We start from the raw sequence: 53,039 nt of genomic DNA, 5'->3' as shown, positions 1-53,039 counted from the left end.
TGATGTATGTGATTTTATGTTTTTATGCATTTGTGTAGACTGTAGTGTTCAAAAATATTACATATATAATTAAAGTTAAATCACAAATTTTTTTAAAAAATAATCGGTTAATTCGGTCACCAACCGAATTAACCGATTTTAATTTGGTTCGGTTTTCATCGGTTATGAAAATTAATTCGATCGGTTCGGTTATTGCTAAATAGTTCGGTTCGATCCGGTTATGACTAATTCGGTTCGATCGGTAACAGAACCGACCGAATGCTCACCCCTAATTATTATAACAATCTATCATCAATAAAAAATACTGATGGATTGATTTAAAAAAATATTGATTAAATGTTGTCATTTATTTGTAATTTATAATAATAATATTTTTGACAATAAATCATCTTTTTACTGACTCTTATGACACTTATTTTAATATTTCATATTAACTCATAAATATAATTAGCACAATCAAATTACTAATGTCATATTGGTATTACCTCCAAAAAATAATATATTTAATTTTTTAAATTGTTTAAATATCTTAACGGGAACATTTGTGTACCCTTATCTTGAGAAAAATTCATTGCATTTATAAAATTTAATGGTAAATATAACTTTATAGTATACATTTAATTTGGAAACTGAATTCATTGTATGACAAACACTTCTTCTATTTCTATTTATTTGTGTAACCCGAAAGAGTAAATATTTTTTCTCTTTTATCTTCTCCAACTCACCGTAAAAAGTTATAAAAAAAATATTTATATCTAGAAAAATATTTTTATTTATTGTTTTTCTTGTCTATATATTTTGTTATATGTGAACATATATTCTACTTCATTGTCTTGATTGCTATATATCTTTAATATATGATTTCTGTACATTAAAGATGAATAAATTCATTTTGTAGTTTTTTATTACCTGGACTTAGGTTGATATATTAATATGTGATATACATAGATATAATAATTTTCAAATTCAATTTGTTCACAATGATTTTTCATAACAAAGGCCAACTCAAAATAATAAAAATTAGGACTCATAATTATTTTAAGTATGATATAAAAATAATATATGGAAACTTTTTTTGACATTTTAGTTGCAAAATACAGTGATAAATGCATGTAGGTGCACTATTTTATTGTGACAATTATGACTTTATTTAGATATCTTATTTCTCACTCAAGGATCAAAATTTGTTTATTTCTTATTTTGATTATCGATAAATCCAATATTTTATTTAAATGTTTTTGTTAATAATATTTACATGAGTTTTATTGTATATTTATCCAATTTGAAAGGGATAAATTATAATTCAATATATAATAATATTTGAAAACTGTATAATGCTTCTAAATTTAAAAATCGAGTAACATGTAAGTGATCAATTCAAAACTAAAAGTTGATGCAACATGTTTCTTCTAGCTTTACAATCGAATAATATAAGATCGAGTGTTTGTCACTTTACCAAAAGGTATAACTGATGATAACTATGCAAGTCAAATCTTTATTTTACCAAACAATCTATCTCCTAATAATTTCACCAATTGCAATCAATGAAAATCAAAGTCGCGATCTTAGCTCTGATACCAATTGTAAGCTCAAACGTTTACTGTTTTATCAAAACCTATAGATTATGGTAACAGTGTAAATCAAATATTTTAAATAGTACAATATCTCAAGCACAACATTTCAATTACTCTACCCAACATGATCAATTATTGTACCCAACAAATAAGTTTATGCAAATAACCTTTTACTATATCATATGAATTTATAAGATATTTGAATATAATATATACTTGATATTCTAGTAGTAGAGAAAAAAAAATCATTTTTCATTTATTTGAAAATTTATATTTTAAAATAAAAGAAAAATCAGAATATATATATATATATATATATAGCATGTTGACAAAATCCCAAAACCCAAATTGAAAGTTGAATTAATACATTCATATTCATCATTAAATTTTACTATTTAATTTTAATAGATTTAACATGTTTATCTACTAAAAATATTGAAAGAATTGTTTATGCAATTTAATAAAAAATTCAAAGTACATCATTTTCTGATTTCGAATAACGATCACATTATTATTACGTTACAATGATAAATAAATTAATATTTTTAGTTTATCATCATAGTCTTTTCCTCAATAAACACATTTTCGAATGTAGGATGTTAAATTTAATATTGACATCAGATAATTATAATATTAATTCTAACATTCATTTTTTATTCTTCTCAATACATTACTTTTTCTATCTTCAAATATATTAATCTATATTTATTATTGTATACAAAGTATAATAATTATTTAGTTAATTGATCACATTTAAGATTAGATGTTTAAAAAAAATTCTAATATATCTTTAAAGATCAATAGATGATGAAATTAAATTTGAAATTGAGAAAAAAATTAAGAAAATGTAGAACACTATAGTGCATAAACTTTCACTTTGTGCAGTGATAAAACATAAAGTGAGACCAAGTGAGATACTTATATATATGAGTATCATTCAACTTAGCCCATTATAATATTTTTATTAATACTTTGTCATTCGTTTTTACTTCACTATCTTTGAAGTGTGACTCATTCAAGCATTATCTTTTTTATTTTTTAGTACATAGTGGCCTCCACTCTCATCGACTTCAATCTTTAGAGGTCGGTATTAGTAGTTTATAAGTAATAGACAATTATTTAGTTTTATTTTATGTCTGTTGATTAATTGTGTAATTTTTTATGTTCTACCTAATTCATTTTTATAATTTTTATTGAATTTTTATAATCATGATTAGAAGTGTTGTACTCATACAATATAAAATTAATATATTTTAAAATGTTAATATTGAAGTGTCGAATAAATGTATTAAATCATTATTTAAGAACTTTTAGAAAAACAATATACATCATAATTCAGATTTAAAGATTAACTTACAAATAAAGAATTGCAAAAAATATCTTATAAAATAAATGATGTTAGCCCAAAAAGATTAAAATAAATTTTTCTTAATTAATTAGAAAATTTTCAGCAAATGCGCTGAATTAATTAGAATGTTTTCAATATAATATATCGATAAATGTTTTTCCATATGAGTTAGTGATCGAGTCTTTATGAACATTTTAAAAAAATGTGTCTTTAGTTATAGTAACGGTGTCTTATAATTTAAAATATTAAATGAAACAAATTATCAAGATAAAAAAGTTAATTAGGAAATTCAAGAATATGTGATTACTCAATTAGTTTAATTGACACGCTCTTTAGTTTGCTGATTTAATAGATGTTAAATTCACAATCACTGAGTTTAACAAGAATTCTTGTTGAATAAAATACAATTATAATTATAATAAATTACTTGATTGTATATGTAATAAAATTTTGTATATTTCATATATGTTTGATTTATTTCATTTATAAGATTGAAATTTTATATACTATGATATAAGATTTGTTATACATCTTAACATCGATAAATTCACTAAAAAATTATATATTAATTTTGGCTACCATATAATTCTGGTTTCGCCCCAAAATTTTGTGTATTCGTTTGTTTGAATTTATTATTCCTCATTTTACCAAGACCCATAATATGTCAAACATGAAAGTGAATATTAATTTAAAGAGATGATAATATTTATATATTGTAATAAACATATTTACTCTTCACGATACTGATAAAACTAACTTAAAAATAATATGTTGACGAACATATTGTCAGGAATCCAAAAATACAACTCAAATGTCAACTTTGACACTCAATTTTGAGTTACTGCAAAAATGTCTCAACAACCCACAATTTTTGGACAAGATAGTAACATCACAATTTTGAAATCAAACTGATATTTTCTATTTTATATCAAAAATTCATGATTGAAAATCGATAATATTATATATATAGATATTTAATATAAACTCATGCGAGCTCATTTAGGCTCACCTTTAAATGAGTCGACAAAATTTCAACCCAACTCACTTAAACTGTTTGGTGGTTCAGGCCAAACCGACAGACCCAACCCAAATTGACGGCTCAACTCACAACGATCTTTTCCGTGTTTTATTTAAATAATTTATAAATATAAACCGCAAAAAAATTTCGGTTGCAAAAAACTTTAATTTAAACATAAATTCTAGCAAACTGTCACATGAGGACATGAAAAAAAATTAATAAGACATCAAAAAAAATTCACAATTCGATAATGAGTTATTTCTAAACTTTAGTTAATTTATATATATAATAGATTCAATTTACATAATGAAAAGATAAATAAAAAATCTAAATCATTGGATTAAAAAAATATATTATAATGTGGGTATGCATAAAAAAACCAAATACTAATTTACATAATGAAAAGGATATCAGTGGATAAAAATAACATATTATAATGTGGGTAGACATAAAAAATTAAATACTAATAATCACAAATATTTAAAATATGAAAAAAGAAAAAGAAAAGACACATTTAAAGTAAACAATTAGTGTGAAGCAAGCAATTAATAAGGAGATATTGGGAAATTCACATATAAAGTCACATATTTATATATACTAGAAATAATGCACGTGCAACGCACGTGGGAAACATATGTTGAAGTAATTAGAATTTGAAATAAAATTAGTTAACTCAACAAAAGATAATGATAATAGTATTGTAAATTTTGATAATTCATGTTAATTAGCACATGTAACTAATTTGGAAAAAAAACATATTTTTTTAATTTTTAAAAAAAATTTGGACTAATAAAATTTTTCTCATATCTTTTTTATCATATAGTTTTCTTTTGTTATAATGCATATATTTTATTATAATATTCAATTATTACAATCTTTTTTCACAATCAATGATATGCAATTTTTTATTTACAATGTTGTTTATTATTCTTTTTCATGTAAATTGACAACAATTTCTACTGGATGCTTTTACTTTCCTAGTCACCTTTAATTTATTATACACTTATACTTGATAACATATAAACTACACATTATTATTAGAGTTGGGCAAAATTTCGGTTAAACCGAAATTTATACCGGTTAATTCGGTTCCGTTACGGTTTTCAAAAATTTGAAATCGGCTAACCGAATTAACCGATAAAATAAATAATATTATTTAACAAATTTTTATTATTTATCAATTTTAATATTTTTTTAATTTTAAAATCAGCCCTAATTCTAAAGAAAAATATGTGGTGTAAGTGATTTTATGTTTTTATGTATTTGTATAGATTGTAGTGTTCAAAAAAATTACATATATAATTAAATTTAAATCATATTTTTTTTAAAAAACTAATCGGTTAATTCGGTCACCAACTGAATTAACCGATTTTAATTCAGTTCGGTTTTCATCGGTTATGAAAATTAATTCGATCGGTTCGGTTATTGCTAAATATTTCGGTTCAGTCCGGTTATGACTAATTCGGTTCGATCGGTAACAGAACTGACCGAATGCTCACCCCTAATTATTATAACAATCTATCATCACATAAAAAGTACTGATGGATTGATTTAAAAAATATTGATTAAATATTGTCATTTATTTGCAATTTATAATAATAATATTTTTTTTACAATAAATCATCTTTTTACTGACTCTTATGACACTTATTTTAATATTTCATATTAACTCATAGGTATAATTAGCACAATCAAATTAATAATGTCATATTAGTATTACCTCCAGAAAAATAATATATTTAATTTTTCTAATTGTTTAAATATCTTAACGGGAACATTTGTGTACCCTTATCTTGAGAAAAATCCATTACATTTATAAAGTTTGAACGGTAAATATAACTTTATAGTATACATTTAATTTGGAAACTGAATTCATTGTATGACACACACTTCTTCCATTTCTATTTTTTTGTATAACCCAAAAGAGTTAATATTTTTTCTCTTTTATCTTCTCCAACGCACTGTAAAAAGTTATAAAAAAATATTTATATCTAGAAAAATATTTTTATTTATTGTTTTTCTTGTCTATATATTTTGTTATATCTGAACACATATTCTAATTCATTGTCTTAATTGTCATATATCTTTACCATATAATTTGTGTACAGTGAAGATGAATAAGTTCATTTTGTAGTTTTTTATTACCTGGACTTAGGTTGATATATTAATATGTGATATACATAGATATAAGAATTTTCAAATTCAATTTATTCACAATGATTTTTCATAACAAAGGCCAACTCAAAATAATAAAAATTATGATTCATAATTATTTTAAATATGATATAAAAATAATATGTGGAAATTTTTTTGAAATTTTAGTTGCAAAATACAGTGATAAATGCATGTAGGTGCACTATTTCATTGTGGCAATTATAACTTTATTTAAATATCTTATTTCGCACTCAAGAATCAAAATTTGTTTATTTCTTATTTTGATTATCGACAAATCCAATATTTCATTTAAATGTTTTTGTTAATAATATTTACATGAGTTTTATTGTATATTTATCCAATTTGAAAGTGATAAATTATAATTCAATATATAATAATATTTGAAAACTGTAGAATGCTTCTAAATTTAAAAATCGAGTAACATGTAAGTGATCAATTCAAAACTAAAAGTTGATGAAACTTGTTTCTTCTAGCTTTACAATTGAATAATATAGGATCGATCGTTTGTCGCTTTACCAAAAGCTATAACTGATGGTAACTATGCCAGTCAAATCTTTAAATCATACAACAGCTCAAACGCCTACCCATCATGGACAATTATTGTACCAAACAATCTATCTATTAATAATTGCACCAATTGCAATCAATGAAAATCAAAGTCGCGATCTTGGCTCTGATACCAATTGTAGGCTCAAGCGTTTACTGTTTTATCAAAACCTATAGATTATGGTAACAGTGCAAATCATATATTTTAAATAGTACAACAGCTCAAGCACAACATTTCAATTACTCTACCCAACATGATCAATTATTGTACCCAACAAATAAGTTTATGCAAATAACCTTTTACTATATCATATGAATTTATAAGATATTTGAGTAGAATATATACTTGATATTCTACATAAGTAGTAGAGAAAAAAAATCATTTTTCATTTATTTGAAAATTTATATTATATATATATATATATATATATATGTTTATCCACTAAAAATATTGAAAAAATTGTAAATACAATTTAATAAAAAAGTCAAAGTACATCATTTTCTAATTCCGAATAACGATCACATTATTATTACGTTACAATGATAAATAAATTATTATTTTTAGTTTATCATCATAGTCTTTACCACAATAAACACATTTTTCAATGTAGGATGTTAAATTTAATATTGACATTAGATAATTATAGTATTAATTCTAACATTCTTTTTTTATTCTTCTCAATACATTACTTTTTCTATCTTCAAATATATTAATATATTTATTATTGTATACAAAGTATAATAATTATTTGATTAATTGATCACATTAATTAATATTAGATGTTTAGAAAAAATTCTAATATATCTTTAAAGACCAATAGATGATGAAATTAAATTTGAAATCAAGAGAAAAATTAAGAAAATGTAGAACACTACAGTGCATAAACTTTCGCTTTGTACAGTGACAAAACATAAGGTGAGACCAAATGAGATATTTATATATATGAGTCTCATGATTCAACTTAGCTCATTATAATATTTTTATTAACCCACTTTCTCATTTGTTTTTATTTCACTAACTTTGCAGTGTGACTCATTCAAGCATTAACTTTTTATTTTTTTAGTACATAGTGGCTTCCACTCTCACCGACTTCAATATTTAGAAGTCGGTATTAGTAGTTTATAGGTAATAGAAAATTATTTAGTTTTTATTTTCTGTCTTTTGATTAATTGTGTAATTTTTGATGTTATACCTAATTCATTTTTAGAATTTTTATTGAATTTTTATAATCATGATTAGAAGCGTTGCACACATACAATATAAAATTAATATATTTTAAAATGTTAATATTGAAGTGTCGAATAAATGTATGAAATCATTATTTAAGAACTTTTAGAAAAACAATATACATCAGAATTCAGATTTAAATATTGACATACAAATAAAGAATTGCGATGAATATCTTATAAAATAAATGGTGTTAGCCCAAAAATATTAAATATGATTATTGTAAATGAATTTTTCTTAATAAATTAGAAAATTTTCATCAAATGCGCTGAATTAATTAGAATGTTTTCAATATNTATTAAGAAAAATTCATTTACAATAATCATATTTAATATTTTTGGGCTAACACCATTTATTTTATAAGATATTCATCGCAATTCTTTATTTGTATGTCAATATTTAAATCTGAATTCNTAAATTATAAAGATAAAAAATTAATTAGGAAATTGAAGAATATGTGATTACTCAATTAGTTTAATTGAGACGCTCTTTAGTTTGTTGATTTAATATATGTTAAATCCACAATCACTGAGTTTGACAAGAATTCTTGTAGAATAAAATAAAATTATAATAAATTACTTGATTGTATATGTAATAAAATTTTGTATATTTCATATATGTTTGATTTATTTTATTTATAAGGTTGAAATTTTATATATTATGATATAAGATTTGTTATACATCTTAACATCGATAAATTCATTAAAAATTTATATATTAATTTCCGCTACCATATAATTTTGGTTTCGCCCCAGACTTTTGTTTATTCGTTTGTTTGAATTTATTATTCTTGATTTTACCAAGACCCATAATATGTCAAACATGAAAGTGAATATTAATTTAAAGAGATGATAATATTTATATATTTTAATAAACATATTTACCCCTCACAATACTGATAAAACTAACTTAAAAATAAAATGTTGATGAACATATTGTCAGGAATCCAAAAATACAACTCAAATGTCAACTTTGACACTCAATTTTGAGTTACTGCAAAAATATCTCAACAACCCACAATTTTTGGACAAGATAGTAACATCACAATTTTGAAATCAAACTGATATTTTCTATTTTATATCAAAAATTCATGATTGAAAATCGATAATATTATATATATAGATATTTAATATAAACTCATGCGAGCTCATTTAGGCTCACCTTTAAATGAGTCGACAAAATTTCAACCCAACTCACTTAAACTGTTTGGCAGTGCAAGTCAAACCGACATACCCAACCCAAATTGACGGCTCAAATCACAACGATCTTTTACGATATTTTATTTAAATAATTTATAAATATAAACCGCAAAAAAGTTTCGGTTGCAAAAAATTTTAATTTAAACACATAAATTCTATCAAACTGTCATATTAGGACATGAAAAAAAATTAATAAGACACCAAAGAAAATTTAAATTCGATAATGAGTTATTTCAAAACTTTAATTAATTTAATTTACATAATGAAAAGATAAATAAAAAAAATCTAAATCATTTGATTAAAAATAACATATTATAATGTGGGTAGACATAAAAAAATCAAATACTAATTTACATAATGAAAAGATATCATTGGATAAAAATAACATATTATAATGTGAGTAGATATAAAAAATTAAATACTAATAATCACACATATTTAAAATATGAATAAAGAAAAAGAAAAGACACATTTAAAGTAATCAATTAATGTAAAACAATCAATTAATAAGGAGATAAATGGAAATTCACATATAAAGTCACATATTTATATATATAATAGATATAAAATATTTCATATCACTTAAATGATTGTTCATCCTTTCGAAACAGTACATCAGATGTGATGGTGATGTACATGCTTGGCCATCAAAAGCAAATGTGTTGAAATATTCGGGTGTCATCCGGCTCGATAAAATTAATACTAATTAAGATGTGAAATTTTGAAGTAGGACTCAAACCACTTCCCAATTATTCGATTGTTGAGTTTAGGTAGAATGTCAAATAATAAATAAATATCTGGTTACATATTTTATATTGTTTTTGTTTTTTTTTTTTAATCGGTGACTCCAAATCCAATAATTGCTATATTTCAATCATCGACTCCAAGTCACAATATATAGCCATTAAACTATGGAAATATGTTGCCTGATCCAAGCCATTGCTGACCCACTATGTTGGTGGGTATAGCCAACAAATATGGGCTCACAAATATTCAATTCCACATAGCTTCATGGCTTCGAGTAAATGGATCTGATAGAATANAGCGACACTCATCTATTCGATATGATGAAATATATCCAATAGATGAATGAAACATCATTTATGAACGCAGAGATTGACACGATTGAGGAGCAACTTAAAAAGCTGTATAAGTTCGAAATATATAAAAACAATTAATAAGATAAGCATATGATGATGATATCAAGGAGACCGTTGTAAGCATATTCCGACAAATAGGAATTTCATCGTTGTAGGCAAACAATTATATTAAATGGACCGAAAATAAAATAAAAACGCAAGACGTGATTCATTTTTTATATCTATTTTTTCTTCCATATTACTTGAAATTGACTGTAAGACCACGTAATTTATGAACACAGACCCGCTAGCTACATGATCCCTTTTAAACTGAATAATATAACCACTTTCCGGGCCGAAAAAAGAAGAAGAAGAATTGATAGAAACAAGAACAGCGACCCTAAAATTCTTGTGTTTTAGTACAATAATTAGTTTTTCATGGATAAGCTCTAAAAATAAGTAGAAGAGAAAGAAACAAGTCGGGTGCAAGTTGTGTATGTATTTAATGGTGGGAATGGAATCCCAAGTGGAGAGGGGACCCGTGGGAGGAATTGTCTGTTGAGCTAGGGAGCACTCGCACGCTCTTTCATGTCCCGCCCTTTGCCCCACCACTTCCCAATCAACAAATTAGTCCCCCCCTCCAATTTACTCTATAAAAACATCGCCCTTACACTCATTGTGAACCACTTCAACCACAAACCCTTTCGAGAAATAAGAAAATATTATATCTTTACTCCCTTCTCTAAGGCTCATTTCGAGGTGACAATGAAGATGAGTGGTGGAGAAAAGAAAAGGATTTCGAGTAGAGGGCTCGGAAGAGTCCTTAGAGAGCAAAGGGCTAGGCTTTACATCATCAGAAGGTGCGTGGTCATGCTTCTTTGTTACCACGATTGAGACTCAACCCTTTCTCTATCATATCCCGGTTGGATGACGATCATCGCAACGACAAGGAATTCTGGTAGAACGGCTCGAGGGTTATTAGTTAGTTAACTCCACCAAGAGAACAAAATGGTTGGTCTTGGACCTCTACTCCATTGGAAAGATATTGTGTCGAGAATCAAAGAGATCTTTCTATAGGATTGTATATAGCAGAAATATTAGTCGACAATTTTGTACTAATTGACCAGCTCGTGGGACGTTCTTGTACAAGGGATTTACCAATTTTGAATTGAAATTTCCATTTTGATTCAATTTCTTGAATATGTATGCCTTTCTCTTCCAACATTAATCATCTAAGAATGGCTATTTGAGGTTAATCGATTTCAGTGGAAATAGACCTTAGTTAGAAAGATGTTGAACAAAATTTCTTTCGCTACGGCTGATTGATATATATATACTGTTTCTTTTTTAATTTGTTGTTATTTCGCTCTTAATTTTTTTGGAAAATTAGGTTGATATCCAATCTTTTGTCAGGGATCAATTTCAGAACTTTGCTCGTACTTCTGAATTTATCCTAAATTCTCAAATAATTCCATCAGTCTAATAATATTTTTTATGTTATGCCAATTTATTCATGTCTCAAGTTTGAAATGCTTCTAAATACAGATTCAAACGCACGATGATATCAATTTTGTAGTTCATGTTCTTTCTTTTTATATTGTGGAGGTATATTTTTAAAATATCATCCCATTTTTGAACTCGAACTCGAACGATAGAGTAGAGGTGTTTGTATTCCTTGATTTTATGAATACGTCAATTTTGTTAGATAAATTTTTTATTTAGATTATTCTTAAAAAAATTTCTTTCTCATCGTAAAATGAACAGTGTTGCACCGTATAACGAGTAAAGATGTGTGAGAGCGTAAGATAATTTTCAAACATACAAAAGTTGTTTTTCTTAAAAAAAAAAAAAAAAAAAAAAAAAAAAAAAAAAAAAAAAAAAAAAAAAAAAAAAAAAAAAAAAAAAAAAAAAAAAAAAAAAAAAAAAAAAAAAAAAAAAAAAAAAAAAAAAAAAAAAAAAAAAAAAAAAAAAAAAAAAAAAAAAAAAAAAAAAAAAAAAAAAAAAAAAAAAAAAAAAAAAAAAAAAAAAAAAAAAAAAAAAAAAAAAAAAAAAAAAAAAAAAAAAAAAAAAAAAAAAAAAAAAAAAAAAAAAAAAAAAAAAAAAAAAAAAAAAAAAAAAAAAAAAAAAAAAAAAAAAAAAAAAAAAAAAAAAAAAAAAAAAAAAAAAAAAAAAAAAAAAAAAAAAAAAAAAAAAAAAAAAAAAAAAAAAAAAAAAAAAAAAAAAAAAAAAAAAAAAAAAAAAAAAAAAAAAAAAAAAAAAAAAAAAAAAAAAAAAAAAAAAAAAAAAAAAAAAAAAAAAAAAAAAAAAAAAAAAAAAAAAAAAAAAAAAAAAAAAAAAAAAAAAAAAAAAAAAAAAAAAAAAAAAAAAAAAAAAAAAAAAAAAAAAAAAAAAAAAAAAAAAAAAAAAAAAAAAAAAAAAAAAAAAAAAAAAAAAAAAAAAAAAAAAAAAAAAAAAAAAAAAAAAAAAAAAAAAAAAAAAAAAAAAAAAAAAAAAAAAAAAAAAAAAAAAAAAAAAAAAAAAAAAAAAAAAAAAAAAAAAAAAAAAAAAAAAAAAAAAAAAAAAAAAAAAAAAAAAAAAAAAAAAAAAAAAAAAAAAAAAAAAAAAAAAAAAAAAAAAAAAAAAAAAAAAAAAAAAAAAAAAAAAAAAAAAAAAAAAAAAAAAAAAAAAAAAAAAAAAAAGAAATAAAAAAAAAAAAAAAAAAAAAAACAAAAGAAAAGAAAAGAAAAGAAAAAGAGAAGAGAATAAACAATATATTCCTCCAATGATTAATCATATAACAAGAGATCCAAAAGGCAAGATTATGGAATGATGTCCTAAAATCATTAAATGAAGGAGTAATAATTATGATTCAAAATAAAATCCCTTTATGAATTTAGTCAAACTCTTTAGCTAACCTTTTTGGAACTGTTTAAAGGCACGCCCAACAAATTATAGTTAAATCAAATCTTTTGCAAATATTGTATTAGTCACGCCAATTGTCGTTTCTCGGACGCTTAAAGCATAATGACGTGCCATTTAATTAGTATAAATATTTCTTTTTCGTATCATTTATTTTAAATTATTATGAGACAAACCGTCTTAGCATAATGACGTGCCATTTAGTATAAATATTTCTTTTTGGTATAATTTATTTTAAATTATTATGAGACAAACCGTCTTAGGTAATCTTAATTGAAAAATATAATCATGTTTAATTTGCATGTCTTGAACAAAACAGTGCTTAATGCTTAATACAAAAAAAAAAAAAAGAAAATAGACAGCGAAGTGAATGTGATAGATTTTTTATTTTTTATTTTTACATTTTTTTGATTAGATATGTTTGTCTTTATTTTTTATATTATAAATTGATGATAATGCTTTTTATTGATTGTTTTCCTAGCAATATTATTAATAATTCTTCAACGAGTTATAATTATAAAATTCGAAATTTATACTTAGATTTACAAAAAATACACAAACGTTAAAAATATTATTCAAGTACTGAAATTTACTTTTTTTTAATTTTAATTTATGCTTTATTTTATTCTCTATCTTCCTTTTTTTTAGAGTAGGTCTCTTGTGAGACGATCTCACGAATCTTTATCTGTGAGACGGGTCAACCCTATCATTATTCACAATAAAAAGAAACTCTTAGCATAAAAAATAATATTTTTTCATGGATAACCCAAATAAGAGATCCGTCTCACAAAATACGACTCGTGAGACCTTCTCACACAAGTTTTTGTCTTTTTTTATATGAATTAGTTAAAAAATTATATTTATTTTATAATAAAATTTCATTATTATTTTAAGAAAAATTAAAGTTTAACATATTTTGGGAAAAAATTTATTCGATGGGAAATGAGATTAAAATAATTGGTTTTAATTTCTAGTATATATTTATATACAATGAATAAAATTTAAAATAATTTCTTTGTTTAATGAAAATTTTGAAGTCATTCCTAGCTAGTGATTTATTCCTGGAGGATATATTACAGGGAAAACTGTATTATAAGTCCGTAATATTTGTTCTATTGTGATTTTAGTTCGTTTTACAGAAAAAAAAAATTAGCCTTAGTGTTCAGTGTTTAATATTTTTGCAATTTTAGTCTGATTTTGACCGGAAAATACCCACCTCGCCCAAATTTGATGATTTAGTGTAAAAAAATCATAGTAACTTGTATTAGCAAAAAATAAAATATAAATAATTTTGAATTACATTTTTTATATTATTAGAAAATTTATATTCTAGATTTGAATATAAGTTCCTCCAATGGATATTATTTTAATTTAATTGGAAATAAATGAATTTTGTACATAATATTATTTTAGTAATTTATTTTCCTCTGAGCGTCGCTTGACGCTTGATTTGTATCTCTAAGCCTCTGGTGAAGACTTCCTAAAGTTTATGTAGATTTTAGACAAATTAAAGTTATTCATGCTAAAAGATAATATTATTTAATTTAATTGAAATCGGTGTAATATATANAAATCATTATTAATATCAACTCCTTTTTTTCGTTTTAAAAGATACTCAATATATTGTTATCTTATCAATTAACCAAAATATAATATCCAAACATTTATATATCAAATAATTTATTATATGACTCGACGGATATATACAACGAAAATTTATTATTATATTCAAGGAAAATCCTAACATACAATTTATTTTTATTTTAAAAAATGTCTCAAATAAAACAAAATAAACCCGTGAACATTTCCTAAACAAAAGTAACAAAAGTTTTCCCTTAAAATGACACCAATTTTAGAGCACCTCTCTTGGACCACACTAATATTGCCGACACTGTTACTAAATAAATGAAAACTTTTGCCCCTAAACGAGTTGAGCTCGAGCTAATTTTTGTTCACATAATAAGATAGAACGCTTTCTTCCAATACATATGAATGTATGTATGAGCTAAGATTACATAAATTTTTAATATTATAGTAGATCTCTTATAAAACGGATCAGCTCTATTTATATTTACAATAATAAGTCATACTTTTGGCATAAAAAATAATATTTTTCATGGATGACTCCGATAAGAGATGTATCTCACATAATTGATCTGTGAGACCGTCTCAGAAAAGTTTTGTATTAATATTGACATATTTATGTAATGACAATATTAAACAAATATTTTCAATATAAACTTTGAAATTAAATATAAGGATTGGTCAAATCGACGAGCCAGCACGACTCGGTTTATACCCCTACTAAGATATCGGATGGGCCAAGTGAGCCACCAACCCAAATATCGTGGTGTCGGCCATCCGGCGCATGTATAGCATTTATTCAAAGAAAAATGGGAAGGATTGCAACGACTCAAGCACAACGAATCTTATCCTGCCCACGTGTACCAGCTACTCTTTATTCTATGTGCTTCACCAGGAATTCAGAATCATAGAATAAAACGGTCTTTACGTTTAATTTTGTGTGATAATATTCAATTTCATTCTGTCAATAAAAAATATTATTTTTTATGATAAAAATATTAATTTTTATTGTAGATATGAATTAGATCAACCCTTCTCATTAATATATATCTACGAGATCGTTTCACAAAAAAACTTTCTCAATGTAGAAATAATATTTTAGATGGACCAAATATAATTTTTTTAATAATGAGATAACAAAATTTTTTAAAGATGAAATTATATCACTTTAAAAATTGAAATTATATCACTTTTATGTATGTGTGTGTGTGTGTATATATATATATATTATATATCAGTATTATATATAAAGTTGTAGTACTGAGTACTCAACATTGAGAGTGACGGGCAAGAAATTAAAAAAGAAAAATATATAATCACGTGTTGGATTGGTTATATTGGTCAAAGATTGGGTATATTGGTCAAAGAGGACTTTGTTGTATGTATTACATGATATCGACTCCATATTGTTTTACTCTAGTTTTAACAGAAAAACATTAAAAAAAAATTATAGGACTCATAGCTCCTGATTTTATCAAAATTATAATGATGTAATTTAAATATTTTAAATCGTAAAGTAGCTCGAGCATAATATTTCTATTATTTTAACCAGCAAAGACAATTAATGCATCCAACAGTATTTCTCTCAATAATTGCACTTTTTACAATAAATAATAATCGAAATCTTGATATTATCTCTGATACCAATTATAAAATCGATAACTTAGCATTTCACCAAAAGTTATAGTTAATGGTAACAGTGTAACTCAAATATTTTAAACCGTATATTATCAATTCAAGCAACACGTTTCGATTGCTCTAACCAGCTATGACAATCATTACATCAACCATATATCATAATAATTAAGGATAATTAAATCAATAATTTAATTTCAATATTATCTAATAAACAATAAAATAATTACTTTACGTGTTAATTTTTATTTTTTATTTTTTATAAAAAAAATTGATTGCATTTTGTACATGGTTTCTAATAATGAGTCAGCATCACAATTCAAGTTGAATACACTGCTCGATTGGTCCCCCATAACTAAATAGGTATGTTTTATTGCGAGAACCCTATTCAATTTATAATTTATACATATAAAAAAATAAAATAACTAGAAGTTAAAATGCACCAACCATAAAATAATTATATATGTGATTATGAACTAGCTTCTCATTAAATTCTATATATTTTAGTAAAATTAAGTGTACATGTAAAAATAAATTAAATATTTGGTGGTTAAACAAACTTATAAATTTTAAATTCTAATGGCTTTAGTAACAGTTAATTTCACTCGCCAAAAGTCATGAAATAAAATAAAATAAAATAAAATCCGTAGTATATGGCGAAAGTAGACAAACCGTTTCCCAGATTTGTTTTTATAAAAATTAAATAAATAAAGAAAATTTCCATTTATATTAATTAACTTGATCAGGTTCACGCATTTTCCCAATAATAACTTCCAACTTGTACAACACTAGCAATATTATATATATAGAGATTTATGAACTTCCAAATTCCTAACTTGAAAATTCAAAAATTAAAAGAACTAAGAGGGAAGAATTTAGGTGCATGCATGTAGTTAAAAGCAAGATGGGCCCTCATATCTAATAATTGAATATTTTACAAATGAGAAAGTGAGACATTATGGTAATGAAGAGTTAAATTTGGAATCACTGCCAACAACTCTAGCTGAGGAACAAAAAATTGAAGAATGAAGACTTCATTGCTTCACATAAAAATATGTCTGGTAAGGAGATTGTTATCTTTTTGGGGTAGTCCAGAACGAAAGAAGTTGTTGAATAACGGTACAAAGATTTGGAAATTCCAGTCGCTGACTCAACCATTGATCTTCAAGTTGAAAAATCTTTTATTCTTTTCCTCCATAAGTTGCAGCTTCAATTAGGCTCTCCGGTTCTTGACGAATAGTCTCCTTATGAACTTAACTTAAATTTCTTCTCGGAATTCGAGGATAATTCTTCCGAAGTGCTACTCGATCAAGTTCACTCACAAATCAAGAATCTCTCCAAAATGGTCAAAAATGTCGAAATCAAGCAGTTTGGTTGGTTGATTCTCTTGGTCCGACTACCAAAAAAAAAAAAAAAGCAAAAGACAACGGTTAAAAACCGTTGTCGCAGGTCAAATAAAACCGTTGTTAAAAACCCTGTGGTTAAAGGACGTGCTCAAAGACGACGGTGAAAAACCGTTGTCGTAGACGTCTAAAGACGACGGTGAAAAACCATTGTCGTAGGTCTGTAAAACCGTTGTTAAAGGTCATGTGGTTAAAGAATACGCTCAAAGACAACGGTTCTGAAGTGATGTGGTAGCTACAATTTGTGACGGTTTTTGAAAAATCGTCGCAAATTTATTAGCGATAGAAATCATCTCAAACCGTCGCTAAAAGTAGCGACGGTATTTATGTTAAACCTTTGTTAAAGTAGCGACGGTTTTTTATAAACATCGGCTACTTTTAGCGATGGTTTGAGATGGTTCCCGTCGCTAATTTTTTTAGTAAAATAAAAAAAATACTTTTAATAAATATAAAAAAAAACTCACAATCTTACTATACTAACTATATTCTTGATTTTAAAAATTTACTAAAATTTAAAGGGAAAAAATTTACCCTAAATCGAAACTAAAATCGTTCAGGGAGAAAATTTTAAGTGTTGTGAAGTGGTGTGGTAGAAAATTGACCGAGGACGGGGATATTTATAGAGAGTTTGCGACGGTTTTTGATACAACGGTTATTTTTCTAACTGTCGCCGATTTAAAATTAGGAACGGTTTGACAATAACCGTTGCTATATTTAGCGACTGTTGTTAGTCAACCAGCGACAGTTTAGCCAAAAACGGTTTTGGGCTAAACTGTCGCTAATTTTAAATCGGCGACGGTTTTTTTTAAACAGTCACTAAAATTAGTGACAATTTTAGCAAAACCGTCGCTAAATTTAAATCGGCGACGGTTTTGTTTAAAACCGTCGCTAAAATTAGCGACAGTTATACGTAAACCGTGGCAAGTTTTAAACTAGCTACGGTGTCGTACAACCGTCGTTAATTTTAGCCACATGTTTCGCTTAAAACTGTCGCAAAATTTAATATTGACAACAAATTTAATAAAAAAAAACCAGTTGAAAGACAACGGTTTGTTAAAAACCGTTGTTGTAGCTTTAAGAAAAACGCTAATAGACAAAGGTTTAAAAACCGTTGTCGTAGCAAAAAAAAAAACGCTCATCAACGTTTAGTGAAATATTTCATTTTCGGTCCATTACACAATCCTATTTTGTGATTTTTGTAATCTATATTGTCAAATTTCAATCATAATCATGTATCTTTCAAATTTTTTTTTTTAATGATTTTAATCGTTTTTCATCGATAGTGTTGATGTATCACTACTTCCATCACCATATTGACGTCATATTCAGCGCCACATGATCAACTTCACATCAAAAAAATGACTAAACTTGCACACACAAAAACTGCAAATATAGTGAATTAAGATCGAAATTTGATAATATAGATAATCAAAACATAAACAAAACAAGGTTACAGTCTTTGGACCAAAACTAGAAATAAAGGAGTAGAGGATCATCTTAATTTATATAATATAACTGTTTAATATTTTTCTAAAATATATAAATGTCAACCCTTTTTAAATTTTTTTTGTTAATCTAAATTTATATTATTTACATTACAATATAAACCATAAATAATTAACTAAATTTAAGTTTCATATTATATAATGATTTTAATTGTATTTGGCAATAGAGGTGAGTGTAATAGTAACCATCGCTAATCGTTATTAATTTGATTTGTCCTCGTCGAGGTAAGGGCTAGTAATAATTATGGACCCAAATTAATTGATTGTGGGTTTTATACTTTTTCTGAAAATCTCTCTATTTTTACACCCGCCTTTCCCAGTTAGATACGGCCCAAAAACAACCCATGTATACAATTTACCCAGCCTTTCATCAAATTATATTGTATTTTCTTTTTTTTTTTTTGGCGTTGTATTTGTTTAGGAGACCATAACGAACAGTCAAATTTAGTGTCCATAATCGTTGTGTTTTAAAAGTTAGATTTTTATCATTTTTACACAAATTGATGCATCTTTTACACCTAACACGCCCGCAAATCGAAATATTGTGCAAACAATAATAAGTAGATTAGGTTGGACCAAATATTTTAAACTAAAGATAATACACCAAGTCCATAAACTAGACATTTTAAAACATCCAGACCCTATAATAGGGCCGCCCCTGTCCACGAGCATCCCCAAATCGTGGGGAATCCACCGTCATGCCAATAATGATAATTAATAGAACAATTCTATTATTAATTCCATCATGAACTGCAAGAAAAATAAACTGAGGTGAAACCAGAATTTTGTATGCATATGAGGTAAACTAAATATATACTAATGATGTATGTGTATGTATTGAGTAAATTTAAGTTTTTGGAAAATTAATTTTTAAAACTTATAAAGTGATTTTTCAAATAAAATCGTGGAATAAGTTTTTCCACGTCTCTCTATAGTTTTCATTTTTCTTGTTAATATTTACATTTAGTTTCATTAAAGTATAAGAACTTTATATTTAAATTTAGTTTGATGTCACACTGACACGAGTTTAATAAATAATAATAATACGTAAATCATAAATTATTTATGTCAAAAAAATTGATAAAAGGAAACATTATGTCAATAAACATAATACATCTAATATATCAGAATGAAAAGCATTTCATCCAAATGAGTAAAAAAGATTTAAAAAATATATATACTAGACAAATAAACAATTTTAGTAATTAGTGATGCCATGTTTCATTTGTCAAACTTATCTATCATATAGATTTAACGTCTATTTAGTAAAATATTCTCACTGAAACGTACGTAGACGAAAACACAATTCGGAAGGAAATCATTATAATCTGTCATGACATCATTAATACGTATACATGTTTTGGTGTGGTCAAATATATAAGTAGATAGTTGGTCTCATATCGATTGTATTAAGTTTTTAAAAATTATATACACAGACGTTGGTTCGTGTATTAAGATTTAACTTTGACAAGTTAGAGCGCGAAAACCCGAACTTGCAACAATGCGATTTTCCAGTTTTGTTATTTGCATATAATCATACCATGCACATATCTTATTAAACTGAAATACATCTACATGGGATCGTTTAACCTAGTATTATACTATTTTAATGCAGAGAAATACTAAGAATTAATGGGAACAAATATTATAAAAACACATCAATTTGCCATTATCGATCTTACCAGTGGATCACCAACCGGACAAACCACCAGTGATCAAATAATCCATCTAACAGTCAATCTCATTTTTCAATAAAATGTAAATAAAAAAATTAACCAGATCATTGACAACCAATAATTAGTTCATTGTCGGAATATACAATTTTTAACACACACACACACACACGCACATATAATTAATTTCATACTTTTTAAAATACTCAGATTTATCAGTGTATTTTTTTTTCTTGAATTGTTCAATTTTTAGCATATTCAATAGTTTTTATTTTTTTTAAAAAAATTCTAAAATACTTCTCTCTTAATATTAGCATGAAACTTTAAATTCTTATTATATTAAATAATACATGTCATTCTTGATATTTTTTATTTTCATAATAATAATATACTTTACATTTTATTTTGAAAAATGCTAAATATTACAAGAATGTTAATTTATATGTAGAGATTAATTAGGGTGTTCAATAGTTTTAAAAAATTTTAGAGAAGAATAATATTGAATCTTGAGGAAGGGTAGATAAAATTAAATCTGTAGAAGCATTTATTGAGATTTTAAATTCCAACTTATACCAACCAAAGTTCATCAATCGGAAGCATCTATAAATAATTTTATTTCTTTTGGCGAATTACACGATCCACAGAACATCCTAGGACTAAATTACGAAACTCTAACAGAATTGAAAATGACCTTGCCGCCTTCAAGTAACGGTGGAGCTGATCACTCTAGTCGAGTTCTCATCGTCGGAGCTGCCGGTTTCATCGGCCAGTTTATCGCAGACGCTAGCCTGAACTCCGGCCACTCGACTTTTATTCTCATACGTTCGATACCGAGTTGTCTGGCAAAGGCCAAGGCTCTGAAAGGTTTTGAGGATCAAGGAGCCACCATCATTCATGTATGTGTCTTGTATTTGATTCGATTTATGATTATGTTTGAGCAATTTCATTTTTTTGCTTGGATGATTATATTAACTATGCATATTATTTGTTTTTATTTAAAATTAAAACGTAGGGTGCTATAAACAACCAAGAATTGATGGAGAAAATACTAAAAGAACACAAGATAGATATAGTAATATCAGCAGTGGGTGGTGCTAACATTCTTGATCAATTGATCCTCATCCGAGCCATTCAAGCCGTTGGGACCATTAAGGTTAGTAAAGTATTTTTTTTTTAAACATATTATGTGATACTGAACAAGGAAATTGGTTTTGAATGATCAATGAAATCATTGGAGTTGCAGAGGTTCTTGCCATCCGAGTTCGGGCACGACGTGGCTCGTGCTGACCCGGTGGAGCCGGGGCTGAGCATGTATATCGAAAAACGAAAAGTCCGACGAGTAGTTGAAGATGCAGGCATACCCTACACCTATATTTGTTGCAATTCAATAGCTTCATGGCCTTACTATGATAACACACACCCCTCTGAGGTCTCACCACCTTTGGATCATTTCCAAATCTATGGAGATGGTTGTGTGAAAGGTAATTTAATGTGTAGGCCATGATTAATTCATTTGCTAACAAAAACAAGGGATGAAATACAAATATTAATAATCATTAAACCCGAATTTAAATGGGATTTATCACATTTTGTTTTGCTAATTTTACCAAGTCTTTGTAAAATATAATACTTCAAAAACTCTAATAATGTTTTTTTTTTTTGGGTTTTTATTGCATTGATCTGTGCAGCTTATTTTGTTGCCGGACCAGACATTGGGAAGTTCACGATCAAAGCTGCGGGTGACATTCGTACATTGAAGAAAACCCTTCATTTTCGACCACCCTGCAACTATCTCAATATTAACGAGCTTGCTTCTCTGTGGGAGAAGAAAATTGGTAGAAATCTTCCCAGAATCACCGTCTCCGAAGACCATATACTTGATGCTGCAAAAGGTTGTACATTTATGATTCATAATAGAAACACATAATTTCAAGAAATTTTCAAAAAAAATTCTGCTGTCAAACATTAATACACATTCGGGTTTTCGAAAAATGTTGACATGTATCATACACACTTTATTAGAGCATCCGAAATTTTGATCTTTTAAGGTTTCGCTATTTGATTTTAGTTCCTCAAACTTGTACTTTTAGAAATCTGTCTATGATTCCTGTTTATAAGGTATCTCGACCTCGAGTACACTATTATTTTCCGGAAATGAAATTTTCTGGAGAAGAATGTCACCATTAAATTAGTGTCTTGTTCTTGGAACTGGTCATATATGCCATATGAACTTTAACTAAAGAATGCTTTCGATCGATTGTCAGGTAAATACTCTCCAATTTAAATAATATCCCAGAATTTTATTTTGGTTGCAGAGAAAATAATTCCACAAAGTGTGGTGGCATCTTTCACCCACGATATTTTCTTCAAGGGTTGCCAAATAAATTATGCAATAGACGGGCCAGACGAAGTAGAAGTCACGAATCTTTATCCAGAGGAGATATTTACAACAGTGGATGAGTGTTTTAATGGCTTCATTACTCAGATGAACTCCAAGAAAATTGAATCCAAGGATGAAGAAATGGCAAACCCCAATCCGGTCTTACCAATATCAGCCACGTGTTCTTGAATGAATGATTTCTTGCGGCTCCTGTCTGTGTTTAACGTCGTTTTTTTTATATATATTTTTTGGGAATGATTTCACAAAAGAATAGTTTATTTGTTACCAATTAATTTATGGATTTGGTTGAGATTAAATAAAAGGGATTGTGATATTGTTTCTTTTTGTTTTTCCCGCTCACAAAAAAGGATAAGAATAACCACACGATATCTGCATATGCTAATGTTCACAAATAATGTGACACAAAAAAGTTTTTTACGAAGGAAATAAAGGACAACCTTATCACTTCCCAAGCGAAGATAAATATGTTTTGTGTGTAATAATTCTAAACAATATGGTAAGACTAAGTCAGCCAACAGTACTATGAAAAATATACACAACAAAACTATAAACCAAGCTGTTTATATTGGGATGCTGAAATGACTTGATAAAACTGCAATCACCCCTTAAATCAATGCTGCATTTTGCTCAAGTGACTCAACTAGAGTATTTCTCTTTACCTGGAAATTTGTCGGTAAAACCAGCAGCTACACATCATATACAGGTAGACGCTCTTCAATGCATACACGACATATGGGGCATTTCTTGCATTTTTCGCAACAGACACTGTGTTTATAATTCAGGAACGAAGCATTAACATTTTTAAACATCGAGGCATAAGATAAATTACGAGTCAGAGAGAGATGGGATGGGAAGCTCAGATTATTTAAGACCAACAAATTAAATGTAACATATTTAGGACATTAATATTCATTTCTCAGACACAGAGAACAGACAAGATGAGCAAAATGAAACAATGATAAGAGGGATATAGGTAATACCTGCAAAGAACATGATGTCTACAAGGGAGTAGAACCATATTTATTTGTTCATCGAAGCAAACTCGACACAGGATTTTGTCCTGACACAATAAACAAGCAAGATTATAATATATTCACATTTTGAGGCACCTATGGCAAGAACTTGAGGGTGTGCTGGGCGCCTAGTTGACCACAATATAACATCTCAATGTGTTCCGAATGTGTCATCATTTAAATTTTTTTTATCTTGATTACCTATTTATTTGTTCTCCCCAATCACCATCAGAGACAGCGTTCAAAGTCCAATAACATAAGCTTCACAACTACATAACAGGAAAGTAGCGAGTATGAAATAAAATTTAATGAGTATTACATTTTGAAGACTTTCAAACTCATTCTGGGTGATGTTTGTGATTTCCGTTTGCTCAGCAAGGGCGGATTGGAGTTTCCGTATCTAGGGAAAAAATATAATAACAATGCCAGCCACACTTAATCAAGCACGTAGTATTTGTAGCATCAGCAGAATATAAAAAAAAAGTTGGTGGAAGTAAAGAAAACTAAAATTCCAGCTATTTAAAGACACCACGATAATCACCTCCTTTGCAAGATCCGTCTTGGGCATTTTCTTCACATCATCTGGCGAAAATGTATTATACCTGCTAGGAATAAACAATGTTCATGATTCAATTTCATGCAATGATAGCATATTCTTTATTCAAAAACATGATAACAATATGGGAAAATTGTTTTTTGGTCATTTATGTTTGACTATTTGCGATTTTGGTCTTCTATACCGTCAAATTTCAGTTTTAGTCCGTCATCTTTGTTTTTTTGGCAATTTTAATTTTTTTCTGACATGATGCTGATGTGACGCTGAAGTACGTAGTGTCACATCAATAATCCCAATGAAAAAATACTATAAATGCTAAAAATAGGAAATATGACTTAAATTGAAATTTATAAGATAAATAATCAAAATCGAAAAAAAATCAAACATACAGAACCAAAAAAACAATTTTCCCTAAATATATCTTCTATATAACAATTTATCTCCAACAATCATTGAGTGGTCCAAAATAAAGTTCAGAAAATTCACCCGGATTCCCCGGCATAATATAGCCGAGCTTGCTCTTCTCGACTTCCTTCATCAATTGACCACCAGCCCAATAACCTGATATTGGAAATAATTAGCAAGAGTAAATGACATATATAACAAGGTAGTTTAGCACCTTCCGTCAACTTAATGTCAGTACCTCGACCCACGACGCAGGAAGCCCATATACTCGTAAACGCTTGGTGGTAGTCTAAAGGATCTTCTTGAACTGCCGTCATGTACTAATAATATGACTTTCTCATAAAACCGAAATATGGCAAACAACAATCCGGCTCCTTGAAGCAAAAGAAGGGGAGAAAACAATAATGGAATTGGAATGTATTTAGCACCAGGTGGAGTTCCCTGGAATAGACAACATAATAACTCTTTATCAAAATGCGAAAGCATTTGTAAAATCTGAAACTTAACTAATTTGGCTTACCTCCAAGTACATGAACAATAAGACCTGAAAACCAATAAGTGGAATTTTCATCGCGTGCCCACCAATGTCATGTAAACTGCACGTTCTGCTTTCTTGATTATCATCCTCTGAAGCTACCATGGCACCGTTAGTCCAGTTAAAATATCTAACATTTGTTGAAGATGAAGTGGCTGCTGTAAGACGAGAACGCCTGTGAATTGCGGGATTGTACCACTTGGTGCAAATAAGAAAGGCAAAGCACTCTGCAACACTGAAATAATATTTTTGTCCGCTTCAGCATGCACCACACAAGACAATATGTACAGTAAATGCAGGAAAAAGAGGATTGTATATACCCGTAATTGATAAATAGATCCCACCAACCAAGGCCGGTGACATCACCTGAATAAATCCCAGAAAAATAGAGAAATATTCAATGAAGATATGACATTAAACCCGAGATGAACAGCATAAACTGTATAAATTAATTAGTTAATGAAAAATTATACAAAGAATTAATTAGAAATTTCAGTTACAAAGAAAAAATATTGACAAGCAAATGCATCTGCATCAAGAGAGAAAAACTATTGATTTGAAGTATAACATCAACAAGATGTAAGAAATCTGTTTCTAGCAGAGTTGTTGAACACTTGTTTTTTGTCTCAAACTCTAAATAGCTTAGGGTGAGAAAGCCTTAAGCAGTATATGAGGTAAGAAAATTAACTATCATGATCATGGTGTCCACATGATAATTAATGTGTTGAATTTGAAAACTCTGTATGATTTTATTGCCTTTGAGTTGACACTGAAAGGGAAAAAAGTATCCATCTTCCTAGTCGCGTAACACCAGTTTTTTGTTCTCTTTCTCCTTTTCCTTCTTTTACCTCATATACTATAATTTTTGTTAATCATTTCTAGTGTTCTCATCTCATACCTTAGTATATATGTGTTTAAGATTGTCAAATGGATGGAACCCAGGAGTAAAACATTATAAGATCTCTTAATAGCACACAAGTTGAATTACCACATAGCTTCAGAAGCGTAAATGCTGTCGCAGCAATGAAGAAGATCATTGATATTACAACCCAAAAGTGCTGAAAAAGAAATATGAAAAATTTAGGTAAGAATGAGTGGGAAAAAAACAATGATGCACAAGAATATACCAACCAACATAAATCAGAATTTTTTTGAACAAATGATATTAATTAAGGTGGCCATCAGTATTCAAAAGTTTAGAAAAAGGTAAATAGCCACTTCTTCGTTGAATAACAATACAGTATGTAAAAGAAAACATCCATTTTTGGGTAAAGTCCATGATAATATCATCTGGAAAGGGGAGAATTATGACATGAAATGTTTTCTTTACAGATGAATCATGAATGCCATTTTTAAGTTCACTATTTTTTTTCCGATTTTCCAGTTTACAGTTTCTAAGGTTTCACAATTAAAAATTGATATAATTCATTGACCACTTACCGTTCTAAATATTGCATGTGATTGGTGTGACATTTTTTGGAAATAAATTAGAACCCGAGCTTCGTGTGACCCAAGAAAATGAATCCGTATCTTAGACTATGTGATGATTTAGTGTATCACTAGTCCAAGAATCGAGATTTCTAACTTCATCATGGTGTCCATTGAAAGAGTGCAGTAATAACCACGTTAGAGAACTTGAAGCAATCGATGCAAATTCAGTTTTTGGAATATTTAGTGAAGGCTTTATACAATCTTACAGGTAGAGTTTCCCATATTGCCTCATCATTGATATTTTCGTCATCTCCAGGCATAAGGGATCGACACATCCTTAACAACAAAACAATAACAAATAACAGTCACTCTTGTCTAAACTCATTTACACAATCCTGAACAAAAATATTAAATCCTCGGGATAAGAATACAGAAATAACTTCTTTACAAGGAAGAGAAGCATTACCTGATGTTATCAGCCAAAATCGCAGTTTCCAGGGCTAGCAGAGGCAGAAATACAATCTTTAAATTCACAGCTGCCATTCACCACATTCCATAAATTATATACAGTTATAGTTACATGTTTATATGCTAAAAGATAATGAAAGTGACGTTTAAGAAAAATAACGAGGAACAATGGACCAACATTAAATTGATTGTGCAAACTTTTAAGCAATTACCAAGGAGTAGAGAGCGAGAGAAATTACCATATCTTCTCTCGAGATATACACACAGAAGTAGTTCAAAAGCAACGAGCAATGGTGTGGCCATGACAGAATGAAGTGGTGCCCACTGGCCATAGAAGAGGGTAAGTCATTTTTTAATCGTAGCCAAAGAACGCATTTAATTTTGTTTGAGTGGTGGTGATCGTGGAGTGTGTGTGTGCGTGCGTGCATTTACTTGTCACGTGAACTAGCAATATTTTAATTGATGTATTGTAAGGTATCATACTCGGCGATCATGAGGCATAGATGGAGCAGGTAAGGAGAATCTCCCCCTTGCTACAACAGCATGAAATAACCAGAGAGGAGAAAATATCAACCTACAGAGAAAAAAAGAAATGGAATCGACTCAATATTGGAAAAGGCTGGAAGATAAACACACATAAAGGCTAAGTAGGCATGATCACTACCAGATAAAAAAAAAAAAAAGCAGGAAATGCAGGATTATTATAATCAAATCCCGACCAGTTTCTTTGGCTACATAACGACTAGAAATGTATTGGTTTGAACTTTAAACCCAATAATGGACAAACTATGTAACAGCAACAAAATATGAATGAAGCTAGCATGATCATGTGACACGTTTGTGCTGATAAACAAGTTCAACATTCCTAAATGAAAACAGATTCTGTAAATAAGTACTTATAGAGCTTGGAAATCCATTCCTCCTGCAAAAGTCAAATCCGAACTGCACTAAAACTTCTAGAACAAGTCTGAAATCCTTTATACACGAGTCCAAATCTATAAATTTATAAATATAATGGAGAACAACAAAATAGGATTACATTTCATTCAAATCAAAGCAATTGCCTACACCATAGCTTCATGTCAAAGATCATTTTGGGCTAGTAGTTAGGAAGACCTGATACACATTATTATGACCACGCCAACCAATTAAACATAAAAATTTCTATTATTTCAGTTAAAAGAGATTGGAGTAGGAACATGAAAATAAAAATGCAGCAAAGCTGGAAAGCATACTCAATAAGACAAGTGAAAGGGGAAGAAGAGAAAAGAATCTATAATGAATCACCACATGCAATCAATCATATGAAATTCACACAAATCCAAACAAACAAAATTCCACTTTTTGTATCTCAATGATGTCAACATCAACATCCCCTGTGCAAATTATACAAAGTTACAATCTTTTCTTGATAATCAAGCATAAGATCAATTAAAATTGCTTGCAAATCCAACACAGGAAATAAAAAAAAAACACACACAAAACGAATTTCCTGACAATCAAGCACATGAATGAAAAAAAACCCCCAAAAAACCTTGAATGAAAAAAGATCGAGAAAACGAGTACAGACCACCAAGTATAATCAACAGCTCCATGAAGCTTGAGAGAAAGAAAAAGAGTGAACGAGAACAGAAACCCATGCGCCACGACTACTTGTAAAGACTTCAAAATTCTATTCCAATTCATCATCCCCTCCCAGATCACTTGAATGCACAATAATACACACAATTCTTCTGCATCTAAATCCGCAAATAATCAGTAATTGGTGGGAAAAAGTTGCGAATGAAATTGTAGCGACTTATAGGAAATTCAACGGAGGTTTAATGCTAGCCTGGGTGATATGTTCTATATGTTTTGGACTTCGGAGGCTTCGCTTTCAAGGAAACGAAGCTTTGTTCTTGGGTGAGTTGGGCTCCGTATGAAAAGGTCGAAATTTTATTTATATTTAAATAAGAATTATATAGTAATTATAAAAAATAAGAGATACTAAATAATAAAATTAAAATAATAAATTAGAAAAAAATAAGAAAACAAAAACATGAAAATCAATTAATCTGTTCAGGATTGAACGATGGACATTCAATTTCTTTTAAAAAAAAATTCTCACTAAACTGCAGGTATATTGAATTAGAAATTTGACATTATTAATATATTCAATTATAAAAACAAACCATGATGCCATATTTTTTGTTCTATCAAGAATTTTTTTAAGAAATAGTAACAAATATTATGTTCCCTCCTTTAGCAATTTTTCTTTATTTATTTAAGAAATGCCCTATTGTAACAATTAACTTGTTTTGTTATTAAAAAATATCGGTCTTTTAGAAAAAAGCGAAAATAATAATAATAAAAAAAATAGTCTCGCCCTGCAGACATGGCATTAAGTTTAGGGGAATCTATATGAGGCGTTTTCACAACTGATTCGAGCCAATTAATTTAACCGAGAATCGATCAAAGGTTCGGAAAGTTTTAAAAATCGTTTTACCTGTCAAATCGGTCAAAATTGATCAAAATCCGGTTGGTTCGGTCAAAATCAGTCGGAACCGATCGATAGCCGGTTCGATCGATTCACACATTTTAATTTTTTTAAAAAAAATTGATTTTTTTTATTTTTGTTTAAAAAATTATTTGTTATATTTAAAATTTTATTTTTTGATTATATATATATATATATATATGATTATTTTGATTTGAAATTTATTAAAAATATTATTTTAATAATATTAGATCTTATTATGATTTATTTATTTTTTAAAAATATTTTTGTAATTATGTTTGATTATATGTATATTGTTTAGATTTTATATTTGGATAAATACGTATACTTTTTATTATTTATATTATATATTTACATTTAAGATATTTACGGTCTAAAATATATTATTTATTATATTATATTATTATTTTATATAATATAACAGTTTTTCGATTCAACCGTTAGTTTAATCGTCAGACCGGTTGAACCATTTTTTAAGATATACTGATTTTATCACCGGTCTGATAATGAAAATTGTCTGAGTATAGATAAACATAATATAAATGTAAAAAAAATGCTGGGAATATTCAAATTCATGTATCTATACTATTATATTAAGTGTGAGGACATGACAATAACTATCTAGAGAGGACACCAACTTTTTTTTCTAATTTTACTCTTATATGATATTAATATTACACTTTTGTGTTTTTTTTTTGTTTTAATTTCAACACACACTTTTATTTTTATTTTTTTTTATTTCAACAATTCAAATATCAATTTAGTCCCACCATAATTTGTCAAATTTCACTTTCGTCCATCGATAATAATAAAAAAGATTGTACACACACGCATCACGTGTGCATAGTAACTAGTATTCATTAATTTTTGTAGAATGAAAATCACTGTATTTCTTTTTAAAATATGTAATCTGATTTCCATAAATCATACAATGTAAATACATAGTATTAAAACAACATTTTACAAATGATCAGATATATATAGCATGCAACAGCATTAAACATTTTAGATGACATTAATAGTTTTTATTCATATTTCCATATTTTCAATCCCATTTGTGATTGTAAAAATTAAAGTTTAATTTTTTTTTCCAGAATCATATCTAACCAAAAATATTCAGTTATTATTATTATTTTTTAATGAAAATTGAAACTATAATGTTTAATTTAGCATAGATGGTCATGTCTTTTATTTCGGTCTAACTTTAAGTTGGTTACTTTATATTAATTAAGTTATTGGAATATTGTTTTAGTATATTAAATATTTGAAAGAAATAATATTCAATTATTATTATTTACTTATCAAAATGCAAGTTTAGTGCAACGGCAAGACAGGATAAGTTTAAAACTGTATAAAATATAATAATCTAACACTGTAACAGCACAGCATCTGGCCCATTAGCTCAGTTGGTTAGAGCGTCGTGCTAATAACGCGAAAGTCGCAGGTTCGAAACCTGCATGGGCCATGTTTTTTATATTCTTTTATTTTCAGTTTTGTTCAATTTATTGGGGTTTGATTAACGGACCACAAAAATGGTAAAATTAAAAGTAGGTCTCCAACTCTCACATATTTTATTTTACACATTGCTGAAGACTTTGTTTATCTGCCAACTTTATAATTTGGCTCTAAAAGTTTGACATTTAAATTTGTTCAGGTTTAATAAAAAAAAATATCCAAACTTAGTATATAATTTATTATTCACTAATCTTAATTTAAACATATTGTTTCCGAAAATTGTAACGAATCCGTTTGGATGCAACACAAATTTTTTTATTTTTCTCTAATTTTTTGTTTCAGGTTATTGCAAAAGTGATTAATTTCTTGTTTTTCTATAAACTAATGTTTAGGGTGTTTAATTTATTAGTGACTTAAAACATATTACTAAAAAAATTAAAACAAAAATATTTNTATCCAAACTTAGTATATAATTTATTATTTGTTGTGAAAAAGTAAAAATTTACGGTAAAAAAGTAAAAATCTCAAACTCTCAAAATTATCACACTACACACTTTATAATATTTTTCTCTCAACTCAATTGTGATTTTCTTCACAAATGAGAGATCTATTTATAGAAAATTTTTACAAATAATCCAAAAATAAAATACATCATTACCTACATCATCACACACTAATTTTCAATATTCAACACCTAATTTTACCTAATTTTCAACATTCAACATTCACATTTTCAACACAAATATTTAACACATTTTTAAATAATATTTCAACACTCCCCCTTGTGATGATGATCATAATGATTGTATACATTACGTGTTTTTATACTGCCTCGTTAAAAACCTTACTAGGAAAAACCCATTGGGATAAAAACCATAGTAAGGGAAAAAGAGTGCAGTCACGTAAACTCCCCCTCATGTTGACACGAACAATTCTTCACAAATTTCGTAGATTGCGCATCCCAATATTATATATGTGCTTTCTGAATATTGTCGTAGGAAGTGCCTTTGTGAAGAGATCTGATGAGTTTTCACTTGATTGAATGTGACGAACATCAATACATTTATTCTTCTCAAGCTCCTTGGTGAATGCGAAGAACTTAGGAGGAATATGTTTAGTTCTGTCGCTTTTTATGTATCCTTCTTTCATTTGAGCAACACATGCAGCATTATCTTCATATAGTATCACAGGCTTCTCGTCGAATGATAATCCGCATGAGATTTGGATATGTTGAGTCATTGATTTTAACCACACACATTCACGGCTTGCTTCATGTAGTGCAATAATCTCGGCATGATTTGATGAAGTTGTTACAAGTGTTTGTTTCTGTGAACGCCAAGAAATTGCAGTGCCTCCACGAGTAAATACATATCCAGTTTGAGAACGTGCTTTGTGTGGATCAGATAAGTATCCAGCATCGGCATAACCAATTATACTTGGATTAGCATCTTTTGAATACAAAAGTCCCAAGTCTGTCGTTCCTCGTAGATAACGGAATATATGTTTAATTCCGTTCCAATGTCTCTTTGTTGGATATGTGCTAAATCTTGCCAATAAATTTACGGCAAAAGATATATCAGGCCTTGTACAATTTGTAAGATACATAAGGGCACCGATAGCACTTAGATATGGTACTTCTGGACCAAGAATATCTTCATCATCTTCACATGGACGGAATGGATCCTTTTCTATGTTTAATGATCTAACAACCATTGGAGTACTTAAAGGATTTGATTTGTCCATATTAAAACGTTTAAGGATCTTTTCTGTATAATTTGTCTGGTGAACAAATATTCCACATTCTTTTTGTTCAATTTGTAAACCCAGACAATACTTGGTTTTTCCAAGATCCTTCATTTCAAATTCTTCTTTCAAGTATGACACAACTTCTTGAATTTCCTTATTTGTTCCAATGATGTTTAAATCATCAACATATACAGCAATAATTACGCATCCGGATGTTGTTTTCTTAATGAAAACACAAGGGCATATTGAATTATTTACATATCCCTTTTTCATCAAGTGATCACTTAGCCTATTATACCACATTCTGCCGGATTGCTTCAACCCATATAATGATCTTAGTAATTTCACAGAATAACATTCTCTGGGTTTTGAACTTTGTGCTTCAGGCATCTTAAATCCTTCAGGGATTTTCATATATATATTACTATCAAGTGATCCATATAAGTAGGCTGTAACAACATCCATAAGACGCATTTCTAAATTTTCAGATACTGCCAAGCTAATCAAATACCGAAACGTAATTGCATCCATCACAGGAGAATACGTTTCTTCATAATCAATTCCAGGCCTTTGAGAAAAACCTTGTGCAACAAGTCGAGCTTTATATCTTACTATTTCATTTTTCTCATTTCGCTTTCGAATAAAAACCCATTTGTATCCAACAGGTTTTACACCTTCAGGTGTAAGGACTATAGGTCCAAAAACATTACGTTTATTTAGCGAATCCAATTCAACCTGGATGGCATCTTTCCATTTTATCCAATCCTGCCGATTTTTACATTCACCAAAAGATTTTGGTTCATGATCTTCATTATCATTTATGATGTCGATTGCCACATTATAAGAAAATATATCATCAATTTCTTCTATATCTTTTCGGTTCCATATTTTTCCAGTATTAATATAATTGATAGAGATTTCATGATTCTCGTCAGTTTGTGGTTCTGACAAAACATTTTCATCATCATGTGTTTCTTCAGGAACATCATTCTCTATTTTGTGATCATTATGTGTTTCTTCAGGAACATCATTCTCTATTTTGTGATCATTGTGTTTCTCTATGAATTTTCTTTTTCGAGGATTTTTATCCTTGGAACCAACTGGCCTTCCACGCTTCAGGCGTTTAATGACATCATGACTATCTTCAATTTGTTTCTTCGGAATTTCAATTCGAGCAGGGGCATTTGCAGCATGTATATATGATTTAGTTACCCCTTTTGTGTCTGCAAATGCATCTGGTATTTGATTTGCTATTCTTTGCAAGTGCACAATTTGCTGTACATCTTTTTCACATTGTTTTGTTCTTGGATCCAGATGTAACAATGATGATACATACCATGTAATTTCTTTTTCGGTATGTTTCTGTTCTCCCCCTAACATTGGGAAGATTTCCTCATTAAAATGACAATCAGCAAAACGTGCTGTGAACACGTCGCCTGTCTGTGGTTCAAGATATCGAATGATCGATGGACTATCATAACCAATATAAATTCCAATCTTTCTTTGAGGTCCCATTTTCTTTCGTTGAGGTGGTGCAATAGGCACATACACCATACATCCAAAAATTCTCAGATGAGAAATGTCTGGTTCTTTACCAAATGCAAGCTGCAATGGGGAGTATTTATGATATGCACTTGGTCTGATGCGAATTAATGAAGCAGCATGTAAAATTGCATGTCCCCATATAGAAATAGGGAGCTTTGTTTTCATAATCATTGGTCTAGCAATCATTTGCAGACGTTTAATCAATGATTCAGCCAATCCATTTTGAGTATGTACATGAGCAACAGGATGCTCAACAATGATTCCCATAGACATACAATAATCATTGAAAGTCTGGGAAGTAAATTCACCAGCATTATCAAGTCTAATTTTCTTGATTGTATAATCGGGAAATTGATTCCTCAATTTTATTATTTGAGCAAGTAATCTTGCAAATGCAACATTTCGAGTTGACAATAAACATACATGTGACCATCTGCTGGAGGCATCAATCAATACCATAAAGTATCTGAATGGTCCACATGGTGGATGGATTGGTCCACAAATATCACCCTGAATACGTTCAAGAAACATTGGTGATTCAGTTTGGATTTTGGCTGGTGATGGTCTTATAATAAGTTTTCCAAGAGAACATGCTTTACATTGAAACTTATTATTCTGAAAGATCTTCTGGTCTTTCAATGGATGACCATGTGTATTTTCTATAATTCTTCGCATCATTGTTGAACCAGGATGTCCTAATCGATCATGCCAATTGGTTAATATTGAAGAATTATCAATTACCATGTTTGATTCAATGGGACGTATATGTGTATAATGCAATCCAGTAGGGAGCATTGGTAGTTTTTCAATCACATATTTCTTTCCTGATTTATATGTGGTAAGACACATATATTTCTCATTCCCTTCATTCATTGTTTGAGTATCATACCCATGGGAATATATATCATTAAAACTCAACAAATTTCTTTTCGATTGTGGTGAATATAAAGCATCATTGATCAAAAATTTTGTACCATTAGGTAACAAAAATTGTGCTTTACCACATCCTTTAATCAAGTCTACAGGACCTGATATTGTATTCACCGTTGTTTTTGTTGGTTTTAGTTCCAAGAAATATCTTTTATCTCGGAGGATAGTGTGCGTTGTACCACTATCAGGTATGCAAACTTCAGCTTGGTTCGTAGCATTTTCCATATTTGAACTTCAAAAAAATATGCAATGAAATAAAATTATTGACAATAAAATACAATACAATATAACACACTATAAAACATTATCATACGAATACATAAAAAATAAAATATTTTACATATTTATTCCACCATCAAATTGATCATTATCTGAGAAATCAATCAGAAAATCTCCAGCATCAAAATGAGTTGAACCACTCAAAGGTTCACTGTGTTCAGTAAAGTTGGTCTCCTTTTCTTTCCCCTTTATTGATTCTTTATAAAGTTTACAAAGGTGCTCAGGGGCTCGACAAATACGGGACCAATGTCCTGGAGTACCACATCTGAAACAAGAACTTTCAAATCTTTTTGAGTGATTCTCATTAACACTCATATTCTCTTGATGCCTTTTCGGTGGGTGGTTTGGGACGTTCTTTTGAGATGAGTTATAGAAATAACTATCTCGATTATTTTCAAAACCACGGCCGCGTCCACGACCACGACCACTTCCACGTCCACGTCCACGTCCACGACCACGACCACGACCTCGATTTTGTCCTCGACCAAAATCTTGTCTGTAACTTTGATTTTGGTTTCCAGGTTTAAATTCATTTTTGCTTACAGCATTTACTTCTGGAAATGCTGTTGATCCAGTGGGTCGGGACTGATGATTTCTCATTAATAGCTCGTTGTTCTTTTCCGCCACAAGAAGACAGGCGATGAGTTCAGAATATCTCGCAAATCCACGCACTCTATATTGTTGCTGTAGTGTTATATTTGATGCGTGAAACGTGGAAAATGTTTTTTCAAGCATTTCCGATTCTGTAACCTCATGTCCACAAAATTTTAACTGCGAGATTATTCTATACATCGCTGAATTGTAATCACTGACTTTTTTAAAGTCTTGGAATCTTAACATATTCCATTCATCACGGGCGGTCGGAAGTATAACTTCCCTTATATGTTCAAATCTCTCTTTTAATCCTTTCCACAGAGCCATGGGATCTTTTTCGATGAGATATTCACATTTTAAACCTTCATCAAGGTGTCGTCGTAAAAATATTATAGCTTTTGCTTTTTCTTGTGATGAAGATATACCATTTTCTTTAATGGTCTCGCTTAGACCCAATGACTCAAGATGCATTTCTACATCAAGAGTCCATGGCATATAGTTTTTCCCAGTAATATCAAGAGCGATGAATTCGAGCTTTGCCAAGTTTGCCATGGTGGTACTAAAAATTACGATGCATTTTATTAGTTAATGAATATTGCAATACAAAGTAATGGATAAACAACAAGTACAAGTATTCGTAAAAATAAAGAAAACACACGAGGAGGATATTCTCCGATAAATACAAGACTGGTGAGTATGATAACCAAAATAATTAAAAATAACCTCGTGAAAGCCATCTTCTTTTTTTCTTCGAAAATTTGATGAAGAATAATTTTTAGAGAAGAAGAGAAAGTTGGAGTGATTGAATGTATTTGTGAGATTGTATTTATAGAGCAAAAACTAGCCGTTTTGTTACCGTTTATTACCGTTGGTGTATAAGAAAATAAATGTATGTATTTGTATAATTTTATGGTAATAATATGGTGTATATAATATTAGTCATATTTAAATAATTATGTATATCATATCACATTATTATAATTAGGTGTCATAAGTTATTTTGTTTAAAAAACCTTATAGGCTTTTATACTTGTCGTATCCCTTACCGGGAGTGTGGGATGTCGTCTTAACATCCTCCCAGGATTTATAACAAGTTTTTGAAAAAATTATTTTTATTATTTCTAACAATAACATTATATTATATATTACATATATAAACAATAAATAAATAACAGTAAAATAAATATTATTACTTTTGTTACCTTTTTCTTCTGTTCGGAGCTTGGAAAAATATGGAGGACTTTTAGAGCTTCGTGCTGATAACGTGTTGTGAAAAAGTAAAAATTTACGGTAAAAAAGTAAAAATCTCAAACTCTCAAAATTATCACACTACACACTTTATAATATTTTTCTCTCAACTCAATTGTGATTTTCTTCACAAATGAGAGATCTATTTATAGAAAATTTTTACAAATAATCCAAAAATAAAATACATCATTACCTACATCATCACACACTAATTTTCAATATTCAACACCTAATTTTACCTAATTTTCAACATTCAACATTCACATTTTCAACACAAATATTTAACACATTTTTAAATAATATTTCAACATTATTCACTAATCTTAATTTAAACATATTGTTTCCGAAAATTGTAACGAATCCGTTTGGATGCAACACAAATTTTTTTATTTTTCTCTAATTTTTTGTTTCAGGTTATTGCAAAAGTGATTAATTTCTTGTTTTTCTATAAACTAATGTTTAGGGTGTTTAATTTATTAGTGACTTAAAACATATTACTAAAAAAATTAAAACAAAAATATTTGTTTGCTAGGAATACTTGAAAATAGTTTGTGATATTGATTGAATTGAAAGACGATGAGAATGATAAAATTATATTTAATTTCTATGTTTGTCCATTTTATATTAACATAAAAATGATCAACGATATACGCTTGATATTTCTGCTCTTGTTCATTTGTTTAACAAGTTTCTCAATTTGAACAGCTGGCTCCAGATGTTCATATGTGGTACTTGACTTGACAAAGTGTATGTATTTTTTTTGTACATGTTCAGTTTCGATTAAGTACTTGATTCAGGAGTGCATTCGTTGCTACTAAAATTGAGACCAGTCTTGTCTCCTGATGGTTTTTTCAGCTCTTGCATATCATCTAGACTGACTGATGAATTGTTTCAGATTTTGATAAATTCAGCCAATTTCTTATTCTCGGAAATTAGCTTTTAATGCTCAACATGCTCATCTCAGTCTTGAACTTTGCAATTTCTGCTTTAAGATAGAACACTTCGTCCAACTGTTCTCAGTTAGGCTTTGTATTATTGTCAGTTGAGCTTATTCGCATTAACTCTGAATTTTTCCGAAGGATTGAGAAAGTCTCTTTTACTCATTTATCATATCACGAAGTGCAGTGATGATATCAGCTCGGCATCCGCCATGAGGCACTGCACCTCCTCTTCATCATTATTGCTGATGGAATCCTCTGACTCGAATGACTCAAAATTAGAATATGCTCACTTGATCTTAGTGTTTTCGGCCACAAGTAATTTCTGATATCTTCTTTTCATGAATGACTTCTTGTAATCCTTGAACCTTTTCTTTTTGTCATGAGATTGGTCTTATTTTTCAGTTGACCTTCTCTCATCTTCTTTAGCTTAGGGCAGTTGGTTATGAAATGTCCGACTTTTTGCACAATTGAAACACACATTGTCTTCATCAGTTGAATCTTTTTTGTAATGATTGCGTCTGCTCGGGCTTTGAAAATTGCCCGATTATTCTTTAGAAACTTGCCAAATTTCTTCACAAACGACAACACATCATTGCTTAACTGCTCGTCTGATTTATCTTTTGACACAGATTGATGATTGGATGTAGCAATTAGAGCCTTCATAAGTTTGGTAGTCGACGATTTGCCATCGGTTCTCGATTCGAGTTCAAATCCGTACACCTGATGATCTGCGAATAGATCATGTAGTTCAAGCTTTTTAATATCTTTTGATTCTCGCATAGCCATATTTTTGACATCCCAATCTTGCGTGAGTATCCTCATCACTTTCAAGCTGTATCCCGATTGTCATACCATTTGCAAGAGCATCCAGTTTGATTATGACGTTGCTCACTCGTTCATTGATTTTTACATAGACTCCCCAGTTTTCCTCTTGATGCTGTCAAATTTTCGTATCGCAACTGACAATTTGTTTTCCTTTGTTTGGTCATTGTTTTTGCAGAACATGATCATTTTCTCCAAGATATTTTTGGCAGTATAGCACATTTGGATTTTGTTGAAGGTATTTTTGTCCAATATTTTGTGTAGAATGTCTTAGACATATTGTCTAAGTTGGCCTTCTTCTTGTTTTCACCAGTCCACTTCATGTGTGGCTTTTCAATCATTTGAGGTGTATCATCTGAAATTGAAACATCTGTGTTGACCTTCATAATTTTCATTGGCCCGTCTGTGATGACAAATCATATATCATCAACTTGTGCAGCTAAATGAGTTTGTATCTTGATTTTCGAATTGTCGAAGTCCTCTTTAAAGAAATGTCAATTTTACCGAATGAGGCCATTTACTTTTATTGTTTAGATGCAAGAATTAACATGCTCTGATACCAATTGTTAGGATCAGAGATTGATTTAAATGCAGTGAATAAATAATTTCAACAAATTTTGAAAATATTTCGGTTGGGCTTAGCAACACTGAAATGAAATTTTCGTCAGTTGGATATCAATAAGCTAGCAGTTGAGTACTACACGGAAAGAAGCTCACTGACATGGTTTGAACGCAGAAGTAAGGAACAATTTGATTATCAAATGAAATCTAAAAATAAGGTAAATGAAATGTAAATGTAAATGTTTGTTTCTGCATGTTCAAAAACATGAATTACTCTTATATCACACATTTTTCTTCGCGGAAGGATTTTCATGACTAAAAGACTTAGACAATTACAACAGTTTGCAAACGTTCACTTCAACCGAACTTATCACTGTCAAACTGAAACTCTTAGTATATTCACAAAATTAAACATAGTGATTAGTAAGAATTATTACTGTTAATTACAATGATATTTCAAAGAAATACTAAGCACAAAATGATCAGATAAAATAAGATATGTGTGAGGTGATTTTTTTGCTTGATTAATTAGTCTATCAAGAACTTGATAATACTTAATGATTCAAAAAGTTTGGAGAGCTTGAAAGTCCATCCAACTGATCTATTTATAAGCTTCAATTCCAACGGTTGGTATTTTGAATCTGATAGCAGTTCCCGAGTCGGGAGATCATTGTGTCATGTCATCGTCCTTTCTGACAAATAGTACAATGTGGGTAGTGCACAAGGACTCTGAAATTTTAACGAACTGATAAAGCTGTTATACGATCTTGTCCGATCTATTAGTTGGGCTTTGATTCTTAAAGAATGACCTGGAAAGTTTCAAAAAATGTCCACTACAAAACCTGACTGAATGGATCATCAATTTTCCTTCCCTCAGTGACCTTTGAATCAACTATCTTTCAACAGCTATGCTTGACATTAGTTAGTCTTAATAGGATCAATTTTACTTTGACGATCAGTTCAACTCGGGAGACACGAGTAATCAATTTCTCTTTTTAATTTTGTTCAGCTTGATGTTTAATAAATCTTCTTTAATCAATAGCCTTATTTTAAATCATCAGAATTTTTAAATTATCCAACAATATAGGTACCTAAAATAATATATAATAAATATATATAGTAAGACCAAGAAGATTAAGGGATATGAGATTGTAGAACCGAGCGCTTGACGTTTTACCAAAAACTACAGCTGATGGTAACGTTGCAGCTTAAATATTTTAAACCGACAACAACTCAAGTAGCACATTTCGATTGTTATATGCACTAGATATATTCACCAAGGATAAATAAAGTAGGTTATTAGAGATGAAATTTTGATAGAGTAGATAAAATGTAGATAAAATAAATTTTTTTTTGACAATTAAAAATATATTAAATAGAAACAACTCAAGACCAAAAGCATGCAAGACCACACACACACACACATATATATAATTCATTACACGTACAGTAATAAAAACCTGAGGGAAAATCAAGTAAATTTAATTTGGATGAGATATTCAGATTTAACACAAAACCAGCTTGCACTATATATAATTTCATACATAAAACACCCCTGGTCAACACATGTATTTGATGACCATTACATAAAATTAATAATAAAAAAGGAACAAAGTGTAACATGCCTTTGCTTTAACAAAATATACATCAATTCCCACAATTTAGTACATCACAACCTCCAGTGCCTCCAAAAACACACAGTATATGTGCATCCTTGGGAGAATTTTAGTATACATCAGAGCTTGACGTCCCAAGTTCATGAAGGCAACAGCGGTGGACGTGGGCGGCAGCACCGCCAGTCATGGTGGCTGCCCGGTGGTATCGGTGCTGGTAGCGAGTTATATATGTTTTAAGGTTATTGCCTTATCATCAAATTTCGTGAAAATATGCAAAATTCACCACCAAGCAAGATATATATCTTTCCCTTTTGACGTTGTAACTATTGTCAAAATATTAATATAACAACATAAGTAATTTATCAAGAAAAACACAACCCAAAAGCCACACCATATAAAAAAAGGGGGAAATTTTAAAATGTAAAAGAAAAAAAAGTCGATATTTTTAGCATATAATATTTTTTAAAGAGACCTGTGTTCAAGGATACTTATATTGGTTCTTTGCCTTTTAACACTTGCAGAACCAGACTCCTCACCATTGGATTTCTCCATCACTGCTTTGAGTGCTTCTTGTATTGAGTTTATACTGTACTGTTGCTGCCGCAGATTCTGATCTTCACTATCAATAATATTATGGTTAATCGAATCTTCTTCATCTCCGGTAATGAACAAGACATTCTTAACCCGGCCACCGAGCGTGGTTATTTCAGCCTTCAGAGTTTTCAACCTTAATGTTTTGAGAGTCTTGATTAGGTCTGGCAAGAGGTCGGATCGGTCATCGCAGCAGATCGAAGCTTTGATCAATAATTTACCATCTTCTGATGCATTATCCACGATTAGCTCATCGGTTTCAGTAGGAACGGGACTAGTTTCCGCTATTAGAGAAGTTTGGCGCTTTAGCTCCTTCACTTGTTGGATCACTTCTGCTAGTAATGAAGCTTTGTCTGTCTGAAAAAGCATGACATACACCTCTGATGAAAGTTCTAGAGTATGACAAACAAGAAAACATTTTTATGGGTTGAGAATGAAGGGTCTCATTTTCAAGAGTGTTAATTCCATGAAGAACAATGAAAAATGGAAAAAAGTACATAATTAATCTGCAAAACAGTATCCATACATCACAATGTTTGTGGATAAACGGATAAAGAATTGTAAGAAACTAAAAGGGCTTGCAGAAAATGGCTAGCCAGTAACAAATTTCAATCATGCGACCAAAATCCCGCTTCTTTGAGTATTGTTCGGTGATAAATGTCGAGGGTGGGGTTTGGGGAAACAAACATAGGTAATAATAAAGTGTAAAAACGAGCCGAGTTACTGACAGGAATGCTCCTTTGTCTGTCTTTTTTTAATCTTTAAGAATCCTCTATTAAATATTTTGACAGCAAATTCCGGCAAGAATTTTCCATGGAAGCTTTTGGACTGCTTCTTGGTTTCTCTTTATTATATCAAACTGAGCGATATTAACGCTTGCTCCCTTTCTCCGTTCCCTTTTTCCAATTCCTCGGAACCAACACTTGGAATATTGTGGCATTTCATCAATAATAAAAAAGATTGAGAATAATTTTAGAATAAATCACAAAATTGATAAAGTGCATATATATATATATATAAAATGAGATTCATTTATGTCATTTCTCCTACCTAATCATACATCCACTAGTCAAATGAAATCCAATTATTTAAGTACCTAAGAAGAATCTTAGGATGTAATCTTAGAAAAAATCTTTGAACCCACAAAAGAATATTACACAAAACTAAACTTTAGGTTTACTGTGAACACTAAAATAAAACATGTGAATATGTTAGTTAGCGCATTGATATAATAATGATTCATGCAATAAAGTTTTGAATTCAAGTGTTGCATTTCGCTTACTTTAGTGGTACTAGGGAGTAAGCTCCTGAGCTTAGCAAGATGATTATTGATCCTTTCTCTACGCCTCCTCTCAGCTTCACTGTGGCTTTTAGAGGCAGCAAGAGCCTTTGCATCCATAATCTCTTGAGCCGTCATTTTCTGCAGCTCAGCATGGAGGCCAAAAGGGGCCGAATTGGGGCTGACCATCTGGCATAAAGACTCAGAAATAAGCCTCATTTGGTGGTCCGAACCCGGTCCATCGTACCCGAACTGTAACCCGGAAGCCATTCGGTTAAACAAACCACCGTAGGACGATGTTGGTGGCATTGGTGGCGGCGGAGGAGGAAGAAGAAACGGGTCGTGATCACGGGGCGAGAAAACCGGGTTGAATGTGTGAACCGGAGGAAGTGTCCACGGCAGGATTTGTGACACCTCAGGGAACGTTAAAGTTGATCCTCCCCCCACATTACCTCCAACGCCAATATAAGAATCACTAGTATTTTGCTGCTGCATTTCTTGGGTAAGTGATGGCTCCTGAATTTGGCCGAAACCCTGATCAATATTAGTGATATTATGATTTATATAATGTGAAATGTTTTCTTGATTCCCTTCTTTCTTGTTATTTCCATACATAATAATATAAGTAAGCCCTCAAACCCTCGAAACCCCACCTCAATTTATATGTGTACGCATGTGGGATTTGAGGTACATGGTATAATTTCTTGGTAAACCAAAGCTACAAAAGAGGTCAAAAATGAAGCGAACTTTAGGGTTTTTTCATAATCATTTCATCTTTTTTTCACATAAAGATGAAAAGAAAATAATAAGTGTAAAGAATCAAGAAACTTGGATTCTACTTCATACGGAGGCCAAAGTGGATTATGTGAGTATAAAGATTTGTACCTTTGCTTTTTTTTTAATACGAGACGGAGAGCTAGTAAGTAGTATGTTTGCCCCCTTTAATCTTTAGACTTTTTTTGCTTCTTCTCTTCCTCTGCCATAGCCTTTAAGAAGTGGTGATTTTAGTGAATGGTAAAGAGAGAAGAACCCCTTCTTATCCCCATTAATTTAATAACCTTTTCTTTTAATTATAATTATAATTATATTGTGCATTGTTGGTATGCTGGCTAGCTTTTTTGGTTGTTTTGTTTTCTCTTAGTAGGCTGATCCCCCATCGTGCATTCCACCCTGTTAGTTTTCTTCGTGCGTGGCGCATTAAATTTTATTTTTTCTTCATGTTGATAAAAATAAAGTGTATGATATACAAGTACATATATATCCCTTCTTTTTTCCCTGAAAAAACAATTCAATTTTTAAAAGAGAACATTAAAAAGTATGAAATTGTTAGCATAATATACATATAATCAATAAATCTTTGTTGACAATTAATATATATATAGTACTTTATTTTTATCAACATCAAGAAAAAAATTTATGCGCGCACACACATATATATACAATAAAGAAAAGAATAAAGAGATGAATTAGTGAAATAAAATATGTATGCTAAGCTCCAGCCGCCGCACCTAGTCCTAACACATATATTATGATCAACAATTGTAATATCGTTTTCTGGTATTTGATCAGTTGGTAAAGTAAGCGAGCGTTTGTCAGTTATCAAGAGTTCAATTATTCTTGTCAACACTTTATCGGATGAGTCCTTTGCATAAGACTTGTCCAAAGCTGTTTACTTGAGTAAAGCTTTATCCAATGCATATTGAGAAATAGTCATGAAAAAAACAATATACACTTTTAAAAATATATACTTTATTTATATCCTCCGTCATATGGTTACATGAATTATATCGAAGTTACTAAAATATCATTTAATAATTTTCATCATAGAATATTATTATTTTTATCACACAAACTCTAATAACATGTAGAAGATTATATACATATATAAAATATATATCCAACATATATTTCTCGACATATCATAGCACAAAAATATTCTAGACACAGATAACTCATATTATATTGCTATATATATACTGTGTCGTTTTGCAATAATTGGTTCAAAAAATAAAAGGTAATATAATGCTTGAAACTTAAAACAAAACGTGATTATAAATTTGTTTTCTTAAAAAAATATGTTAAAGAAAAAATCCATAATCACTGTTTTTTAGATATTGCAAACACTCTTAAAATAAATTTCGGAAACAAATAAAATATAATTGTGAAATGATAATAAAAAAAATCAAACATATATACTAGTGTGTGTGATGATAAAAAGGGTATTGTACCATGGTCAAGCTTCCCCACGTTCTTCCATATTATGCCCTTTCTCTATACCTATTTCCACGCCAAAACTTTCTGTTTCCCCAAGACCCAATGTAATCATTGTGTCTTAGAACACACCCCAAACCCCACCCTACGCACCCCCACCCCCACCCCCACCCCCTCACTACCTCTCTTTATTCTTCCTTACAGTTTCTGTCTCAATATTCAATTGCTTCCTCGGTTTCAGTTTCATATTAATTTTTTTTTTCTCTTTTGGAATTAACTATACACCATTTCTCTTCTTGCATGCTGCAACTGCCTGCATTTACTAAATAAAGAGCCACCAAAATATTTTTATTTATTTTTTGATGTTTTCTTTATGGGTTTAGTTTGAAGAGTTTGAGTTATGGTATGTTGAAGAAATTTATATATATATATAATAGATGTAAACGATGAGCTGGAAGGCTTTTTTTCCCTTTGTCAAACAACAGTGGTCTTTCATTCAGTTTTCTTGTGTCTTAAATGGAGGAGCCATGATTCAGATTTTGAATACTAGGTTCCTTCTCAACTTTAAATGCGGAGTAACTGTAACTAGATATGTGCCCGATTCTGGTACTTCCAGAATATTTTATTTTGGTTTTTTTTTTTTAAAAATATATATATACACACACACATACATATATAATACCATAAATAATATGGTCTGAATCTTATAATCTTCAACAGTTTTCGGTATTTGGCTTCTAACTCAAATCATGGAGGCCATTCCACTTTCGGAACGAAATTAATTCAGATTTGTATCTCTAAGACGAATTTGAAATTCCATTTGCAGCAAAAGAAATTTCACGAAGTATATAAAGATTTAAGCTCAACTACAAATCTTTCATTTCATTTGTGAATTCGATATTTATGTTTGTTTACTGGAAAGTCGCCAACGTACTCTACGCCTTATGCAGCATGTAACCCCTTCATTAATATTTGGTGATATTGAAAAGAAGGAAGAAAAATGGGAGAGAGAACTTTTTGGAAATTATTCCTTTACGTTGATGCATTTCACGTAAGATAAGCTCGGTATGAATACAATGTTTTGTATTTATCCCGGGAAAAATGAATTTTTTGGTCCTTTGACGACCTTTTCAATTTGGATTTTGGTTACCTAAATTTTTAAATTTTAGTTTTCGTACTCAAAACTTTTAATTTTTAGCTACTTTGGATTAATGACTGGCATGACAACGCACGACTCAATAATTTCTGATGTCACATTATTATTTTTCAATATAATACCAGTATTTTCTGATATCATATCAGCATTCTGACAAAATAAGATACTGGAAGCACAAAAAAGAATTTAAAAGTTAGTGTATCAAAACTAAAATTTGAAAATTTAATGACCAACTCAAAATAAGAAAAGTTATTGGATCAAAAAAGTTATTATCCATTTATCATATGAAATTGAATCTATTTGAAATTTTTTCTCTCTGTCAGTATGTTGTTGAAACTGAGTCTTCATCTCATTAAATCAAATATATATGATATGATCAATTCCATTGACAATAAGACAAAGAAAGATACCCCTAATTAACAGTAATATATATGATTGCCGAAAATTGGTCTGCGAGGAAAACAAGATGTTACATGTTATGATTATCTTTGTTCTTAGACCAATAAAAGCAATAATCTCAGCTAGAGATGACAATAGATCAGGTTCAAGTCGGGTTTGGCCAAACCCGAGACCCGTTCCACCCCTTCACGTTCTGCTTGACTCGTGAACCCAGAGGGTCGAATTAGACCCGTGAACCTGCCAAATTTATTTATTTATTTATTTTTCAAATACAAAATAAAAAAGTACGTACGGGTCGGGTTTAGACGTAAAAAGTACGTGTTTTGGGATCCGTTTAGGCGGGTCTAAACCTGTCCCGCCGAGGTGGGTTTAATAAGAAACTCGGTTCATTGACATCTCTCTTTAAAGTTATATATATTTAAAGGTGAACATTTTTTTCACAAAAAAAAAAAAAAAATGGACCTCACATATTATTGATAAATATGCATTTATGTCTCTTGTAATACGGGTCCACTCGATCCGTATATAGAGCAAAAGTTAATAATTTTGACATAAAAATTAATATTTTATCATAGATCAAGTTTATACGGAGATTTGACATATACAATTAACTTGTTACGAGTTTTTGTATAAATATACACCTTTAAATGAATCTTAGGACTGTCGTAAATGTATAACATCTCATTTCCCGTGTCAAATTAAAATTAAAGTGAAATTAATTAGCATGTTTGAAAATGAATTAAATGTCATTATGAGTAATAAAGCAAAACAAATATGGATTAATGACACGCTATGGTAAACAACACTATAAAAGTAGTTTTCAACAAAAGGTCTTTGATCAGGAGACTCTGACTAATTACACGGCTAAAAAGAAACTTTGGCAGCTTATTAAAAGTTGGAAAACTATCATTAACCTTGCTTAACTTTATATTTCCTTTTTAAACACTTTTAATGATTAAAATTCAAATAAGGTTTTTTTTCCCCTGTGTATAGAGATCGGTGTGTGCGTGCGTTTGCCTGAGAGAGGTTCATTTTCCATTCGATTTTATCCAAACACTGGTTTCAATTATTATTACAAGCCGCATGTGTTTCAGATTTATTGTTACCTTGCTTTACAAAAAAGTTTGTATGGAGAATGTCAGAATTTTGTACGTGAATACGTAGCATGTAATAAGTTACTTATAAGCTGCATGTGGGCTACGATCTGTGTTAATTATATCAGGTGAAACATATATTTTTAGTTGGGGAAATTCTGATTTTATAATCATAATTTGTCTATTTTCAGCTTTTATTATCATGAGTTTTTTAAGTTTCAGTTTTAGTTCAATAATTTAGATATTTTTTTTTTTCACGTTAGTCACTTTTTTCACTAAATTATTGATGTGACATCGATAAGTGATAACATACATAGTACGTGACACCGATAACAGGATTTTGATCTTGTAAGTTGATATGTTTTGAATTTTAATTCCAGAACATGCCAAAATTTGGTTTCATGCAATGATTTGGATTTTTTTTGTACGTTTTAGACTTTTGTAAGATCGTAATAGTTCGTATTTTGTTATCAAATTTCTCATTGTTCTCACTTTCGACGTGTTTAATTGATACATTTTTGTGTTATTTTGTGTAGAATGAAGTTTCATGGCCTTGGAGAAAATTTGGATTAAAAAGATAATTTTTATCACATTTGAAGTTGCCAAGATGAAGTTGTGAAATAAGGACAAAAACAGAAAAAATCCAGGAACAAGGGGTGACCATGCTTTGTGACTGGTTAGCAGCTGCTTTGTGACTGTATATAGAGCTCGAAAATTATGATGAAAATGCCATATTTTTGGAGTCGTAATTGTGATATTTAATTCATTAAAGACTTTTAGAGAGATAAATATATTATTGAGATAATTAGGAAAGATTGGATAGAATTTTATTCCATACAAACTCTAATTTTCTTATTGGAAGACCTAATCTTTTCTTAGTACTAGACTTCTCTCTATTCCATCAAACTTCACTTGAAAGAAAGAAGAAAAAGACGTGAGAATTTTTCATCTATTCTCAAGAACTCTAGGCTAAGTTTTTATTTCTAATACAAGTGATATTTTTACTATTTTAATTTTTTCAATGTGAGGTTTTTGCGCTTTGATTTAATATTTTTGTTTGTTGTTGATTTATGAATAAATTCTTGAAAGTTTTATGTCTGTTACTCTGACAATTTAATTTGATACATGATTTTTTATTACTATCCATGAATTCAATTATCCGTAATCGTTATGAACGATTTGTACCTGAGTAACACTAGATTATGTAGGGATGGAAAAAAATACTGAATTTTCGGTACGGTACGGTAACAATACCAAATTTTTCGGTACGGTAACGGTATGCAATTTGAAAATTTCTGTATATACCGAAATACCGAAAAAATATATAAAAATTTTAAAATATATAATATTTTAAAACAATAAATTTATAGAAATTTTAAAATGTAAGGTTTTTTATGTAAAAAATGGTATATACCGATATTATACCGAAATCTTGGTATATCGTACAATTTAAGTATAATCGATATGCTAGTTATATGTACTGAAATTTTCGGTATACCGAAATTTTCGGTACCGTATCAGTATGAATTTTCTTATACGTACAATATATGGTATATGTATAGGATTTTCGGTACGGTACTGTACGGTATACCACCCCTAAGATTATGCATGTTGTGCTATCATAGCATATTTAATCTAAATAAATTGTCGAAACTGGTATATCAACTGCAGCGATCACGGTTGTCAGATTTTAGGATTAAGTACAGTTTTCATAAAACAAAATTGTTATCTTTAATTAATATGGAACGCTATCGTGTCCGATTGATTACTAATAAGTTTTGACTAGATGCTGGGTTTGGTCAATTAAATTAGGAAAACGCAAGGATTTTAGCGGTTATCCCTATAATTCTAAGGTTAATTGCATAAATAATATGTTAACTGATGACGAGCGATACAATTGAATAGTGGAAACCCTTGAATAAGAGTTTGGTAATATTAAATTTTACATTTCATTAGTTATTTCTCTTGATTATTTTTTCTTGCATGCTAAATTAGTTCTAGTATTTTATTTAGTTCTCATCAAATAAATCCCCCATTTTTATTGTATTTCCTCAGAAGAAATAAATCTTTCATTCCCTGTGGATTCGACCTTCTCACCATTACACTCATTTTATTTAGAAAGTAAATATTTAAGTTTGGTAGCTCAACGGCATCCCATCAGATTTTTTTTTCGAAATCATTAAATCTAACGAAAATTGCTTATTTGGCACCGAACATCTCTTAGTTGCTTATATGGAGCAAATAAAGCTCATGTTACATATATTAAAATAATACTAAGCAAAATAAAGGGAAAAATAACTAGAACGATACTCAATATTTCAAAATACGTACGAGGAAAAATATTTCATTTTGGTCAAGTAGTTTTTAATATATGTAATATGTTTTATTATCGTTTTATGAGCTACGTACGTAGGAGAGAATCGATACCAAATAAGTAATATGCGTTAGATTTAGTGAGTTTAAGAAAAAAAATACCAAAACATAGAAAATATCCAAGTTACCAAATGAAAATCAAACTTTAACAAGCCGCATATAATTAAAATCCAAAACAGACGAACTTATGGACCAAAATCCTAATTTTCCCGAAAATTGCTAATGTAAATTAAAATTCGAAACTGTTGACATGTTATATGATATTGTTGGCATATTTGATATCATTTCAGAATTTTGGTGAGTAGAAGTACTAAAAGTGGGGAAAAAATTTAGCCAAGTCATTGGACTAATAGCAACTTGAAAACATATATAACTGAGAATGGAAAATTAATAAGTTACGAGGCCAAAGTTGCAATTTCTATTTTATGATATGGATCTCACTTAAGTTTATGTTGTAATACAATTAGCCTGAAGACTCATCAATTATCACCAATTAATACGTTGGTCTTCAAATCATGTGGTTTAACTTCGATGAATAGGAAAAGGCAACCAATTCGAAATGGATTAAGAACTCCGTTAATTCCATAGAGACGAAAGATATTCAATCTTAAAAATATTTTTTTTTATTGAAACCTACGCCGAATCTCACAATTTTGTTAAAACAGATTTGTCTACAATATATAATTTGGTAATATTTGATATTTCTAAATAAGAATAAATATTGTGACCAGTATATAAAAGAGAGATTATGATTTCATATATAAATGAAAAAGATTAAACCTTGTATATGTATCAATGACACCATTGTCGCTATCATATTCTGATAGATTCACGGTACTGTATTTTTCCGCAAACAAATAATTATAGCCTACAAATTGACCCCCGAAATTAAATTCTGGTCTATTACAATTATTTCCATTGGTGGTGCCCTTTCTGCAATATTTCACTGTAGTACGAAACATCTACTGTTTTGAAAGAATCAAGTCATTCAATTGGTAAAAAACCATCTCAACATGCACGTAGTAAGTCTCGTTTCAGATAGTTTGATAGATCTATATCTGTTATATATACAGGTTGATTCGGTTCATATATACAATGAAAACTAAAATTTTTTATATAAAAATTAATACTTTTTGTAGAGGCCTAAAAATCCTTACTTGAAAATTTGCGGAAAATTTAAAATTTTTCTTTTAAAATAAATGGAGTGCCTCATTCATACCAAAAAATGATAAAATATTTAACGTTCAAAACAGCAGCGGAAGAAATTATTACTTGCCAAAATAACAAGTTAAAGCATTCAATAAAAAATAAAATATTTGAGCATCAAAATGGCAAGTGCTGAAACTGAGGTCCTCGGGTGCCACTACTGCCGACTCGAGCTAGCTCACTGGTCCCCGCCCTCGATCCCGACATCATCAGTACCTACAACAATCAAGTCTAGTGAGTCTAAAGACTCAACATGCATATATCGTAAATAACGAGTAAATATAGTAAAATTGCATGGGAGTAAAATTTCATGTCATGAGGCATATCGTAAAATGTCGTGTCATGATTAATTATAATACGTGCATAGCTGAACTGAAAATCATAGTGAAACTGTTTGCTCCTTGGAGCCCTGTACTGAAATAGCATATAATAATTTTCTGTGAGATTATGGTCTACGCAAGTGGTCCCTGAACTGAACTGAACTGAGCTGACCGATACTGGTGACCGGACCGATACTGGGGATCGGATTTACGTCTGATCAGACTACTGCCACAGTACTGGGTGAAACAACTGAACTGACCGGTAACTGGTGACCGGGCCGATACTGGGGACCGGACTTAAGCATGATAGTAAAGTGACCACAAGCAATATCGCATAAATCTCAAAATTTGTATTTTTGCACGTAATATAATTAAATAACTGAATTAAATATCCTGTACCCATTTTACTGCTTGGATTGGATCGCTCCCAGGCTCGCTGCAACCTAAATATGCCATGAAAAATATGCAATAGATTTATGGGACCAAACTATACAATAACCTT

At 29.5% G+C, this 53,039-nt stretch overlaps 4 protein-coding genes and 1 non-coding gene across 8 annotated transcripts; 3 read left to right on the top strand and 2 right to left on the bottom strand.

Moving 5' to 3' along the window:
- Nucleotides 1-10,847: 10,847 nt before the first annotated feature.
- Nucleotides 10,848-11,322, top strand: LOC140990469 (small polypeptide DEVIL 4-like). Its single transcript, XM_073460174.1, has one exon. It carries the CDS (start codon nt 10,933-10,935, stop codon nt 11,059-11,061), a length of 129 nt encoding a protein of 42 aa, XP_073316275.1. The 5' UTR covers nt 10,848-10,932; the 3' UTR covers nt 11,062-11,322.
- A 10,153-nt stretch (nt 11,323-21,475) lies between these two features.
- On the top strand, nt 21,476-23,564 carry LOC140990496 (leucoanthocyanidin reductase-like). The gene is made up of 5 exons (XM_073460215.1): nt 21,476-21,761; nt 21,878-22,018; nt 22,109-22,346; nt 22,554-22,757; nt 23,181-23,564. Exons 1-5 carry the CDS (start codon nt 21,552-21,554, stop codon nt 23,432-23,434), a joined length of 1,047 nt encoding a protein of 348 aa, XP_073316316.1. The 5' UTR covers nt 21,476-21,551; the 3' UTR covers nt 23,435-23,564.
- Nucleotides 23,565-23,693: 129 nt separating this feature from the next.
- LOC140990393 (uncharacterized) lies at nt 23,694-29,557 on the bottom strand. Of its 2 annotated transcripts, XM_073460073.1 has the most exons (15): nt 29,245-29,557; nt 28,158-28,248; nt 27,914-27,998; nt 27,673-27,742; nt 27,473-27,542; nt 26,764-26,833; nt 26,096-26,141; nt 25,919-26,010; nt 25,761-25,879; nt 25,479-25,681; nt 25,322-25,396; nt 24,821-24,881; nt 24,599-24,679; nt 24,247-24,326; nt 23,694-24,031 (listed from the first exon to the last, which is right to left on the bottom strand). In XM_073460073.1, the coding sequence occupies exons 1-15, from the start codon at nt 29,361-29,363 to the stop codon at nt 23,953-23,955; spliced, it is 1,341 nt and encodes a 446-aa protein (XP_073316174.1). In that variant the 5' UTR covers nt 29,364-29,557; the 3' UTR covers nt 23,694-23,952. The 2 variants fall into 2 exon arrangements, with proteins under 2 accessions (XP_073316174.1, XP_073316173.1); XM_073460072.1 differs by having other exon boundaries at nt 25,761-26,010; nt 29,245-29,556.
- A 2,005-nt stretch (nt 29,558-31,562) lies between these two features.
- Nucleotides 31,563-31,636, top strand: TRNAI-AAU (transfer RNA isoleucine (anticodon AAU)). Its single transcript has one exon. It is a non-coding gene; the product is annotated as a tRNA-Ile (tRNA).
- Nucleotides 31,637-41,904: 10,268 nt separating this feature from the next.
- On the bottom strand, nt 41,905-44,746 carry LOC140989285 (transcription factor bHLH30-like). Of its 3 annotated transcripts, none has more exons than XM_073458454.1 (3): nt 44,664-44,746; nt 43,782-44,312; nt 41,905-42,856 (listed from the first exon to the last, which is right to left on the bottom strand). In XM_073458454.1, exons 2-3 carry the CDS (start codon nt 44,271-44,273, stop codon nt 42,371-42,373), a joined length of 978 nt encoding a protein of 325 aa, XP_073314555.1. In that variant the 5' UTR covers nt 44,274-44,312; nt 44,664-44,746; the 3' UTR covers nt 41,905-42,370. The 3 variants fall into 3 exon arrangements, with proteins under 3 accessions (XP_073314555.1, XP_073314556.1, XP_073314554.1); XM_073458455.1 differs by lacking the exon at nt 44,664-44,746 and adding an exon at nt 44,432-44,608; XM_073458453.1 differs by lacking the exon at nt 44,664-44,746 and having other exon boundaries at nt 43,782-44,424.
- Between the last annotated feature and the right edge of the window lie 8,293 nt (nt 44,747-53,039).

This window comes from Primulina huaijiensis, chromosome 12, assembly GCF_012295235.1.
Source record: "Primulina huaijiensis isolate GDHJ02 chromosome 12, ASM1229523v2, whole genome shotgun sequence".
Lineage (NCBI taxonomy): Eukaryota > Viridiplantae > Streptophyta > Magnoliopsida > Lamiales > Gesneriaceae > Primulina > Primulina huaijiensis.
This window is presented reverse-complemented; position numbering and strand designations above follow the sequence as displayed.

What these genes read in the sequence shown, in the direction of transcription:
- LOC140990469 (XM_073460174.1), top strand. Translation starts at nt 10,933, where the DNA reads ATGAAGATGAGTGGTGGAGAAAAGAAAAGGATTTCGAGTAGAGGGCTC.
- LOC140990393 (XM_073460072.1), bottom strand. Translation starts at nt 29,363, where the DNA reads ATGATGAATTGGAATAGAATTTTGAAGTCTTTACAAGTAGTCGTGGCG. An exon ending in GCTGTTGATTATACTTGGTG is followed by an intron (nt 28,249 to 29,244) that starts GTCTGTACTCGT and finishes TTTTCTCTGTAG; the next exon opens with GTTGATATTTTCTCCTCTCT. An exon ending in ATATCTCGAGAGAAGATATG is followed by an intron (nt 27,743 to 27,913) that starts GTAATTTCTCTC and finishes GGTGAATGGCAG; the next exon opens with CTGTGAATTTAAAGATTGTA.
- LOC140989285 (XM_073458453.1), bottom strand. Translation starts at nt 44,393, where the DNA reads ATGTATGGAAATAACAAGAAAGAAGGGAATCAAGAAAACATTTCACAT. An exon ending in TACTCCCTAGTACCACTAAA is followed by an intron (nt 42,857 to 43,781) that starts GTAAGCGAAATG and finishes ATGCTTTTTCAG; the next exon opens with ACAGACAAAGCTTCATTACT.
- LOC140990496 (XM_073460215.1), top strand. Translation starts at nt 21,552, where the DNA reads ATGACCTTGCCGCCTTCAAGTAACGGTGGAGCTGATCACTCTAGTCGA. An exon ending in AAGCCGTTGGGACCATTAAG is followed by an intron (nt 22,019 to 22,108) that starts GTTAGTAAAGTA and finishes TTGGAGTTGCAG; the next exon opens with AGGTTCTTGCCATCCGAGTT. An exon ending in TATACTTGATGCTGCAAAAG is followed by an intron (nt 22,758 to 23,180) that starts GTTGTACATTTA and finishes TTTTGGTTGCAG; the next exon opens with AGAAAATAATTCCACAAAGT.